Below are 72,089 nucleotides of genomic sequence, written 5' to 3'. Positions count from 1 at the left end.
AGATGGAACTGGCAGCATCCGATTCACTGCTTTCGGCGAAGAATGTGCATAGCTACTACACTCTACGCCCACTAAACTTCTAGAAAAGAAGAAACAGGTAGTTAGCAATTCAAATGTTCACTACATAAGATTTATGCACCATACTAACTACACCTGTGCACCGTATAGGAGACCTGACCAAAATTCAGTACTCTAAGTGCTGAACTACAATCTAAGGCATCGCTTGTTCAAGTCAGCCCTACAGGCACCATTAAGAGGTCTGGTGTGCTCAAGTGGAACGTCAAGGCTGTTTCACTCGACTAAGAACTTCAACAATCAGACTAATTGGGCTTCTAATAGGAACACATTCCACTAAGATAAGCTATGCTTATCCTTTTGCATGTGTTCCTATTCGACACCTTTTACACAATGCAGGATTAGTTATCCCATTTAATTTCCCTTGCCTGGTCTGCACTTTATGCACACTATCGTTTATGATAAGCATACATGTTTATATACTTGGCTTTTGATAATTATATCTGTTGTGGCAATCTGTGCCTTTATTTCTTTTAACAATGCACTAAATTCTACATGAGATCGTGGCATTTGTTGTGGCAATGTGTGCCTTTTGATGTAATTAATTTAAACACTCGTGATCCATGCTTAGATTATTGCACTTATCGATTGATCTGTATTTCTAAGCATGCTATTTCTGTTTTCGTGCATTATTGTTGGCCCATTGTTTCAGCTTCCTATTTAACTGATCATTCTTTTAAATCACAAAATTCTAATAGCTTCAAAATATTACAAAGTTTTAGAAAAATCAAAGAGTGTTCTTCGCTTTCCTTCAATCTTTAGTTTTTGAACATAACACTTAATTTGTGTTCAGCTAATTTAAAACTTCTACCAGAATACACTTTAAGATTAAAATGTGAATTTAATTAAGCATATACTTCTTTCTGCCAAATTGCACCACAAATAACGAACCCCAAGGCAAGGAAAATTTCATAACAAAATAATTCAATACAGCCTACAAGCATCCATGTTAACAACAACAATCTCAAATAATAAAAAAAGCTAAATCTGTAAACTATTGTAATCAAAATATGATACTAAGTATACTGCTAGCCACTTTGTTGTGCTGATCTCTTTTCTCTTTCAAAAAACTTGAGGCCTAGAAATATTTGTACCTGTGTCAGTGTAGACACCCATTTGTGTCTCCCCAAAACCAAACCCGGTGATGAGTACCTTTCACGTCGAATCATAATCAAATGAAGTGAAAGTGTTGAAAGTCTAGTGTTGCGGATAGTTTTAATTTCTTTTCTCTTCTCTCTGTTTTTGAAAACCTATTTTAAGAAAACAGCCAATCCAGTTCGGTTGGTACATGATATGGGTCCATTAATAGTGTAGTTGGATAGAGTTTGAAAAGAGCTTTCCAACGATATATTATAAGCCCAATTCCGATGAATATTAAGGAAATTATGGCCAAATTACTAAATTGGGCCTGGTTTGAGCCTTATATTCGGCCCAATAATCTAGAGGAGGATATGGATTTATCATTCCTGATGCAATTAGGAATGGTTTTAGTCTTCTAGATTTTTCTAGAAGGTTCTTTTCATTTCTAATTCAATTAGCATTGATAAATTGACTTTTGTTGACTTTTTAGAATTTTAATTAGAATAAAAGAGTGTTTTTGAGGAAAATACGATTTTATCCTTCTGTATGGTTAAATTTTATCTGATTTTAGAAAACGCGTCAAAAAACTGATTAGCGCCTAACGCCAGCATTAGCTCCTGGCGCTAAGCTTGGCGCCTGACGCTAGCGTTAGCGTCTGACGCTAATGTCAGCATCTGGCGCTAACTTCGTTTTTTCACATTAGAACTCTGGTTCGATTTTCTATCTTTTGGCTGATTTTCTCTATAAATAGCCTTCTAAAAACTCCGTTTTCAATCATCAATTCTCATCTCTAATCTACAATTTACAACCTCTAATCATCCCTATTCTCTTCTCTCTCGAAGCTAAAGCTTTCTTTCTCTCTTCTTCTAAACCAACCGTTTTTACAAACACAAAATTCCGCATTCACAAGACCTAGAAACACCTAGCATAATTCGAAGTTGCCTTCGCCCTAAACGTGAAAGGTTTTAATATTTCTGAGGGTTTGACCTCAAATCTCTCTTTCAATTATTTAATTTAATTATTTTATTTTATTATTTTCCTAGAAGTTACTAACGTGTGTATTTTTTTATTAGAAAGAGATATGAGGCATCCAAGTAAGTGCTTTAATTATTTGCATTGTTATTATGATATAGAAATCATGCTCAGGTTATTATGATTCCTAATGTCATGTTAGGGTGTTTTGATCTTCCTAGTATCATGTCTAGGGTAACTTTAATATCAAGTATGATTAAAAGTATGATGCTTCTTATTTTCTTTCCTGATATTAATATTCATGTTAGTATCATGTTAGGGTTAAAGCTTTGATCTTTATTGTTAGTGACATGCTAGGGTTTGTTATTAATCTTGTTAGTATCATGTCTAGGATCTTACTATTATTATGCTTTAACATGATTATGATTATTATTATATTATAATTATTATGATTGTTATTATGATTATAATTGTTATGATTATTATTATGTTTCTTGATTATATTTATTGTTATTGCTTGCTCACACCTTTTATGCATGTTTAAAGGGAATTGGTACTTGTAATCACGCTTATATAAGATAATTAATAATCTTGTTTAAGGTTAATTTGATTATAATTCAAGTGATCGCCAATAATAGATTTATTTGTGCATTAATATTCAACCAACCTATATAAACATGTTTAGGGTTAATCCTATTGATTGCATGTTAGTCAGAAAGCGCACATGAATACGATTAGAATAAAGTAGAGGCCTATTATGAGGGCAGGTTCAATCTCTTTTAGGTTGGATTTGTACCTTCGTCCCTGAACTAGCAGTCATGGTTCCAAACCTATTGGAGTTGACGATCTCTTGGATCGTTAAGGGGTGTAACCTTCACCTCGTGAACGGTTTACAAGTTTCTAAAACTTGTTGGCGACTCTTTTGCTCTATCTTCTTTCCCTTTGGACGCCACCGTACTTTAGTGTATGATCACAGTGGGGTTCAAGTTAGGGGTAATGCTTGAAATATTCCCTACGGGCAGCCATATCTATATCACATGAATCCTTGACAATCTTATACGCTAACCAAATTGTTTTGGGCAAAACAATGGGACCTTTGGCAAGGTCCTTTAAAGTAGGCAGAAGACTAAACTTCGTCCAAATGATGCTGGGCCGAGGGTTTCCTGCACAGCAAACACGAGTAAACTGGCCTCAGGGGTTGTGCCGAGGAAGGCCCCTCTGCTGTCGAAGTCAATACAGTGTAGAGAGAGAAGATGAATGCAATGTAAGAGACGTGAAGGTTTTAATACCTTAGCAGAATAAGGAGATATGGGCTTGGAGCCAAGTGAACTTGCCACGTTGACTAGACCCTTGACCTGACTTGGCATGTTTGGAGAGTTGAACCTTTGACCTTGGGCTTTAAATTAAATTATTTAAGGACCGGGCCCAATTGACATGAATTGGACCCAAACAGCTTGCCCCCCAGACCCGATTAGGAAGAATGACGAGTCAGGTTTTCATTAACAAAAAATGAAGGGAAGTAAATAATTTAGTTAAATCAAAAGATTTAAAATTTAAACAGTCATTAATGTAATAACCGTCATTTGGATAATGATTAAGGAAGTGGGACATATAATGGGTAGTTAATTAGAGGGAGTGTGTTTAACGGTTACTTAATAAGAGATTAAAGGCACGGACTCCCAAAATTCGAAAGATTAAAGTAATCACACGCTCTCTCTCCTCATTTCTTCATACATTCGCATTCTAAACTCAAGCAAAACCCTTGATTCCGACTTCAAACTTCACTGATTTCCCGAGATTAAGGCTTTAAGACCGAATTTCGATACTCCGAACTTAAAGATCGGCGAATTGCGCTTCAAATTAAGGTAATTTTCTCCGAATTTAATTTGGTTTTCTTTGATTTTCAAAGCACCCTTTCTTTTTCCAATTTTTCTTTCGAATTTTCGAGCAATTTAAGCAATGGCACGAGGCCGATTTCGACATCCTAGGGATAGAATCAAGCCGACCGAGGAGAATTCTCACTCTACTGAAGATGAGGGAATTGTCGCAGTTTCACTGAATACCATGCTTCCCCAAGAGACGGGTGAGGCTAGAACCTCTAGAACGGTGTCGCCCCGTGGGATAGGGGAGGCGAGCACCTCAGGTCAAAAGGAGAATGTGGCCGCTGTAGTTTGGGAGTTGCCCATGGGGCTGCTGAATGGGGGAACGCCAATGAAAACTTGGGGCTGATGAATTGCCCGCCCTATTCCTGGTGGGTTGACAGGGTAAAGTCGTATCCCCTAATAAAAAATAATTACCTAAGTCCTCTAACTAAAGTAGATAGGGATGTAGGGTCGAACTCCACAGGGAAACGAGTCTTTCTACGCCTAATTAATTATTATAATCTAAATTATCTAAGTAACCAATATTTATATTTGAATAATAAACTAAACTACGGAGATCAAGAATAGGGAGAAAATAATATAAAAACGATCTAGGGCATAGGTTCACCAATAAATAATACTCCAGGGTAAAACATAATAATCAATCATTGACATTACATAAATAACATGATTAACAGGCTCTCGCAATTTATTAATCAACATAGATCTAACAGGCTCTCGCAATTTACTAGATCTAATTTCTTATTGAAAATAGCCTTTAATATCAAATTAACATCTGCTCGATTCATCAATTCAATATTGCTATACTTTTACAAGCCGTAATTGTAAAGCGTTAAAACAATTCAATAAGAAATTATCATGCAATACCAAAAATCAATAATAGTCAATCATCAATGCATCAATTAACCAGATCGTAAAGGGCTTTCGCTACGTATTACAATCACAGAAATAATCTATCGGTATTAAATCTCATCTCTCGAATCTCGACTTAACCATTTATAAATTAACCTGCCTATTGAAACTAGACCTAAACCTCAATTCTCATCTCTCGAATCTCGAATCAATGTTGTCAAACTCATGCATAGAAGATCAGGCCTAATCTAGTCACAAAGCATTAAATCAATCAATAGGAAATTAATCTAGCATTGATAATTAACAACAATAAACTACCCCTTCATATTATTTATGGATCCTCATAAACCCTAGAAATAAAACTACTCACACATAGTAAAAACTAAACTAATCAAAGCAATAAAGCAAGACATGATTAAAGAAATAAAATAAATAACTAAGATTAAGAGAAGAGAAATCGTTACCAAACAAATCTGGAATTAAGAGTAGATTAAGAACAAAGGTTTTAGAGAAAGAAAATCTAAGAGAACAATTAAGAGAGTAAAGAAAGAGTAAAAAGAAGAGAGAGGAAAAAGATCCCCTAAAATCGTATTACGGAGGAGTATTTATACTCCGTAAAAAATCCTAAACTAAAACAAATTAAAACGACGCTAATCGTCTCCTAAGAAATACACGCGCCCGATCGGGCGAGGCACCGCCCGATCGGGCGTGCCTTTTTGCTCCTTATACTAATCTCGCGCCCGGCCAGGCGCATCACCGGGCGACCACCTTAACTTCTCCCGCCCGGCCGGGCGCGCCTCCGGGCGCCAGCCTCTTTGGCCGGGCGGTTCACTTGGGCCACTATTTGGACTACGATTGGGCTCCAATTCTTCGGGCCAATCTGGGTTTCCTCTTCCGGTCTTGAATACTCGGTCCAAATGCCTCGGTATCACCTATACCGAGCCCTTAATCACCGGTTCGATGGTTCTAACCGGCCCTGGGCTATAAAATCTAGTCGTGCTTCTCCAATGTTAGTGATTGCTCCAAAATATCTCGGGAAAATACTCCAAAAGCATAAATCCCTGCAAAAGTCAACCAAATCTACGAAAACACTAGAAAACACCAATTAGTAATAAAAGTGGCTCTAAAGAGCCAAAAACACTACTAATTACGACCAAGGGACGGGGGTAAAATACTATATAAAATAGACACATCATGGGTGAAGAACGACGAAGCTTATCGCTTTGCCGACAAATTGAATTTTTTTATGGCATTATGGAGGAGGATAGGTATTGGTGCCGAATGCCCGACTTGACTGATAGAATTCACCGTCCACCCCTGGATATGTGGGGGTGTACACTCGGCAACTGCAGTACGGGCTCCGATTCCCTCTGCATCCTTTTGTTGCTGAGGTGCTGAACAAGTACCACATCTCCTTGTGCCAATTGACGCCTGTCAGTATCTGAAGAACAATGACTTATATTTGGGTGAGCCTGTTCTACCATCAGCAGCCGAGCGTTCACTGCTTCAAGAAGCTGCATCGGTTCGTGCCAAACGTCCAAAGCGGTTATGGTGAACATGGTCCTGGCTGGTGGCGAATTGAAAGTCCTGTCGAGGTTTATGACAATGTGGTCGAACAACAGTTCGGACAAGGACTAGCGAGGCCAGTGGATTTTGGTAAGAGCTCCTTCAGACCCCGATCACCCGAATGCCTTCAGTATCCCATGATATCTATCACAACCTTATCCGAGATGCAGGACTTGGGTCCTGAAGCAGTTGGGGCATCTAGTGATGCTCAGTTAAAGTACTTCGGGAAGAAAGAGAATCCTAGAGGAACAGGCCGATAGAAGTTCGTGCCGGAGACTTGGCTGTCGGATTCTCATTACGCCTTTCATGAGCGCATGCTCGTTGTCGGCCTTAGCCGAAAATATAGAGGCGGTAAGTACCTTTGGCTGGGGCCGATGACTCCATTTATTTTGTTTTAATTTCAAACTCCAGTACTTCAGCATGTTTTTTGCTTGTACTTACGCATATTCTCTCCTTTCCTCAGTATTTTACGAGGGCAACGTTACCATCAAATGTAAGCGACTTGGGATAAACGCTGAAAGGGTCATAACCAACAACCAACCTCCCATAACTGATTCCAAGGATCGGCCCTTATCCTTGCACGCCAAGAAGTTTTCCATTACTCCGGCTTTCGAATATCTGCAACAGAAGCCTTTGTGGGAGAAGAAGGACCCTCTCTTCCGCTTGACCCCTGAAGAGGAAGAAGTTGTTGCTACCGCCGCTGAGGTAGCACGGGTAGCCAAAGCTTTTAAAAGCGGCGAGGGGACTTCTGCTGCAGTAGAAGGGTTTAAAGATGATTTCAAAGACGCCGGGTTGCTGGAGACCACGGTAAGCTCTTTAACATCTGACTTAGCAATTTTTTTCTTTTTTTTTTGAATTTGTCTCACATCTTACCCCCCTGTCCTCTTCTGAATCTGGATGAGGAGGGAGAGGAGAAAGTTAAGTCTGACTGTAGACACCTAAAAATGTCTCCCCAAAACCAAACCCGATGATGAACAACCTTTCATCGTCATTATTAGTCGGGTTGAGTATTTAATCTTGGAGTGCTTAAATCCATATTTCCATTTCATAAACCAACCCAACTTCTAGCCCAATTTCCCAAACCATAACTTATTTTCCTCTTTCCGTGCCTTTAAACCCAAAATAATTCATTTCGTGTCCTTTAAAATCATTCATTTCGTGTCCTTTTTATAAAAACGTTTAATCCAGTTTATTTTGGTCCATAATCTGGGTCCAATGATTGAATAGTTGGATGGGGATTTAAAAGATATTTCCAACGATATATTATAATCCCAAATCCAAGTTATAACGAATAAGTTATAACCAAAATAAAAAACTGAGCCCAAACCGAACCTAAGCCCACCTTACCTACGACCCAATGATCACGTGGAGGGTCCAAATTATTTAATACCATTCCTAAACCAATTAGGATTAATTGGAAGCTTATACAAGTTTCTAAAAGATCTTAATTATCCTTTTTGAAAAGAAAAGATTAAAAAGTTTGAAATTGAATAAAACTTTTCTTTTTGAAAATCCTATTTCTATCCGAATTGAAAGATGTTCAAAGATAGACAGATATTATTTTCGTTCCTCATAGGTTTTATCCAAATTTGATATGGTTGGATAACCCTTGAAATTATCTTTCCAACTATATATTATAATATCAATTCCGAGCTATAACGGAAAAGATATGAATAAAATGTCAAACTCTATCCAAAACTGACACCGTCTCACTATTTCGGCTCACAAACTTTTAAAAAAATTAGGTGTACAATAATTATTTTACATCCATTATAAAGATAGATTAAAGTGATTAAAAGTTACCTCTGAAATGAATAAAAGTTACCCCAATATGCGTAAAATTAACCCAATTCAAATAAAAATTATCTACACTTTATTAGTAAAGAATCACATTTTAAATGACTAAAAATCAATTATTAATGATTGAATGTAATTAAATTACCTTTATAAAACTTTTCTTGTTGTCTATTTATACAAAAATTGTATTATGTTTAAAGTTACCCAAAAATAGGCAAAAAGTTACCCTAAAATTAGCTAAAAGTTACCCTTATACTGCTCGATGTACACTAATATTAGTGTAAACCGGATGTATACAAAAGTATTTGATTTCGGCCATATATTTTGTTCTACAAAATATTTTAATCTGATTTTAATTGGGTTAGAAAGTAGACTTCAAGATCTTTCCAACGATATCTTGTTCATCTTATTCCGATTTCTGGATCAAAAGATATGATAAAAACAAAAACTGCAAAAACTGTTGTCTATCGCAAGAGTTTATCCGATTCGAATTCTTATCTTTTCTTCATTCTTCGACCCCTATTTTTTCCTTATAAATAGAGTTCATATCTCCCCTTTTTTAATCATCAACAATCTTGATCATCAAATCCTTCTCTCTTTCTCTCTTTTACACCAAAAATCATTCTCTTCTCTCTCTCCCATATTCTAAGCCTTAAACCTATATTCCTAATTACACCATTCTTCCTCTAAGCACTCCAAGGAGTCTATACTGAACCCGAGGTTCCGTCCTTAAAACAAGTCGTGAAAGGTATAAATAACTGAGGGTTTGGACCAAATCAAATCTATATTTATTTAATTTAATTTTCATTTGCTTTATATTTTTATTGAAGTTACTAACAATTTATTCATGATGTAGCAATTTAAAGGAAAGCGCGGAATGTGAGTAATTAATTAATTTAATTACTCTTATTTTATTTTAATATTGCTAGCATCATGATTAGGTTATTTTATATTTGATTTGAATAATTATATTATGATTAAATTGCTTCCAATATTAATGTTTATTTTATTATATTTATTGATCACAACATTGCAAGTTAAAGGGAATATGTAATTGAAAATCACGCCTAATAAGATAATTTGGACAACCGGTTTGGGTGCCTTTTTAATCTTGTTGTTTAATCAAGTGATCACAATATTTTAGAATAATATGTTGCATTAATATTAAACCAATTTAGCTTAATAATAGTTTGGAGCAAATTGAATATTTTGTTTGCATGCCTTTGAGATCGCAAGAATCACTTTTCACTATAAGAATCGAGTAGAGGCCAATACGGGCGAATGTGACTCCATGACTCACTTCGTACCATCATCCTCGATCCTCCTTTCGTGGTTCCGAACCATATGGAGTTAGTAATCTCATGGATTATGAATGGGGTGTAACCTTCACGGGTCAATCGTTGTTGCCTTCGTTGTCCCTTTATCGTGGTTGCCTTTTATGATCCGTGAATGGTTTACAAGTTCCTTAAAAACTTGTTGGCGGCTCCCTACTTTCCTTGTCCCTAATCTTATTATGTCAATTCCCACTTCCTATGAGTGCCAAGCATATTCACACATGCATTAACGTAGGCGCACTTCGAACGCCGCCTACAATTTGGCGACTCCACTGGGGAAGATTCTTGGTTATTTATCGATTTGAGTGATCGGTATTTAATTAAGAGGAGTGGATGAGACTTGAAAGATTCTTGAATTGTATTCCTTCGATTTAATTGGCATTGTCACATATGCATATGATTTTTTAAGCTTAACTATTTTGCCAGTCATGTTCTACGTATGTGGCTAGCCCGAGGAATTTATGCTCTATCAACCCAAAAACGCTCATGGCAATAAGGGTTCATCCGAGTTTTTAAATCCACCCAAACCATGGAGTCGAGTTCAATTTCATCACGAACTTGCGGAGCCGCCCGTTGGCATACACCCTCAAGGGAGGCTGCCTTGCTAACGCGCCCAAACTCTTAACCATGGTACCCTTTGACACCCAAAAGCTTGACCATAGTCGAACATAGAACTTGACTTTAGGTTACGAAATTCATTGCATCATGTGTGACGATATGCTTATGTGTGCATTTTTTTTATTGACCTTTTTTAATTATTTTTTCTCTCTTATCAAACCCCTTTTTTTAATTTTTGCGTCACCCGGATTTTAATTCTGTATACTGCACAAGGGTAAACTTGTTTTGGTCTTACAAGGAGTTCTAGAAAGAGTTATGTGTCGTTCCTCCTATGGATCTATAGCCCCGGGTTTTATCTTTCATTTGGCGTTGGTTTTGTCTCAATCAGAGTCACAGATAGAAATTTATAAGCGATATACTGCAGCCTGTCCGGTTTAGGTGTCTTTTTGGTTTTGTTGATCGTATTTATGAATAATGATTGTCAATGGACCGTTTTCACCTAGTAAATAGCATAAACGTTAAAATTGGACAAAATTAATCAAGTTAGTTTGTCTTTTAGTCTTCCGTGCTATTTGGTCATTGGGTCCTTTGTTTTTCACAACGTCCTCATGTCTAGCCATGCGATCATACCATGAGTCTTAATAAACTCACCTAATCACACATGTTGAGTCATTGCACACACTTTGTCTTCGAGTAATGCACTATATTGTTTATGATCGTATACTAGGACCATGCATGCGTCGTTTTCCGTCGTGATAGGAATGAGTGGAGTTTTCTCACCTGTTTTCAAATGTCTATTTTTTCCTTCCTTTCCTATATTGAGCAATGAGTCAAACAATTAAGTGAATTTATTTCATTTCACAGTACTTGGTCAAGGAGCAGGGGTAGATTGGTACGGTTCGAGTCATTATTGCATCAACCTCTTAGAAGAGAACTTCACCATCTCCACATCAATGGCCACTAAGGAAGATATTGAGAGCATTAGCAAGTCCATTGAAACAATGTCTACCATGTTGCAAGCACTCACCAGAGTCAACACAGTAGAGTAAAATAATGTTACTGCGGCTGCAATGGACAAGATCAAAGAGCAAATGAGCAAGATTTCTGAGGATTTCACCTATGTGGAATGGCCTCCCACTCCTTTGGATGTGAAGGACAGACTACCTGAAAAGTTCTCCACTGCTGATATTCCAAAGTTCAAGACTACTGACAATCCAATATTCCATTTGAAGGTGTTCTTTGCTACCATGGCTCTTAAGGGATTGGACGTAACACTCTTCCCTACGGTGTTCCCTCTCTCGTTAGAACATGCTTGCCAACAATGGTTCTATTCCCTAGATGCCAAGCGTACTGCGACTTGGCAAGATGTCACCAAAAGTTTCATGAATCGTTACAAGTGTAACATTCAAGCTAGAACTTCTGAACGTGAACTCTCCATTCTCAAACAAAAAGAGAATGAAGGCTTCACCACTTATCTGAACAGGTGGAGGGAAATAGATGCACTCTTGGTAGATCCTCCCAAAGAAAAAGAGATGATTCGCCTCTTCATCCAAAATTTGACTCACAAGTATAAGCAACATCTTAAATTTCTTCCTTTGAACACTTTTGAAGCTGTATATGACATTGGCATCAATATCGAGGATGATCTAATAAAGACTGCCGGTAGTAACAATAATAACACTTGGAAAAACAAGTAGAGCGAACATCCTTCTTCTTCGTCTTCTAAGCACGAAAACAATATAAGCCAAGTTGATCTCAATGAAGTGTTAGCTCTTGATGCTCCATTGCCCAAGAAGAAAAGAACTTACACTTCTTTAGGAATGACTTATGATGCGGCTTTTGATCACCTTTACAGTCAAGGCTTGATCACACCTATTGGGCCATTTCCAGAGCCAAAACCTGAAGAAAGGAGCGCCAAATGGAATCCCAATGCCCATTGCAAGTACCATCAAGGAAGGGGCCACACTACGGAGCAATGTTGGAATTTGAAGGACGTCATTCAAGACTTGGTGGATGCAAACAAACTTCCTGTCCCTCCAGGCGGAAAAAAGTAATGAACACAAGGCGCACAATAGATCCTTTGTGCAAGATTTCATGATTTCTTTTTTTTTTTTATCATTCATCTCCATTCCCCCATTCATGTCTAGTATAGGTTTTTCATTTCAAATTTTTATATGTTCCATGTGTTTCATTAACCTTTATTCCATTAATAAAATGAGAAGTTTCCTTTACATCTCGATCATATTATTTTTCATTCACTCATTCAAAAAAAAATCAATTACCGAACTAAACACAAGGTACACCAATGACTTGAGGCACCTCTGCAACCCTGTCATTCCCTGTTAACCGTTCAATCACTTTCCATTTCTTCATCAACCACTTTGAGCCTCGTCTAACGTTTGGCCTTCATTTCTTCAACTCACATTTACTTAACCCTGGGATTGGAAGATGTGTAATTGTATAACATTCAAAAAGCAATTAAAAAAAGCAAAAAAGCAACAATAAAACAATGTCTAAGGGCAAGTGTTCCAATGTTTTTGATATAAACACGTCTCAAATTGCGTCTCTCATTGAGTGCTTGGTACCGTGCCTGAGAAACATGAATGCTAAGTAAGTGATGGACCGCATGATCTGAGATTGCCCACATTGATTCAAAAGAATGAGAAAAAAAAAAAGCAAAAAAAAAAAAGAAGAAAAAATGAAAATAAACTTGCAAAATTCAAAACAAAAATATATGAAAAATAAAACATGCAAAGTCTAATATACAATTGCATATCTTAGGGGCTTCTCTCGGGTCTTGAGCCTTTAACCCTTACTTCCTTAAACCTTCAGCTTAACCACCTTACAACCCTTGAAAGACCTCTTTGAGGTGTACACACACTTGTGCAAAGTTCGGCTAGAGCTATGTTGGCCTGATTCCTAACGGACACGTAGGCAACCTCACATCGAGGTGCGACCACATTCATATTCATATCCATGCATGACCGAGTCAAAGAATATCCAATGCTTACCCCTACCCATTTAGAGCTAGACTTGGGGGCTTGAACCCACATCGTTTAGCCTACCTAGCCTAAAGAGTCATCATATTTAACTCTTCTCACATCTCTTTCCATCGCCATAACCCTTGCAGCCAGCCTTAGTATCACATTCACACATTTCACTCACACATCCATATCAATCTCAATCATCTTTCCCTTTAAGATCCCTTTATCATGAAATCTTGTTTCAACAATGTGCATGTTTCATCATATTTAGAGACAACATTCATTAGAAGAAATATTGTATACTTGCTTAGCTTCCTGACCTAAGAAATATTCATTGTTTCATGCATCGCATAATGTGCTGAGAAACATTCATATACAAAGCATATCGTTCTTAGCTCCTTGACCTAAGCAACGGACATAATCACTTCATTTATATACGTGCTTAACTTCCAGACCTATGTGACGCTCAAGATCGCTTCTTTACACCATATATGATGCTTAGCTCCATGACCTAAGTTCCTTCATCTATCGTGTCACATGATGTAATTGTCCTTAGCCTCCTGGCCTAAGAACATTGCATCATGCATACATTATTCAATCCATATGATTCATTTTGTCTTGCTCAACACTACAAGAAAAAGGTGAATTAGCAACTGATTTGTGCGACTACCATAATAATTAGTTGCAAAAATAATTTTAGCGACTGAATAAGACAAGTAGTTGCAAATTTTGCAACCGAATTTGTAGTAGTTGTTATGCGGTCGTTAATTAGCAACTGATTTTTGCAACTACAATAATAATCAGTTGCAAAAAATATTTTTGCGACAGAAAAAAACGAGTAGTCGCAAAATTTGCAACCGAATTTATAATAGTTGCTATGCGGTTGCTAATCTGCGACGCTCTTATAATAATTTGCAACTAACACGGTAGTCGCTAATATTATTTTTAATATTTATTAAAAAGAAATAATAAAAAAACCCTTAGTATAATAAAAAAAAACCCTTATTCCTCCAAAATAAAAAAAAAAATTTATTGCCGCAAAAAAAAACAAGAATTATCATCAGTATTCACCGTAAAAAACAAGAGTATCATACTCTTCCTCAAAAAAAAAAAAGTTTAGAACCTCAAAGCAAGCCAGCCATCACCGTCGTCTTCCTCTGCTGATGTTGCGCCACCACCACTTCACCCAGGTTAGTACGTGTTCTTCTTCTTCCTACCTTCCATTCAATCTTTCTCTTACTGCATTATGTCAATTGCGAATTTTAGGTTTATCTTTGAGTTTTTTGTCCAATTTTTTATTTTAATTTTTTTCAATTGCGAATTGATATTAATCTGATTATTGATTGAACTGTAAATTGGTTTTAATCTGATAATTTCACAGATTCGAGAATTATTCTTGAAAGTTTGGTCGAATTAAGTAACTAGAATTAGGAATTAGTATTTCTCAATTATGTTTATGGGTTATTAGGGGTTATTCTTGAAAATAATTCGTAATAAGTTAGTAGAATTAAGAATTGCGAATTTTAGGGTTTATTGAGTTTTTTTGTTCAATTTTTTATTTTAATTTGGTTTCTATTGCAAATTGCGAATCCATAAATATAATAAACTACTGGAAAGTCCATACTTTTCACCAAGTAAAACCCCCAAATGTCTATTGTTCACCTGCAGTTTGATTTTAGTGTTACAGTGATCTAGGCCTTTGAATCCTCCCAACACCATAGCAACAAATATTTGATTCAAAACATGGTAATGCAGACTAGACTTTATGGTGGAGCCTTGGAGGACTGGAATTCTTCGATTATTGTTGTCAAAAATTGACTTAGTAAACAGACGAACAGTTGCTTTAAGAATATATAACCTGCATAATTCTTTTTTTTATTATTATTATTATTATATACACCTGCATAAATCATTTGCATACTGAGGAACCTAGTTCTATCGAATACATGAGTTCTTGCTTGAAAGGAGGAGAATCATATGCAGATCTCTAATTTTCCAGAGAAGTTCTAGTCTTGTACGTATAAGGGCTTTGTAGTAGTTTTTTTCGTTTCAGACTCTTGCCTTAACAAGTTAGTAGGGAAGGAATAGAGAAACTTGTGGAGAGTGACAATAACATTGGGCTAGCTTCATGTCTTTTTATGTGTTATTTAACCATGAATTATCTTGTTTAGTTTAGGAATTTTTACTCTGTGTTTTCAAAAAAAAAATTATTATATTTTTATTAATGTATATGCACATGTATGTATCCATGTACACGTTGGCTCTCTTTCTTACCAAAAATAATAAAAATCAACGTATCGTTTGTGGGATAAAGTAGCAAACATCGGTATAGATTTATTGTACATATTCACTGCAGGTCTGCAGCATTATTACCCCGTACTCTTGCGGTTTTGGTATTGCTTTCTCACTTTCTGTTTTTAAAGTCAAAAACTTTGTTATGTACTTTCCTAGTGTAATTATTCAACTGAAGATTAATGCTGTTGTTTTCCCTTTTATTTCCTAGTGTAATTATTTAACTAAATATTAATGCTGCTGTTTTCCCTTTTATTGTTTTTTGTTTTTTTTTCTTACATATTGTCTTCACATTAGAGTAACAATTAAGCTTAGAGATTCATCAATGTTCTCACCTCTTTCTCAAAAGTTCAAGGAAAACAACCCTTACTAGCATACTGTTTTTTTTATGTGGGGTCATGAATCAAAATCTGTCACATTGTTATCAGCATTCCTAGTTGTTATCTTCCATACTTTAGTGGCTGGTATTGGTTGAAGCTTTATTGAAATGGAAGGAATGGGCATTTAGGAACCAATTTATTGCTCAGTCTTAGCATTTTTGTCGTTGTAGTCTTTGTATTTGTCTGTTCTTCAGTAGCTTTAGTGGTCTAATTCAGTTCAGCTCTCTTTCTCTCAATGGCTTGTGTACATCAGGAACAATGCAGATATTGGTTCACAAATATAGCAGTTAGATATTATAGATAACACAACACCTGCTACTTCAAATAAAAATCCAAATGTCTACATAAATTAATTTTAATACATATAATAACTTATGTTTCAGAATTTAGGCCTTTAAATAGGCTACAGTTGTGTGAGTAAAATGTATAAAACAGAGCAAAGAAATTGCATAAAACTTTAGTAAAACACCCCTTACTAGCATACCATGTTTTTTAGATTTTTCAGCTGTACCCCTTGACAAAAACTGACTTAAAACCTTATATAATATTTTTAGATTATTTTTCTTATATTTTTCCTTAACACTAGATATCCTATTCTCATATATATGCTGCTTCATATTTATGTATGTAGTTTCCGCTGTTCTGAAATTTTGTTTCTAGATTTGGTAAAATATATTGAGTTATACCTATCATTGTTTTGTTCTGCTTGTTTCACTATAAGCATATGCAAATCATGGATATCATACACTGATGCATTAAGTTTCTTTTTTTTTTGTTCCTATTAAGTTTATTTTTTTTCTTTCTCTCTATTTATGTTGTCCCACCAAATGAATATTGAACACTTCTTTTTCCATTGTTTCAAAAATAAAGAAAAAGGATTTTGTATACACTATATGACTTAACTGCTGCACCTTTTCTTGCTTATCTTTCTTTTGTCTTCTAAGTAATTGCCTAAATAACGAAGTAACGTATATAATAATTAAGAATAAATTACATATATAAGAAGACTATATTACATATGTGTGTATGATTAACAATGTCGTTTAGCAGTTAGGATCATGGAGAAATTGAATCGAAAATGGATGTATGAGAGATTAGAAGGTCGACTACTAAGAAAGAAGTTCACAATTGGCGTGCGAGGGTTTATTGATTTTGCTAAACAACACCGTGATTTTCAAGAATCTTCAAAGATCAGATGCCCTTGTTCAAAGTAATCTTTCATTTGTGAGTATAAACTTAGGTTACAGCTTACTAGAGTATTGATTCACGAGTTGCCCATGGTTTTCGTCATGCCAATATTTTAGTGTATCTTAATGAGATAGATCGTTAAACTTTGGTAGTTAATTGAGCTTTGGCTTACTATAATGTGCTGTTGTGTAATATCCTGCACTCCTGCAGCCATATCAGGTTGTAAATTAGAAATAAAATTACTTATGTATAATATGCTATTTTGAGTTAAATTATAAACTTTACATGTTTATTCTAATGCAGCGTACATATACTTGGAGACCTGAGTTCGATGTTAAAGCTAGGAGAGAATTTGACAAAAAGGTTGGGGACCGACTTAGGGGCACATTGAACCAGGTTTACAAAATGGCTCTCCATAAGCAAGTTAGTTTCATGACTGACACTGTTCGAGCTGAATTCATAAATAAGCGTAAGCATCTTGATTTTGTAAAAAGTTCTAACCAAGCAAGAGATAATCGGTTATTTGGCCAAACATTAGAGAAGTTTGACCCTGGCCATCGCCAAGGTAGCGTATCTACTCCTCAAGTGGTTAAAAAAATGGTAAGTAGAAACTTTAGCAACAAACTTATGATTTTAAATATAAGATAGAAGCAAGTAGAAACTTTTTAGCCACTAATATAGATAACTATAACTGGTCTTTATTACAATTGCTCTGTAGTCTATGTCCCCCTATTTTTTGTTGTTTTTCTTTAAGTGCTAACAACTTCTTCTAATACAAGGCAAAGAAAAAGGATGGAATTTTACCAACTGCTACTGAAGTTTATGAGAGCACTCATTCTGTTTGTGTGGGCAATGATGAAGTTGAATTGATGGGTGACAAGTCTCAAAAAGTCATGGTATGAGTATACTTCTATATTTTTCTAAGATTACAAACAAATATATGGTAGTTAATGTTTGGAGATATTATGGATTGTTTATTTGTTTGTGTGATTGAGTTGGAGGATGAGAATGATTTGCCGGCATTAATCATATGATTAATGTAGTATGGCATAATGTGAATTGAAACAGGTTTATTTTGAAGCCATACCCTATAGGAGGGAATTCTTCAATTTACAAAGGAGACTCTGTCGAAATTTTTACTAATAACTGCTTACATAAATTATTTTGCTATAAGTGTTGCATCTTTTATTAAAAAAAACAACGATAATAAAAATACCCCTGATCCTCTGTTCCCCAATAGTTGTACCATTGTAATCTGGAACATCTATTAAGAGGTAAAATGACACTTTTACCCCTGATCCTCACATTCAGGAATTTCCAAACCATCACCACCCACCCTCAAATTAAATTAAATTGTGTTTTAGAAGTGCAAACTAGTTTTAGGCCCGGACGACGTCCCAAGTCATTGCTTGTATTTTTATCATAGTTGTTTTTATTTAAATGTATTTAGTTTATTTAAGTTTTAACATTTGAGATCATAGTTACTAATACATATCTTAATGCAGGGAGAATATATGGAAAAACTTGAGGAATATAAGAACAAAGGAATTGAGATAAACCTCGACAAAGTTGACTTGGAGGTTGTAGGTGGGCAAAAGAAAGGAAAAGTCTACGGTTTAGGGAGTGCTTCACAAATGTATTACAAGAGCGATCCTACTTCTCAATCTACTGCATCATCTTCCATTCCTTCGATGATTTCTCAATTAAGTTCTCAAGTTGAAGAACTAAAGAAGATGGTGGAAGAAAACCATAACAAGGTGGAAGAAAGCCAAAAAATAGCGGCAGAGAGCTTAAAATGTGCTAAGGAATTCGTCGAAAATCATGAGATCGAAAAAGCTACATGGAAGAAGGAAAAATTAGCTATGCAAAAAACATTGCAGGAAATGGCATCACTTGTAAAACAAGTTTACCGTCCTTATAAGCCTCCTACGCCTGCAGTCACTCGCTCTCGTGATACAACTAAGCGATTTTTATTTTTTTGGTGGTAATTTTATGAACAACTGGTCTTACATTGTCATTAGTTCTTATTTGAAACAACTTTTTTTATATGGGAGGTGACTTTTGGAACAATTAGTCATATGAGTTAAATATTGTTTTTTAATACATTGATACAAAGTTGATTATATTTTGGATATTTGAATAAAATTAACATTTTGGTTATTTGAATTTATGCGTGGGTACCTTTTTTGTTTTGTGATTAATATTGGTGGTTGCTTGATTATGGACTCAAATATTGATAGTTAGTCGCAAATATTTAGCGACTGCAAATTTGGTTTAAAGACTAATTGGTTAGTTGCGAAATCATTAGTCTCAGTAGTCGCTAATCTGTCACAAATAATTAGTTTTGTAGTCGCAAAAATTTGGTCTCGTATGTAGTTGCTAATCCATCGCAAAAAACATTAGTCTCAATAGTCGCAAATCCGTTACAATAAAACTAGTCTCCGTAGTCACAAAAGTTTAGTCTCGTAGTTGCAAAAATTTGGTCTTGCAGTCGCTAATCCGTCGCAAAAGTAGTCTTAAAACATTGATCTCTGTAGTTGCTAATCCGTCACAAATAAATTACGACGGACAATAATTTAGTTGCTAAAATTTGAAATTTAGTCGCTAAATGATAGTTGCAAAGGAGTTGCAAATCTGTCGCTATATTTGCGACTGTTCAAAAATTAGTCGCAAAAATGGATTTGCGACGAGGTCTTTGGCAACGAACCAAAGTAGTTGCAAATCCGTCGCAAATCCATTTTTGCGACGGATTTGCGACTACTTTGGCCGTCGCTAATTACCCTATTTCTTGTAGTGGAGGAAGTTCAAAACTTCTTTCCTTTATTCGTGTCTTTTCTTTTGAGGAAGTTTAAAAAAACTTTTTTCAAAATTTTCTCATCGAGGGAAGTTCGAAAATAAAAGTTCAGTTTTCACATCTTTCTTTTTCGGGAGAAAGTCAGTACCCTCCACTCATGACAAAAATTGACGGAAAATTTTTGCTTTTGCATCTTCGTTTACTTGTGTCTGCACACACACATATACACACTCACAAGTCATACACATGTCATGTCACATCAACTCAAACTTGGTCAAGTCAGTGGTCAAGTCAATCACAATATATACGAGTCCGATCCATTTGAAAATTTATTTTTGCAGGTCTCATCTACAGCCCACGCTCGGGGACAAGCGAACAAACTACAACCCACGTCCGGGGACAAGCGGACCATCTACAGCCCACGTCCGGGGACAAACGGACCATCTACAACCCACGTTCGGAAACAAGCGAACCATTTACAGCCCACGTTAGGGGACAAGCGAACCAACTACAGCCCACATCCGGGGACAAGCGGACCATCTATAGCCCACGTTCGGGGACAATTGAACCACCATCATTTCATGACGCAAGGTTCTCGATACACAGAGACTTGCAATCTCATCATCTGTCGACTTACCTCAAGCATGTAAAGTATTATCCGGTGGATTTCTTCAAGCATAGAAAATCGCCAAATTCCTTTGTCGGCTTTCCTCAAGCATGGAAAGCATTATCGGTGGATTTCTTCAAGCATAGAAAACCGCCAAAATCATAAGTCGACTTTCCTCAAGCATAGAAAGTGTCATCCAGTAGGTTTCTTCAGCTTAGAAAGCTACCAAACTCATCTGTCGGCTTTCCTCAAGCATGGAAAGCATTTCAACAAACCTCATCCGGTGGATTCCTTCAAGCATAGGAAAATACCAAACTCATTTGTCGTCGATATACTGGTGTCAGATAAGCGTTCTATCCCTTTATTCTTTTATCTGTGAAATTAACATTTTTTGTAGGTATCGGTGTATACAGAGTGATTTAGGATCGCAGAACGTCTTAAATCATTCTCCGTCCCTATCGACTACTTTGACTATCGTTTTCAAAACTAACGTTTCTACAAACTCAGTCAAAGTGGGGGCTTCTGTAGACACCTAAAAATGTCTCCCCAAAACCAAACCCGATGATGAACAACCTTTCACCGCCATTATTAGTTGGGTTGAGTATTTAATCTTGGAGTGCTTAAATCCATATTTCCATTTCATAAACCAACCCAACTTCAAGCCCATTTCCCCAAACCATAACTTATTTTCCTCTTTTCGTGCCTTTAAACCCAAAATCATTCATTTCGTGTCCTTTTTATAAAAACGTTTATCTAGTTTATTTTAGCCCATAATCTGGGTCTAATGATTGAATAGTTGGATGGGGCTTTAAAATATCTTTCCAACGATATATTGTAAGGCCAAATCCGAGTTATAACGAATAAGTTATGACAAAAATAATAAATTGAGCCCAAACCGAACCTAAGCCCAGCTTACCTACGACCCAATGATCATGTGGAGGGTCCAAATTATTTAATCCCATTCCTAAACCAATTAGGATTAATTGGAATCTTCTACAAGTTTCTACAAGATCTGAATTATCCTTTTTGAAAAGAAAAGATTAAAGAGTTTGAAATTGAATAAAACTTTTCTTTTTGAAAATCCTATTTCTATCCGAATTGAAAGACGTTCAAAGATAGACAGATATTATTTTCGTTCCTCATATTTTTTATCCAAATTTTATATGGTTGGATTAAACTCTATCCAAAACTGACACCGTCTCACTATTTCGGCCATATCTTTTGTTCTACAAAATATTTTAATTTGATTTTAATTGAAAAAACTTTTGTATACATCCGGTTTACACTAATATTAGTGTACATTGAGCAGTATAAAAGTAACTTTTAACTAATTTTAGGGTAACTTTTTGCCTGTTTTTGGGTAACTTTAAACATAATACAATTTTTATTTAAATAGACAACAAGAAAAGTTTTATAAAGGTATTTTAATTAAATTCAATCACTAATAATTGATTTTTAGTCATTTAAAATGTGATTCGTTACTAATAAAGTGTAGTTAGTTTTTATTTGAATTGAGTTACTTTTATGCATATTGGGGTAACTTTTATTTATTTCATAGGTAACTTTTAATCACTTTAAGCTATCTTTATAATGGATGTACAATAATTATTGTACACCCGATTTTTTTAAAAGTCTGTATTTTAATTGGTTTAGAAAGTAGAGTTCAAGATCTTTCCGACATATCTTGTTCATCTTATTCCGATTTCTGGATCAAAAGATATGATAAAAACAAAAACCGCAAAAACTGCTGTCTATCGCAAGAGTTTTATCCGATTCGAATTCTTATCTTTTCTTCATTCTTCAACCCCTCTTTTTTTCCTTATAAATAGAGGTCATATCTCCCCTTTTTAAATCATCAACAAGCTTGATCATCAAATCCTTCTCTCTTTCTCTCTTTTACACCAAAAATCATTCTCTTCTCTCTCTCCCATATTCTAAGCCTTAAACCTATATTCCTAATTACACCATTCTTCCCTTAAGCACTCCAAGGAGTCTATACTAAACCCGAGGTTCCGTCCTTAAACCAAGTCGTGAAAGGTATAAATAACTGAGGGTTTGGACCAAATCAAATCTATATTTATTTAATTTAATTTTCATTTGCTTTATATTTTTATTGAAGTTACTAACAGTTTATTCATGATGTAGCAATTTAAAGGAACGCGCGGAATGTGAGTAATTAATTAATTTAATTACTCTTATTTTATTTTAATATTGCTAGCATCATGATTAGGTTATTTTATATTTGATTTGCCTAATGATATTATGGTTAAATTGCTTCCAATGCTAATGTTTATTTTATTATATTTATTGATCACAACATTGCATGTTAAAGGGAATATGTAATTGAAAATCACGCCTAATAAGATAATTTGGACAACCGGTTTAGGTTCCTTTTTAATCTTGTTGTTTAATCAAGTGATCACAATATTTTAGAATAATATGTTGCATTAATATTAAACCAATTTAGCTTAATAATAGTTTGGAGCAAATTGAATATTTTGTTTGCATGCCTTTGAGATCGCAAAAATCACTTTTCACTATAAGAATCGAGTAGAGGCCAATACGGGCGAATGTGACTCCATGACTCACTTCGTACCATCATCTTCGATCCTCCTTTCGTGGTTCTGGACCATATGGAGTTAGTAATCTCATGGATTATGAATGGGGTGTAACCTGCACGGGTCAATCGTTGTTGCCTTCGTTGTCCCTTTATCGTGGTTGCCTTTTATGATCCGTGAACGGTTTACAAGTTCCCTAAAAACTTGTTGGCAACTCCCTACTTTCCTTGTCCCTAATCGTATTATGTCTATTCCCACTTCCTATGAGTGCCAAGCATATTCACACATGCTTTAACGTAGGCGCAATTCGAGCGCCGCCTACATGTGATAAATTATGCACAATTTATGGGGATACAACCGCTACTGGTGCTAGTTCACATCCTTCTACTAAAAGTCCTTCTGAGAGTGAGGATGAAGATGACACAGATGGAGAAGGGGGTGACTCAAGAAAACAATGTGAAGAGGGTCCTAAAAACAAAAAAATCAAGCCTAATGTCAATCGTAAGAAACTTAGGGATAGTGTTAATGTAGCAATGGCAGATGCCTTGGTTACAATGAGTGAAAATTCCAAGAAAAAGCTTGAACTTATCGAGAGAAAATTTAATGGCAATGATGAAGGTGGGCATAAGTCCAAGGAGGATCATGATTTGCTCATGGAATGTGTAGATGCACTAAGTGCTCTCGAGGGAATTGATGGAGCTTCATTTGCAAAGGCAACTAAACTAATACATGATGATCCATTATGGAGGAAAATGTTTCTTAGATTTCCAAATGATAGGAAGATAGATTTTGTGCTCAACCTTTAAGCATTATCTCGTTAGTATAATTTTTTTTTCCCTTCAATAATGCATGTTTGAGTATTTAAACTCAATTTAGATCTTGTCGTCAGTATGATTTTTTTTTTGTTTGGATTTTGTATTTGGATTTGATTTAATATGAATAATAATTATGATAATATTCTATATGCTTGCTTATAACATTTATATGTACTGATAATATTCTATCTGCTTGCTTATAACATTTATATATATGTAAAAAATGCAGATAATTATGGATTTCGACATTGAAGATATTTTATCGGATTCTGATGAGGAAGATTTTCAACAAATAATATTGACAATTTATATTAACTTACAAAATAATGGGTTCCTGAAAAAGAAACCTCGTTTGCAAAGAATTTCAAAGTTAACTGGTCACCAATATGTCCTAGAATTGCTTAATGGTCATCCAATGACATGTTATGATTTGCTTCGAATGACTCCTCAAATCTTTATTAGCTTGTGTGAAGAATTGAAAAAAAGGGAAAAGTTGAAAGATTCCAAATTTATATCAATTCAAGAACAGGTTGCAATGTTTCTTCTTATTGTTTCTCATAATTCGAGGCACAGACTTATAGCGGATAGATTTCAACATTCCTTAGAATCTACTCACCGCCATTTTCGAAAGGTTTTGTATGCCATTGCATCATTATCGAAGCATTGGATTGTTCCTCCGGTATTTGATGAAACACCTCCAGAAATAAAAAATAACCCAAGATATTATCCAATTTTCAAGGTAATATAATTTTTTGTCATTAATTTTTAATTTATACATATTATCTATGTATTAATTCTTAAAGTAAGTAGTTTGAATTTAACGATTTATTATAGAATTGCATAGGAGCTATTGATGGAACTCATGTATCAGCACGTGTGCCACAAGATGATCAAATTCCCTATCGTGGAAAAGAAAAAAAGCCTACGATGAATGTAATGTGTGCTTGCTCATTTGACATGAAATTTACATTTGTGATGGCTGGATGGGAAGGTTCGGCAAATGATTCAAGGATTTTTTGGGAAACAATTACAAATGTTGAAGAGACCAAGTTTCCGATGCCTCCTACTAGAAAGTATTATCTTGTAGACTCAGGCTATACAAATATGCCAGGATTTCTTTCACCGTATCGCGGAGAACGATATCATTTGCGTGATTATAGAGGAGCAACGAGCCCACAAGGTCCTGAGGAAATATTCAATTATACACATTCTTCATTGCGAAATGTTATTGAAAGATGTTTTGGGGTATTAAAAGCTAGATTTCCCATTCTCAGAGATATGCCTTCATATGACTTGAAACGACAAAAATATATAATTTTGTCGTGCTGTGTTATCCACAATTTCATCAAAATGTGCAAGGACGGAGATCCTTTGTTCATACAGTATGCGGATGAAAATGTCGAACTAGAAGATGATGCAAGCAACAATGATGGATCCGAGGACCTAGTGACTCCTTCTGTAAGTCAACAAGAACTTCAAAGAATGGCTCAGTTTCGAGATCGTTTAGCAACACGATTGTGGGAAAGACAAAATTCATAATGAAAGTCTTCAACGAAAAATAAATATTACATTGCATTTGACTATTTTATTGTTACTTTTTTTTCCGTAGTTGTTCTTTTAAATTTTGTTACAACCTTATTCAATCAATAAATTTATTATTGAAATATATGTATATTTTTTTTTGTGAAAATAAATATGCAGCTATTAAAAAAATTAAAAAAAAATAATAAATAATAATTATAGGTAGTATATATAAGAGTTGATTAAAGCTATAAATGATTTGGTAGTATTTTGAGAGTTGATTGTAAACTCAAAACTGAAAAATGAAAACAGTTCTTAAAAACAAAGAATCAAAAACTGAAATCAGTTTTCAGTTTTGAAAAAACAAAAAACTGAAAATTGAAAACGATGCCAAACGAACCCTAAGATTTTCTAGTGTTAAACCTCTAATTCATATGATCATATAACCATTACAATAACTTTTAATTTGGTCTGCGAATTCGGGTTTCGGCGTCCCTGAACAGCCCATAAAAGATCCAAGTTCAGGATAATTGAGAGCTAAGAGAGAGATTAGACTCTAAAATCACTTGTATAGTTAGAGTTAGAGTTAGATAATTATAGAACCGGTTATACTACATCCGTTTCTTATTATTTGCAATAAAGGAATAATCTATACCTAGTATTTAAAAACTCTAACCAAGAAAGACACATGTTCACATCATATTACACTTTTCTATTTTCTTCTCTAACCAAAGTGCCACATGTCTTTTTACATACACTTTCTTTAATTATTTATTCCATTGAACTTATACTTTATCTTCCATGTACACTTCATCCCTTCATCTTCATCTTCCCTATTCAATTCAACATTTTCCTCTTCTCTCTTTAATTTTAGAGAAATTTGTGAAAAAGGATCTTTTAAGTGAAAAGCTATGAAAAATGACCTTTTAAATTGTATTATATTTATAGGGGGTACTTGAATGAGTTTTCTTGGTGGTCGATGCCGAAGCTCCGACATTGACTTTCACGTGTTAGTCCGGTGAGTTAAAAAATAAAAAACAATTTCCCCCAAAATTACAGAAAGAGAAAAGGGGAAAAATGAAATGGGTAGTTCGAGAAAGGAGGGAAATTTAGGGGGTGAAAATACTTTATATATATATATATATATATATATATATATATATATATATATATATAACTCATGTGATTAACACGTGAAAGTCAATGGCAGAGCTCCGACATTGACGACCAAGAAAACTCACCCAAGTACCCCCTAAAAACATAACACAACTTAAAAGTTCCTTTTTCACAACTTTTCACTTAAAATGATCTTTTATAAAAAGTCGACCACTTAAAAGGTCATTTTTCACAAATTTCTCTAAATTTTTCCTCCCATCTTCTTTCCGATTACACATTATACCTCATAATGAATTATTGATATTTCCTAACTCATCTCTCAATGCAATTTTCTAGGAATAACCTGTGCATTGCACGGGCCAAAAGACTAGTTTATGTTTGACAAATAATACCCTTTGTTGCACATAATCGAGGTAGTAAGTTGCGGTAATAGGAAAGAATTAGAGTACTTTGGCAAGCTAAGTAACATCCTAATGTCTGTAGTAATGCAAACTCTTAGTCAAACTTGCATTGTTCTTCATAAACATCCATACCACCCAGACACCAAATAGTCAAATATCACTTACCAGGTTGGTGGTAATGGTACTTATGGATGATAATTCAGGTTTGTTCAGAAAAAGAGAGAATTTAGGGCAAGCAAAGTTTATGCAAATTCATTTCTATTATCACTTGTCAAACATGTCGTGAGTGCTAACCGATAATAGGAGATGGAGAGTGAATGAGAGACCTCCTATGTTCTAGTGATGAAAATCATCTCCGTGTTACATACTTTCCTTATTCCTGCTGAGACGTGCCTTTGTCCTCCGTGTTTAACCAGCTAAAATCTTATGATATAAAGCTTCATGATGCTCAAGTTGGCGTGAGATCATTAATATGTTGGACTTGATATCCACATTGAAACTGATGGGGAGAGGATTGAAAGGTTTAAATTAAAGCCAGCCAACATGGATGCCTAGCCCCGTCTTCCCCACTGGCAGGGTACTAGGGTAGCCGGGTAGGATGTAGGAGCCAACAGGAGTCAGATGTATACCAGTCTTAGTTGCAATGATGCGGAGCAGTGGAGGTTATCTCCGTAAAGCCCAGCCAACATGAATGCCCAGCCCCCTCTTCCCCACTGGCAGGGTAGCCGGGTAGGATGTAGGAGCCAACAGGGTTCAGATGTATACCAGTGGTAATTGCAATGATGCGGAGCAGTGGAGGTTATCTCCTCAAAGCCTTTATCCATATGAAAACAACCATCTATTATTTTAAAATAAGATTATCTCCTATTCTTTCATATTCCTTTTTTTTCTACCCTGATTTCCTTTTCTTCCCACAGTATTCTTTCTAAAATCAGCAAGCTCTGACCCACATCTGCTATCCATCCATTTTACCTTTTAATAGTCTCAACTCTTAAACCACACCATCCTTCTGTCATCATGGCCTTGTTTGGCAAATGGCTGTTGGCGGTTGGTTGTTGGCTGGTTCACTTGGCTTGTTTGACCAGCTGGAATATTTGGCTGTTTATAATGGCTTTTGAAATTGGCTGTTTAAGCTGGCTGTTTATAAAAGTGTTTGGTAAATTAATTGTTGGTTGTTGGTTGTTTATTAGATAATTTGTGGGCCAACAAGCCAAAAGCCAACAAAAAAGCTACTCAAAGCAGCTTTTTCATTTTGGCTTAAAAGCCAGCTTTTTCGCTGACTAAAAAGCCAATTACCAAACACATTTTTTGGCTGTTTGACCACCTAAAAAAGCCAAAAGCCAACCAAAAAGCCATTAAAAAGCCAATTACCAAACATGGCCCATAGCTATCTCCTTGTGCAGCTTGTTGCTTATCCAATCTCATTGTGCAACTTGTTGCATATCCAGGACTTTTCTCCCGTTACTCATTCACTGATCAACTGTCACAGTCTTCCCCTAACTGTAACTCTTCTCAGCAGAAAAAAACTGCTTTTATTTTTTACATCTCATAAATCAAAGCCTTTTAATTTTATTAACATGAAATGGGATAATATTGAGATAAACTCTGTTTTAAATAGTATTAATGATTTTAATATTTATCATCAATCTCTGTCAATTATTATTTATGCTTTTTATTCAATACCAAGAGAACTTAAATCAACAGCATGAGCTCTTGTTATGTTTACTCTCATATAGACTCCTCTTTCTGTTTATTTTTTACATTGATGTGGAGAGGACAATGGTTAGATTATAGGCTATTTTAGTAGCCTTATTTATTGATTTATGTATTTTGAGTTTTTGACTTTGTCTAGTTATAAGGCAATACTTGTAGCCTGCAACTTCAATATCTAAAATTAAAAAAAATACAGTTACCAACTTCAAAGTTCAAATAGTCCAAATGAGGATAAGTACATGAGTGCACATAGGTTCATCACAGTAATGTTTATATTGAATGGTAGGTGTAGACTAAGTTCTTTTGATATATAAGGTGCCAGAAGGGCGCTGATGTGTACCAGGTCATGGACATCACGTCTATATGACTTTATTATCTAAGCTAGTTGGCATCCACCAAAAGTGCAGTAGTATAGACTAAGCTAGTAGCAATGATTTTTTTTTTACCACAAAATAAGTTTTTACAATGATATGTATATTACTGAGTAAATAGTTAGGGGTGGTGAATAATATTCATTTCAGAAAAATGCCCTCTTGATGTTGTACATGTTAAGGAAACTCCAGTGATGGTGCTGTCAAACGGTTGATAAAGGAAGTTTTAAATTTGATCATGAGTTTTGAAATGTTATAGGCTCCAGCAGTTGATCTTTTCCAATTACATGAGCCAATAACATCTATTATTGGTGTAAAAAATGCTTTCTCTAATCTGATGACTAGGTTGACTACATATAAAACCTACCTTTGGGAGTTATTGAAGCCTTCTCACAAAACAACAGAATTTATTTAATTTATTAACATGCTATATTCGAATTGCAGTGGTTCTGTATATTGAACTAGTTGATTAGAAGGTCAACATATGCATTAAATAATCTACCTAATTTACTCAGCCAAAATGTTATGTAATTTCAATGTCCATTATATTTTTAATCACACAAACAAATTCATATATTTAGATCAACAAGATACAATATTGTAACTATTTTTTCTAATGCAAAGCAATGTAATTACATATATATACAAAGTCTCTTAATTTAGTAAATACACAAAGCAATGTAAACCTTGCAATTATATGTATGCTTATAATATGTGGATTAGGCTAGGATATCTTTATTTCAGACCTGTCCAGAAAAGCAGGACTCATTTATCATTCCCATTTGCTTCTTATCTGATGAGTGTGCCTGAAATCATATGTTAACACGTTGCTCCCATCACCCCGCTTCAGAACAAAACTTTCGACAAGCAAATAGCAACCAAACGTTTTCCAGTCTCGTATTCCTTCATATTTCTCTTCTTTTACCACTTTGATCCACTTCTCTTTCTCTTTAGCCCATCCAACTCTTCCTTCTTCCCACATTATTCTTTCTACAATCAGTGAGCTCAGCCCCACCCTATAGTCTGTTCCGCTTTCATCTGCTGCCTTGTACCACACCACTCCTCTGCCATCAATCATCTCTTCTTGCGCTTCTAGCTGCCCTGCTATTCTTACCATCTCCGCTGGAACCACCGCATCGACTATCACAGTGTTTTCCTGACCATAGCTTCTCTCGGCAGAAAAAATACGCTCCCATCTTTGCTCGAGTGTCATTTCATAATATATGGAATTTTTGATCTGATCTTTCTCACGCCCATCTTTGATAAACATGAAAGGGCAGTACCACTTACCAACAACCACTGACTTTGAAATTTCTTGAGATGGCAAAATATTGAAGTCCGGAAGACGAGCTCTAAGAGAAGGGTCAATACCTCGAGCCTCTCCCATGTTGAAGTTTTTTATAGATTTGGAGCTCATATGCCATCCTTTTCTGCGTAAAAAATGTGGAGGGTGACCATCAGGTGCTACGGATTTAGCTGAGAGCCTGCTTCCGCCGAGGCATGTCGGTGTTACAGAGAACTCAAACTGCTGATATATGTCATTTGCATCAAAGGGTGGTCTTGGTTTTACATCTCGGATGCATGGGATGCAGAAGCAGCAGGTGCCAATGTCGTCTTCTCTTGAGCTTGCATATGATTCCCTGTAACCATATATAGAAACATATGAGAAAAATTGTAAACTATAAAGCTATGTTAATTTATAGCATAGTATGAGATGATTTAAGTTGTGTGTTTACCCCTTTGTCTTCCCATCTGCTTTTATTGCATAATATCTGTTGGATGAGAGTGGCTGGTTGATGACAGGAATCAAATAAACCTCATCAACAGAAGTGTGAGAGCTTTCGCCATTGCTGGTTGTATATCTGATGGAGAGGCGCTTATTTTGTGGAAATGGCAGATTGTTGATAGATGAACCCTTGATCAACCCGAAAAAATAGGTTGGTGTGGATTCCTCATCTCGGAGTACCAAATAACCAGAATTTGGACCTTCTGGAGCTGATGAGATAGCTTCTGGGGAATTTTTGTATAGAGATAAGGGTCTGGTTGAGTACATATTTTCCCTCTATACTTAGACACCAGGTGCTTCCTAGTCTTGGCTGACTCAAGGATAACAATTGGCCTATTCTTCGTTATATATAGTCGCCTGAATGTGTTATTTGACTTTTGATTAGATCTATGTTAATTTATGCTTGATGCTGCCAGCTTTCATATGTTATTCAGTCGCCTAAACGTCATGTATGACCTTGTCTAGTATAAATCTCGCGAGTATGCACTTAATTATGATTATCTAATAACTTTCCTTGAATATTTGGCATACAATCAAAACATAGTTTACGCGACTATTCACAAACAAGTCTTGGTCTTTTCACACAAAAAAAAAAAAAAAAAAAAAAAAAAAAAACAGCTCTCAGCAGTTTCCTGTATCTTTCTCTCCAGATAATTTTCCTGATATTAAGCTAAATTTAATTATAGGATTGTACTAGTTAGTATTGCAACCTGATGTCGTGTTCCTTAATGTAAATTTCGCGGTTCTTTTCGTTCCTCGGTCTTGTTTTTGACCAAGTTTTGCATGTTACAGAATCTTCAAAGATATATGATTATGCATTATGCTGCATATTTCTTCAATCTTCTTGTTTCGCTGCATTGATAATCAACCTGGATTTCACTTTTCTTGATTTTCGAAAACAGCAGAATCACAAACAACAATCAAATTTCTGATTGACTCGTTGTGTTCTATGGAGTAGTATATTTCTGGAGTTTGTCTTTGCTTTAAAAAAAAAAACAACTTTTGTAATGCAAAATTCCCAGATTTAATGGATTGCTATAAATTATTTTGTTGGTGAAAATTATCATTTTTCAAATACGAAAAGATGAAAATAATTCTCTTGGTTGCAATAAATTGTTTGTTGTCTCTAAAACTATACCAAGTACTTTTTGATGATTTAACGGGAGATGTTTCACAGTGTAAAATCTTCTCTATCGTTGTTGTTAGGAAGGATTTGGTATAATATGTTATGTATTTGTTGAATCCAAATTAAATTTGTAGATGTTGTATGACTTTTTTATTAATGAATTATTTTCAATACAAAATATTAAAAAAAAAGTGTACGGAATAGATATTATCTACGTAGTACATTGTTCAATCATTTACTCTCATGTCAAATACACGTAACATCATTAATTTCTAGACGAATACCTTGATTGATTTGATTGTAATATTCTAATAAAAGTATATTCACCGAAGAGTTTTTAACCTAAATTGGTGAAAATTGGAATGTAGAAGGAAAATAGAGAAGGTTTTACGTGAGACCGTTTCACGTGAGTCCGGATTATAATGAACACACCCATCCACCACCCATTTCATCGTTGTCTCCGCCGATCTCTGCCGTCTCGGCCACCACCACCACCTTCGCCCCCGTCATTTCATGCCCTTTTTCGTCATCAACAAAACCCAGCACCCCAATTCAAACCTGAACAACTCATCAATGAAAGATCCGAATTCCTACCTCTAAGGTTCAATTCTTTGAGGGAAAGAACCAAGGATATTCTCAAATGTTGTTGCGTCGCTTCTCTTTGATGCTGCTTGTGGTGCTCTTACTGTTGGAACCATGTACTTGATTTGGTCCTTGTTCAATCACCGACATGGATCTTACTTGATGGGTAATCAGACATTTCTTTGTTTAGTGGGTAATCAGATATTCTTAGTGATTAGTAAAAGATATTAAGTAATTTTTTTTTTATCAGAAATAAGATTTTGTTAGTCAGGTTTAAGTTAATTTTTGTCAGGAATTAGATATTTTGAGTCAGGAATAAAATCATTCTAGTCAGGAATAAGTTAATTTTTATCAGGAATTAGATATTTTTAGTCAGGAATAAAATCATTTTAGTCAGGAATAAGTTAATTTTCATCAGGAATTAGATATTTTTCTGTTTTATGATCGGACTCACATGAGTCCGTTTTACCCAATACTTTTACAAGAAGATAAAACCCTATTTTAACATGAATTTTCAAATTTGAGAAATTAGGGGGAAAATAAGAGAAAAATTTGAGAATTTCCCCGCTCAAACTTGTTTAATTAAACTAGAAAATATCTTTTAAGATTTAAGTTTTTTGTTATGCACATGTTATTACAAATTGGTTTCAACACTCATGGGATGACTACGATGGCAGTTTCTTTTAAGTTTGTTTGTTTTCTTTTGTTCATAAGAGCAAGTGTTGCTCATAGCTTTGTAAAGGTCTTAATAGGCCTATAAACTTTTCAATATTTGCAATTGAATTCTTTGTAAAAAAAAAAAAAAAAAAATGGAAAAGTGGAGGCAAATGAGGTTACAAACCCCTCACATGAAACTCAAATGGGCATACAATGTTTGAAGCATGAGTGGCACGATGTTAACATTGACAACATTATTATCAAACACTAATATCTATCTAATTGTATTACTAGGTTGTGCACAAAATTTTATGCAAGTGAAATAGAGTGAGTATTATAATGTGGACCAGACTAAGAATACAATATGTTAATAAAATATGACTGAAACGGTAACAGAGTACATTCTTTGTGGGAGAAAAGAGAAATAATAAAACATACTCCCTCTGTTTTTTTTTAAGTGACACAGTTTGACCGGCACGTAGTTTTAGGAGATTTTATTGACTTTAATAAAATAAGATGTTAGTGGGGTAGGTTGGAGGAGTGAGAAATAATAAAGTAAAAGAATGTGAGAGGAAGTGGAGACCATGAAAGAAGTGAGAAATGATAAAGTAAGAGATAGTGGGGTGAAGATATATTATTAAAATGTAAGGAATTTCTAAAAGAAGAAGTGTGTCACTTAAAAAAAACGACCGTTTAAGAAAAGTGTGTCACTTAAAAAAAACGGAGGGAGTAGATTTTTTTTTTTTGTTTTGTTTTGAAATAAAACATAGAGATTATCATATAAAAAGTACTCTATACCAAGCTAAGCTTGGTTCAGAGGAAATAAGAGCATCTTCTAACAATGAGCGTTAAACAGTCGGGTTTACTCCACATCGATCATTTGTATGATATTTTTTTCCAATACAATAAAAACTACTTGCAAGTAAATGAATGTTAATAAGGAATTTTATACTTTTATGAGGGTTAAAGTTACATAAAATTGGTTATTTAATGTCATTTATGTTAATTTTATTACTCCGTATTTTTATAACAAGTTGATGTCAATCCAACAAGTGATAAAAGTTAACGTCATTAATCGTAAAACACCGCAAAGTTGATATCAATGAGAGTAATTTTGCCTAGTATACTGCCATTTCATATAACTGATACACTTATTCAAGTACGGGAAGTAACACGTTATTTCCTATCCGAACAAAGGGTAAATCTTTAAAGTGTGGGGAAACATCCATCTGTTATTGCACAATGAGTATATCTCCTATTGCTTCATATTCCGTATCTTTTTACCCTGACTTGCTTCCGTTCCCTCATCATTCTTTCTACAATCAATGAGCTATGCCTCATATCTGATGTTCATCCTCTGAATCAACTGTTACATTCTTCCCTGATCATAACTCTTTTCAGCAGCACTTCAATCGTTTTGTTTTTTTGACAGCTCATTATTAAAGACTTTTTAACTCGATCTTTCATGTGTGTGTGTGTGTGTATGCGTGTGTGTACATGTGTGTGCGTGCTCTCGCGTGTGTCTGATACGATGTAATGGTAAGTTATGCAAGCAGATTGGCGTGACCTGTCAGAATATAAAATTCGATAGACTGATAGAAGTTTATTTATATACTTATTTTATAGATAATGGCAGATCTTATATATGTGTCTTAGGTGAGTTCCTGCAAAACTAAATAAACCAGGCTGGTATAGTCCTTGTGGATACTTATCTTGGAGTCAGAAATTGCATTTGGTGACAATAAGATGGATTAGGGGAGTTTTGTAAAGGGACAAGGTTATGGTGCTATATAGATGTATGTTTACCCTGATGTACACTCCTCCTGTCTGTTTATACAATGATGTAGAAAGAACAATAGTTGGATTATAGATTATTTTAGTAGCCTTCTATATGTAATTTGACCTGGTCTAGTTTAACGGCAATACTTATAGTCTGCAGTTTTAATGTTTAAAACAAAAATAAAATAGAGTTACTAACTTCAAATGACCCAAATGAGGAAAACTACATGAGTGCACGAAGGTTCAGAATAATGTTTATATTGAATGGTGGTGATGTATACAAGGTCATTGATGGACATCACCTCTATATGACATTATTATGGTGAGATGTATGGACAAGGGTGGTGATGTATACAAGGTCATTGATGGACATCACCTCTATATGACTTTACCACTTAAGCTAGTTAGCATCCATTAGAAGGGCGGTGATGTATACCAAGGTCATGGACATCACCTCTATATGACTTTACCACCTAAGCTAGTTGGCATCCACTAGAAGGGCATTGGTATATAAAGGTTAGTATTTGTAAATTTTGAGAAAGGAATAAGTTGCTATAATGATTGTGTATATTAAGTAGCAAAATAGTTAGAGGTGGAGTCGTGGAGAATAATTCCCTCCTCAAGAAAATGCCCTCTTGGTGTTGAACTTCTTGAGGAAACTTAAGTGATGTCTTGCCTTATACCGATTGATAAGAAAGTTTCAAATTTGGTCTTGAGTGTTGAAATGCTACAGGCTCCAGTAGTTAATCTTTTCTGATTACATGAGCCTATGATTTCTGTAATTGGTGAGAACGACGCTTTCTCCAACCCAATCATTTGGTTAAGTACCTCTGTTGAACCAATCTTCTTTCCAGGAACTTCTGAAAATTTCTCCCAAAACAGAAGAATTTATTTGATTATTAACATACTATATTCAGATTGGAATGACTTGTTGATCAGAAGCTCAACATATGCGTTGAATAATCTGTTTTATTTTCTCATATGAATTGTAAATAAATTTCATGGTTCATTTAGTTAGTATTACACAAACAAATGGAACTTTTTTGAATAATAAGGTAGAATTAAAACTATATTTAGTTTTAAAAAATAAATATTTTAAGCAATGAAATTTCAAATTTACAATATCCTTTGATTTATTAGATACACAGAGCAATGTAAACCTTGCAAGTATATGTATATTTATTAGGGATCATGCAGAATAGCTGGACTGTAGGAAGATAATTTTTCAGCTCTGTCCAGAAAATGAAGGATTCATTAATATAATTCCCATTTGTTTCTTCTCTGATGAGTGTGCCTGAAATCATATGTTAGCACGTTGCTCCTATCACCTCGCTTCAGAACAAAACTTTCGACTAGCAAATAGCAACCAAAAGTTTTCCAGTCTGTTATTCCTTCATATTTTTCTTCTTTTACCACTTTGATCCACTTTTCTTTCCCTTTAGTCCATCCAACTCTTCCTTCTTCCCACATTATTCTTTCTACAATCAGTGAGTTCAGCCCCATCCGATATACTGTTCCACTTCCATCTATTGCCTTGTACCACACCACTCCTCTGGGGTCAATCATCTCTTCTTGCGCTTTTAGCTGCCCTGCAATTCTTACCATCTCTGCTGGAACCACTGCATTGACCATCACTGTCTTTTTCTGATTGTTGCTTCTCTCGGTAGTAAAAATCCGCTCCCATCGTTGCTCAAGTGTCATTTCATAATATATGGAATTGTTGATTTGGTCTTGCTCACTCCCATCTTTGATGAACATAAAAGGGCAGTACCACTTACCAACAACCACAGACCTTGAACTTTCTTGAGAAGCGAAAATATTAAAGTCTGGTAGACGAGCTCTAAGAGAAGAGTCAATACCGCGAGCTTCTCCCATGTTGAAATTATTTAGAGATTTGGAGCTCATATGCCATCCTTTTCTGCGTAAAAAATATGGTGGGTGACCATCAGGTGCTACGGATCTAGCTGAGAGCTTGTTTCCATCAAGAAAACTCTGTGTTACAGAGAACTCAAATTGCTGATATATGTCATTTGCATCAAAGGGTGGTCTTGGTTTTACATCTTGGATGGTTGGGATGCAAAAGCAGCTAGTTCCAATGTCTTCTTCTTTTGAGCTTGCATATGATTCCCTGTTAGCATGTCATAAGATGAAAAAAATCCGGAAATTATAAAGCTATGTTAGTTCATAGCAGTATGAGATAATTTAAGTTGTGTGTTTACCCCTTTGCTTTCCCATCTGCTTTGATTGCATAATACTGGTTGGATGAGAGTGGCTTGTTGATGACAGGAATCAAGTAAACCTCATCATCAGAAGTATGGTGAGATGTGTGGACATTATTATGGGTGGTTGTTGTATATCTGACGGAGAGGCGCTTATTTTGTGGAAATGGCAGATCATCGATAGACGAGTCCTTGATCAACCCGAACAAATATGTTGGTGTGGATTCTTCATCTTGGAGTACCAAATAACCAGAATGTGGACCCTCTGGAGTTGATGAGATGGCTTCTGGGAAACGTTTGTATAGAGATAACTGATAAGGGTCTGGTTGTGTACATTTTTTCCCTCTTATTCACCAGGTGCTTCCTATTCTTGGCTGATTCCGAAAAAAATAGTTGGCCAATACTTCCATATATAGGCATAGCCACCATTATAAATTACAGAGTATTTGACAATTGACAAGGTCTAGATTAACCTGATCCTGCCAGTTTAGTTTTTTATATGTGTTTATTAGCCACAGCCCACAGGGTGTAATTGTGTAAAGCACATGCACAAGAAGTCTTGGTATTCTCAGACATAAACAGCTCTAAGCAGTTTCCGGTATCTTTTTTTTTTTTTTTTTTTTTTTTTTTTTTTTTTTTGGATATCTGGCTAAATTTAATCATAAGATTGTGCTAATTTGTATATTAATAACTTATTTGCCGTATTTCTTAATGCAAGTTTCTTTCTTCTTTTTGTTCCTCAGTCTTGTATATTTGACCAGTTTGCATAGAATCTTCAAAGATGGTTGGCTCCAGAGCGCAGTAATGTTACATTTGGATATTGTCACTTATGAATTACACTGTATTTAAATAATTGAATTTCTTAAATTTCGAAACAACATTACAACTTCACACGTTCAAAATTGAAAATACATGTAATCTGTTATTGGAAATAAAAAATTATTCATGACGTATGAAATTGTTTCCTAATATGGAGTACGAAATAAGTTATAATAGGGCGAAGTTATAGTTAAGGCTCTCGTTTAGGCTTTGTTCTGTTGGTCATGTTTTGGTCTGAATTTTCTAAAGTTTAGTCTGAACCAGTTTGGCCTCAATTTTTCTGAGTAGACTAAAGTTATTTTTACTTGTACATCAATCATCAATGTATTAAAAGCCGTTACAATTTTTATAAATACAAAACTAAAGATTTATGACAATAAGCGAACAAAATTATTATTTTTTTTTTCCAAAAAAATTAACAAGATTTGGCTTGATTGGCCGATCTAGTATGAAATTTTCTAAATCGGTCTTATTTTAAAAAGAACCAGTAACAAGAAAAAAATGAAGAAAACAAAGCCTAATGGTTCAATCACAATATCTGTTAACTTTATTACTTACTTTATAATTAAACTAATTTTTTTTTTTTTTTTTTTTTTTGTGTTAGTAAAATTAAACTTTTATTTATTAGGGTGATAAAGCAGAATTCGACAATTAAAAGGGAAAAAAAAAACTTCAAATATCTTTATAGAGTTTAATTTAAATAAGGTGAAAAAACAATACCTTTGACATTTCTTTCAACTAACAAAGTAGCAAACATTTTTCTTCAAAAAAAAAAAAAAAAAAAGTAGCAAACATTTATTTTTTCTTCGTTAAACTGTATTTAAATATTTTATTTTATTAGATTCAAGACTTTATTCACATTAATACATCATTATAGGTATCATCTAGTAGCACATTTATTAATATATATCACTGTTTTATTTCTTCAAACTTAGGGCTGTTCACTTCAGCTCCTAATTTCCTTCTCTTATAAAATATTCATTTTACCTCACCTCAGCTTAGAGCTGATCACACCGAGCCGAACCCGATTTTGGGCAGAATTTTTAGGCCCGAAATCGGTTCGGGTTCGGCCCGACCCGATTTTAAAAAAAAAGTTTGGACGGGTTTGGGAAATGGATTTTTTGCATTTTTAGTTGATTTTTTTGGCCCGGCCCGAAATTTGCCTATATGGCCCGACTAGTTTGGGCGGGTTTGGGCACACGTTTTCCGGCCCGAAGCTTGGCCCGACCCGGCCTGGCTTGAGAAATGGGCAATTTTTTTTGACCTCGGCCTGGCCCGAACCCGGCCAGGCCCGCCCATTGATCACCTCTAGCTCAGCTCCAATTAGTTCAATTCAGTTCAATAAATATGAATAGACCCTAAATGTACTTTGATACACAGACTGATTTGCACCAAAAATATACATTATATTCTCCGATTTTGTAGATGTGTCACTTTCTATTAAATGCATCACTTTCCTTTTTAATTAATAAATTTTCTCTCTTTCTCTATCTCATATCACATGACCCCTTTATTTTTTTTCTCCTCTCTCTACTTCAAAAATTGCATAAGAATCCGTAATTTCAAAAGTGATGCATCTAAAAAACCAAGAGGAAGTATGAATTATATGAAGTAGTTGAAATGTACATGTATATTTTGCAACTAAATTGTATGTTTACTGAGATTACTGCTTGATTGCAGAACTCATTGATAATCATATCACTCCCATTTGCTTCTTAACCGATGAGTGTGCTTAAACTCATATGTTAGCACGAAGCTCCCATCATTTCTCGTTAGAACAAAAAGTTTCAACCAGCACATAGCAACCATATATTTTCCAGTCTCCTGAACCTTCGCATTCCTTGTCTTTAACTACCCTGGTCCCTGGCAATGCTCCTCGTTCTCCTTAGTCCTTCCAACTCTTTCTTCTTCCCACTTGTTTGTGTTTTTCTGTCATCATCGTGTATCTCTTCTTGTACAGTTTCTTGACCTGAAATTCTGATCAATTTAGTTAGAAGTATGACATTTGACTTCCACTTCCTTTCCTTGAGTGTGACTACTATCAGAAGAAAAAATTCGCTCTCAATGTTGCTCAAGTGTCATCCCCGTAGAACATGGACTTTTTTATTTGTTCTTGTTCCCTTCTTTGATGAACATAAAAGGGCAGGACACTTACCAACAACCAGACTTTGAACAGTTCTGAGATGAAGGTATACTAAAGTCTGGACGTTGAGCTTGAGCACAAAGAGATGAATTAAGACTTCGAGCCTCTCCAAGAGTGAGATAGTTTTGAGGAATGATAGTCATCTGCCATCCTTCTATGCGTGAAGACTTTCAGGAATAACGGATTTAGCCAATATCTTGTTGCTGTTGAGGTATGTTTTTGTTAGAGAGAACTCAAACTGCTGATATATGGTGTCTGAATCAAAGGATCTTCGTTTTATGTCCCATGGAAACATTTACAGCAGGTGGCCTCGTCTTGATCTCTAGAGCTTACATATGCTTTCCAGTCAGCAGTTGATCTTTTCTGATTACATGATCCTATGACTTCTAATTTCTATGATTGGTGAGAAAGATGCTTTCTCCAACCTGATCATTTGGTTGAATACCTCTGTTAAACCAATCTTCGTTTCGGGAACTATTGAAACTTTCTCCAAAAGCAGAAGAATTTATTCTATTATTAACATACTGTATTCAGATTAGAATGACTTGTTGATGGAAAGCTCAACATAATGCATTCAAAAAATCTGTTTAATTTACTCAAAATGAATTGTAAATCAATTTCATTGTCAATTAACTCATTAAGCTAATATTACTCAAACAAATGGAACTTTTTTAATAACAAGGTAAAATATTACAACTATGTTAAACTTAAAAAAAAAATAAGCAATGAAATTTCAAATTTACAATATCCTTTGATTTATTTGATACACAGAGCAATGTAAACCTTAAGTATATGTATGTTTATAAGGGATCGTGCAGAATAGCTGGACTGTAGGAAGAACAAATTTTCAGTTGTCCAGAAAATGAAGGATACATTGATACCATTCCCATTTGCTTCTTATCTGATGAGTGTGCCTGAAATCATAGGTTAGCAACTTGCTTCCATCACCCCGCTTCAGAACAAAACTTTCGACTAGCAAATAGCAACCAAAAGTTTTCCAGTCTGTTAGTCCTTCATATTTCTCTTCTTTTACCACTTTGACCCACTTTTCTTTCTCTTTAGTCCATCCAACTCTTCCTTCTTCCCACATTATTCTTTCTACAATCAGTGAGCAAAGCCCCACCCGATAATCTGTTCCGCTTCCATCTGCTGCCTTGTACCACACAACTCCTCTGCCGTCAACCATCTCTTCTTGTGCTTCTACCTGCCCTGCAATTCTTACCATCTCTGCTGGAACCACAGCATCGACTGTCACAGTCTTTTACTGATTATTGCTTCTCTTGGCAGCAAAAATCCGCTCCCATCTTTGCTCAAGTGTCATTACATAATATAGAGAATTCTTTATTTGGTCTTTCTCACTCCCATCTTTGATGAACATAAAAGGGCAGTACCACTTACCAACAACCACAGACTTTGAACTTTCTTGAGAAGACATAATATTGAAGTCTGGAAGACGAGCTCTGAGGGAAGAGTCAATACCTCGTGCCTCTTCCATGTTGAACTTTTTTAGAGATTTGGAGCTCATATACCACCCGTTTCTGCGTAAAAATTGTGGAGGGTGACCATTAGGTGCAACAGATTTAGCTGAGAGCCTGCTTCCGCCGAGGCATGTTGGTATTACAGAGAATTCAAACTGCTGATATATGTCGTTTACATCAAAGGGTGGTCTTGGTTTTACATCTCGGATGCTAGGGATGCAGAAGCAGCAAGTGCCCATGTCTTCTTCTTTTGAGCTAGCATGTGATTCCCTGTAGCCATATTAAAAGATATGAGAAAAGTTGTAAATTATAAAGCTATGTTGATTTACAGAATTACAGCATAGTATGAGATGAGTTAAGTTGTGTGTTTACCCCTTTGTCTTCCCATCTGCCTTGATTGCATAATATCGGTTGGATGAGAGTGGCTGGTTGATGACAGGAATCAAATAAACCTCATCAACTGAACTGCTAGAGTAAAGACTATTGCTGGTTGTATATATGATGGAGAGGCGCTTATTTTGTGGAAATGGCAGATTATTGATAGATGAACCCTTGATCAACCCGAAAAATAAGGTTGGTGTGGATTCCTCATCTCGGAGTACCAAATAACCAGAATTTGGACCTTCTGGAGCTGATGAGATGACTTCTGGGGAATTTTTGTATAGAGATAACGGTCTGGTTGTGTACATTTTTTTCCCTCTATACTTAGACACCAGGTGCTTCCTATTCTTGGCTGTTAAGTTTAATCTATACTTCGATATATATAGGCATAGCCACCTAGTATTATCCTGTATTTGGTATTTGACTAGGTCTAGATTACTGTAATGTCTTATCCTGCAAGCTTTCGTATATTGTATGTGTTTCAAGTCTTTCAACTGTTCAGAAAGCGATGATTGGAGATAGTAGTCTGTATACATTAATGCTTGACAATGACTATAACCGAGTATGCACCAAATTATCCAAGAACATCCCGTTGAATAGTTGGCACTCTGGCACAGAGTATAAACATAGTTTACGAGAGACTATTCGTTCTAGACGGCGACAGTAAATACTCGGTAATTCTTATTTTTGGCAAGCCATGGTCCGCATGTCCGTAATTGAACATGTACTGATGCACAGCCTGGCAAGTGTTCTTCTCACATATAAATAGCTCTAAGCAGTTTCCTGTGTCTTTCTTTTCAAATATGATACGGAGTATTTTTCTTGATATCTGGCTAAGTTTAAGATGTTTTTCTTAATATCTGGCAAGTTAATCAACATTTCAAACTTGACACGAACAAAACACGCTTAAGTGATTGACCTGATTGTACACATTCCATTCCAAAACATCTGCCCTATTTTGACTTTTGCATTATTCATATACACCACTTTGACCTCTATTTATGCTTTATACAAAAGAATTTATTTTCTCTGTTTTCTTTAAAATGCAACACTTTGACTTTTATACTGATTTATTAATTTATAATTAAATAAACATATATTAGATTCATTTTGTTTCATATTACTATGGAAAAATTAGTCTTAACAACATGAACTTCTATCAAGGTGTGTTTTGGGGTTTTTTGTACGTACCCGAATGGAGGGTGTGTATGTCCCTCGGGAGACAGATCCGCAATGCAACACTCGAACGGCCTGGTCACCTGCAAAACAACGGACCCGGGGGGGGAGGGCGGAGGTCCGCCTCCGACGATCAAGTTAGTGACCAGATGAATGTATTTTAGACAGAGAAAGTAGAGAGAAGGGAGAGTGATTGTGGGGGCATTGCCCTTGGAGAATGAATTAAAACTCCCTTTGAACTGATGTAAAGATCAGTATTTATAGAGTATTGGGATATGTGCCTTTTAGGTTATTTAACCTAAGTAGATTGGCTTCCCATCGTTTTACGGTTTCTAGGGCTATGGGTTTTAGAGCCCAATTTTACCCTTCTATCATTTGAGTGACACGTGTCATGCTCTAATTGGCTCATTGAGCGCTGAGCTTGCGGACACGTGTCGCGGTGGCATTGGTCCACATATAGAGGGTATTTTTACCCTAAACAAGGTGTACGAGAGTACGAACAACATGAACTGCCAATAAGGTGTACAAACAACATGAACTTTGACTAAAATTCTTAATAGCACTAACTTCTTCATCGAGTGCCCTCTCCCTTCCCCAACCCCCAAATCGACATCCCTTCCTTACCGAACTCATAAAAACACTCCCCGGGTCGCTTTGGGGAGTAGTTATTGAGGATTGAGAAGGGAGAGAGGTCATTTTTTGGTGACGGGGAAGGTTATTTTGGTAGTGGAGTGGGTTGGCCGGCCGTTTTCAGGGGATAAGGAGGGCGGTCGACCCGTTTCCGGTAGGAGTACAGTTGGGGAAGAGGAAGGGGTGGTGGCCGGTTAGGATTTAGGGTTCTTTTTTTAATTTATTAAAATTTATTTTATTTAAGTCTCTTTACTTATTTTATTTTATTTATTTTTTTAAGTGTTTAGAGAGCCACAAAGGGCGGGGGTGAGAATTGATCCTAGGATTTAGCCGCAAATTTTACATGGTGCATGTAAAACTGTATGCTCCAACAATTACAGACCAATATTTCACTCTCCTCAGTATTTTCTCTCTCACACTTTCCTAATTTCTGATTTTCTCTCTCCTTTATTTTCTTTCTCCTCTATTTTTCTCTTTCTTAACCTCATTTATTATTTTTGTTTTTGATTTAATTTCTTCATCCCGATTGTTATCACTAAAGATTGAATTCCTTCACCTCATTCATTATTTTGTTTTTGATTTAATTCCTTCATCACCATTGTTGATCACCATAGATTAATTTCAAATTTCGTTTTCTTCAACCTTCAATTTGAAGCTATGTTAATGGAGTTTCTGCAATGAAGTGAGGTTAAAAAGGGCGGATTTGATGAGGAGAAGATGGATTTTTTTTTTTTTTTTTACAAAGAGATGAGAAGATGGTTAATACGACAGAGATGATTATTTTCCGATGAGATTCCATTATTTAAATCACCATGGCTAGGTTCGAGTTTCGAAATATGTAGTTTTCATATTCTTTTGATTTTATTTGTTAATGATATTTGTGTCTCTTATTATGAATTGAACAGTGCTGTTTTTTGTTATATTTTGGTATTTTGAACATTTTAAGTTAAAAATATGAATGTATGATACGTTTCCTAGAAAAATATAATTTTACTGACATGTATTTTTTGGATTATGAACATCTTAATTATAATTTTGAACATGTAATACATTACTTATGAACTTTTTAAAAAAAAATTTATGTATTTTGTAATCATTTAAAAAAAAAATTGGCATATTGTACTTTATAATTTATACATCTGAATTTGTGTGATTCTTTGCATATGAAATTTATTTTGTTTTCGATTTACGTATTTTTAAAACCTTTTTAAGTTTTGTAATTATGAACATATTAGGTAATATATCTGAACATGTATATGTTTTTATGAACATTTGAGTTAGATCGATATATGAACATAAGTAAATATGGGTTAAGGAATTATGAACCACAATTTGGATTTGATGTAAAAAAGGAACATTTATTATATTTCAAATGAACATTTAGTACATTATAACGAACATAAAAGAATTTATAATAAATTAATATGATCTCTTTTTCTTTAACAATTATATAAATAAAGTATTAAACTATAGTTTCTGAAAAAATGAACATATATAATATGAACATGACACTATTAGAATTTGAAAATATAATTTTTTAAAATAAACATTGAAATTTTTAATGATAATCATTACATTATTTTATAGTGAGTATTAATAAATATGAACTTGGCAGTGTTCGAATTTGAACATTTATTATTTGAAAATGAACATCGAAGTTTTAAATATGAACATTAACAGTATTTTATAGTGAACACCAATTTAGTTAAAGAAATTTGATTGGCTCGGGATAATTCAATTACTTTGTAATATTACTAAACATTTAGTGCATATAAAATGAACATTACGTCATAAAATACGAATATATAAAATTGGATGTTCATGTTCATATTTTGTGACGTGTTCATATTTTTATACAAAATGTTCATTGTTTGTGAAGTTTTCATATTTGTTTTACTAAATGTTCATATTATGTGGTGCACCTATTTCTTGATGCACCATGGTGCACATAATAACTATTGGGATTTAGCTCTAACCCCTTGAGCTATCCCTCACTTTCAATATTTTTATTTTTTTATAACCTTGAACTAATCACGTGTTGACACGTGTCATGGTACTTGTTATAAAAGATCATTAATATGTCGTTGATTGGTTGGGCATGTTAGAGAAAAACGTCTATCAAAATATATTTGACAAATGGGCGTTCGAGTCGAGTTATGTCAGGTTAGGTCAAGTTCGGGTCAGGAAATTTTCGAGTCCAAGTGCCAGGTCAACTTCGGGTAGGGTTAAGCTCGGATTTGGTCATGATCGGGTCGGGTTAGTTTTAAAAGTTACACTTCCTCTTTTATAAATATTTTACAATTTAATATTATATATTTACCCAGTTTTGGTCCCAACTCTCTCATACTTTATCATTTCTCACTCCTTAAATGCCCCCCACTCTGTCTCTCTTGCAACACTTTACTATTTAATAAAATAATAACACTACTATCATTTCATACAATTTTTTTATTACCTTATCTATCCCTTTAACATCATATTTTCCTAAAATTCCACGCAATCTGTAAAACACCTACTTTTGGTCTCCTGTTCCGATAGGAAGTGTGATGATGTTATGATAGCTTGCAATTTTGTATGATTTTAGAGTGATTTTGAGCCTTAGAATTGTAAGAAATCAATGCCTTAGTTCACTAATTACTCTATTTTTATGCATTTGTGTATCCTATGCTTCACGGTGTTGCTAGTGTTTTGGTGCATATTTAGGTATAAAGAAGGCACTTTGAAGCTTTTGGACAAATAAGAAAAGAAGTTGGAGGCAAGAGGAGAAAATGAGGGAGCTATGGAAGAGTGAAAGAAAAAAGGAAAAGAGTCCAAAAGTGAAATAAGAGTATTTGGATGGGTTTTGGAAAGATTTTTTCACTAAGGTCAACTTCAAATGATCATAACTTTTTTCTACTCAACATTTTGAAGTGATTCAAATTGGAGATTAAAGTTCATCTCAAGAGCTTTCCAAGGACTGGTCACATGCCTTATTCCGATGAGTAATGAAGAATTTATGACCTTCCGAAAATAAGCTATTTCGCCAGAAAAAGGGCTGCACATCCGTGCCAATAAGTGGCATGATCGTGCAAGTCCCTACACGCCCGTGCTAAATGAAGCACGTCCGTGCAAGGTCGAACAGTAGCTATTGCTCGTATTTTAACAAGTCTGTACATCCGTGCAACCTTTGGCACGTCCGTGCCGACCTGTTGTAACACTCTAGAAATTCCTTTCTTTTAAAATACCTGTTTTGCCCTGTATAAAACTTTAAATAGGAATATCTAAGACATTACCGCCACCGTGATAACGGCTAAGGCAATTATCAAAGACACACAGCAGAAGACTAATTTCAAAACCTTTCAAAACAAGTCAACTTGAAAAGTCAATCAACGAAAGTAAAGTCAAACCAAAGTCAAACGAAGTAAAATAAAATCAACCTACAACTTGGAACCATTATAGGCCCTTATTAAAACCAAACCAAATTCAAAACCCCTTTTCGTTAGTCGCGCATAGTAATATTATCATAAATAATTAAAGCGATAAACACATCATATACTTATGGAAACTAGCATAATACGCTCTTCACTCATGCCCATTCATGAATATGCTTCAACACCTGAAAAGCTTATCTCTACCTATTTCCACTACTCTCCATTAAAAATGGGTCATCATAGGGCCAAGATAAAGACAAGGCCAACAAACACACAAAACACACAATCAGCATAGCTGAGCACATAAGCGTAATTAACACACTAGCATACAATTCCCTATCAACACACGACTTACCTTGTTGCACCTGTTTTTCAAGCATACAACATTCAATAAAATTTCTCACTAGACACTAAATAATTTATTTAGCGTTGATTACGCATCGAACAGGTTTCCCACTAACCTCCCCCAATAAATTGAGGTTACTAACACGGGAGCTAACCGTGCCAGCATCAAAAACCACTCGTAAGTGGCGGAATTCCTGCGCATAATAATAATAAAAGGAATATACAGCGTCATGTACTCCATTAGAAGTTATGGTTAAATATAAAACCCCATATGTTCATACTCAAGGTATATACGTTCCAAGAGTTTTGGTGCGTAATCTCTTTCACTTTACGTTATTTACCGATTATTAAACTTGGTGATGACTCTCAAACCATAATCATTCAATCAACAATAATTATTCAAACAATCAAATATATCAATTTAATTCTTGAATAATTAGTGACCACATAATATTTAATGTTGAACCCTTTTTAATTCTACCTCGGTGCCAATGACACCTTAAATGCATAAAGCGCCACAAATCCTATCCATCGGTGTTAAAAACACCTTAAGTGCACTAAGGCACCAACATACAATTTATTCCTCGTGTACATAGACACTTATATAGCTCCTTTCCTCATTCTTATAGCATCAATAAAAATTATATGAACCCTAAATAAATTCCTTTTCAATATTCCAAACCAAATTAAGCATTTAGTTTAATTAAACATGCTCTCTATCATGCCATAAATAAATATGTGGTTCATAAATAATATTCTAAGCTATTATTTTCCATTCAATAATCCATCACAAATAAATCATGCTTCATAATCCAATCACCAATACATCCAAATCATAATTTCCATTCCAAACCTAGCATGATACTACTTGTAATCAATCAAACACATTTAGCATGCTATTACATCAACATAATTATGCTAAGTACGTGAACGTACCTTGAATACGATCTTAATATCGCCACAATTAATAGAAATCACTCACTTCAAAGTCTCCTACAATTTAAAATCATAAAAGAATATTAAAATCCACTCTACACAATTTTCCAGCAATATATACTATTATAAAACCCCTCATAATTATTCTTAAATCCTTAATCTCTCAAGTCCTCTTATTATCATACTACTTTTCTTCTCTCTTCCCAAATACTTTCCAACCCTAATTGAATCTATTGAAGTCCTTGGAGGTACGAAGAAGAAAGAAGGTCCATAAACATCTAAAACGGAGATTTAGCATAAAGAATGAACAGTTAGTTTCCTGAGCACTTAGATAAATCACTAGTCTTTTATTGTTTAAATAACTTTCATTGATTAATTAGTGTTGTTTGATCACTTTAAACAAAATTTTGATTGATCAACTTCACATAGTATCTTGCGTTAATTAAAGACTATAATTGGTCAAACTAATTGATTGTTTTATCACTTAAGCCAAGGCGAATTTTGTTTACTTTTGTTTTTCCACAAATTTGAATAAATAAGAATAACGACATTCATTGCAATTCCTATGTGATTAACGTGTGTAAATAAAATCAATTAACTTAGTTTTAGGTATCACGTTGCGTATATTATTTGATGATGAAATTGTAAAAAAGGAAGAGCTAATAGAGGCTGCACTTGGGCTAGAATTGTGATTCCTCTCTAAAAGGAACATTATTTTAGTACCCTCACTCCCGAACTCATTTTTGGTAAACGTAGACCAATTTGGGCATGGGTAAACATATGATTCATGCTAAATATCCCTTGAACCCTACTTGGGAGAAAGACATGAACGAGATTTATGAGTTTTCCTAAAACTCATTGGACTCCTTATTAGTTTCTTACAAAAAAGCGTAATGATAGGATCAACTATAATTCAAAGGTCTTCCAAACAGTCAGGAATTCAAATCCTAATACACCCTAAAAAGTGTAAAGTCTTAGGCTTTCAAAGGGTTAGGGGCATAAAGGAGAAGATCCCTCATGATGGACACACCCTTCTCACACAATCCTAACTTTGACAAATAATAGAGGGATTGTAACTAAATAGATAAAAGGTAGGTCGAAGAAAATGAAAACTCAAAAGTATGTAAATTACACACTTACAATGTTATATATTACAAATAAATAAATAAAATCAAATCATTTTGATTGCAGTTATTTTATCAAAGTCATGTGTCGCCGGGTCAAGGTTAGGATTACGAGGTCTATAATTATTATTATAATTTTGTGTGTGTGTGTTTGTTTGCGTGTGTGTGTTTAGAGAGCCACAAGGACGGGAAATGGAATCGATCCCAAAATCTCTTGAGAACGAGAGATGAGCTCTAACCACTTGAGTTATACCTCACTCTCGGGTTGCAAGGTCTATATCAAAGGCATGATTATTAGATAATAATAAAAAATTAGGATTATTCAAAAGTAAAATGGTTTAAATTGAGATTATTAAAGGTTTTTTTTTTCAAATTAAAAAGTCAAATGAGGAGAGAGATGGCATTGTTGAAAAAAAAAAAAGGTTTATATAAGATCATCTCCAATGGTGAAACTCAACTTTGAGTATTGAAATACAAAATGAGTTGTTTTTTACCTCCAATAGTGATACCCCACCCACTTCTCAATTTAGCAACTCATGTGAAGTCTAATTTTCCAATAGTGATACTTTCTAAACTATACTAATGTCACTTTTAATTTATGGCCTACTAAATCATATTTTAAGTTTTTTTTTTTTTTGAAAACAAATAAAATGAGAACTTAAATAAATTACAAAACATATTATAATAATGATAAGAGTCCACACTTTTTGTCAAATGAAATTCAAAGTTGAGTATTCAAACTTAGCAACTTTATTTTGGAGTTGCTAAATTTAGATTCCAAGTTATTGGTATAGGTTGCAAAAAATATTCTCTCTTAAAAATACTCAGTTGACTCTCATCATATCATTGAAGAGGCTTCCACGGGCAAAAAGAATGTTCAATTAACCTCCATTACTACTTCCTCCGGTTTTGGAGGCTTCCACTGGCAAAAAGAATGTTCAATGCCAAACTTGATGCAATATGAAAACATGACGAAGGAGTGAGATAAACAATTTCTAAATATTTCTTGTGGGTTAGAGCTTGGCAGCGATGGATATCTACTCCGTAGCAACAACATATGAGCTTAATTTCGACTTTCGAGGAAGTTTACCACCATGAAAGCAGGAATATTCAAGCTTTTAAACTTTAATCAATGGAGTGGAAGTTCAATATTCTTCAATGAGGTAAATTTTCAAATTAAATATTTATTTAAATGTTTATAATTACTTTAATTTTATACAATCCTATCAATTTCACTGTTAATTTGTCAAATGTGATTCCATATATATTTGTATAATTCTGTTGAAGTAATTTAATTTTAATCCCGAAACCTATAATTCATTTGATCATATAAAATTCTTTGATTTGAACGGCAGATTCGGTTTTCGGCCTCTCAGAAATCAACTTCAATTTTTTTTTGACAGCTCATTATTAAAGACTTTTTAACTCGATCTTTCATCGTCTATTTTGATAAATTTGAATAATAATAATGAGGATAAACTTTGAGCTTGCATATGATTTACTTTGATTCGTGTGTGTGAGAGATACGATCATGTAATGGTAAGTTACGTAAGCAGATTGGCCTGACCTGTCAGATTGTCAGAATATAAAATTCGATAGACTGATAGAGGTTTATTTATATACTTATTTTTATAGAAAATGGCTGATCTTATATGTGTGACTTTTATTGTATACTTAATTTATAGAAAATAGAGTAATAAAATAGAGTTACCAACTTCAAATGACCCAAATGAGGATAATTGTATCAGTGCACAAAGGTTCAGAATAATGTTTATATTGAATGGTAAATTTATACTAAGTTCTTTTGGTGTATAAGGAGCCATAAGGGTGGCGATGTATACAAGATTATTAGTGGACATCACCTCTATTGATTTTACCATTTAAGCTAGTTGGCATCCATCAGAAGGGCGGTGATGTATAATTGTATACTAGATCATGGGTATCACCTCTATATTGACTTTACCACCTAAGCTAGTTGGCATCCATTAGAAGGGCATTGGTACATAAAAGGTGAATTTTGAGCAAGGGAATAAGTTGCTATAATGATTATGTATATTAAATAGGAAAATAGAGGTGGTGAATAATTTCCGTCTCAGGAAAATGCCTTATTGTTGTTGAACTTCTTAAGGAAACTTCAGTGGTGGTGCCTTATACTGATTGATAAGGAAGTTTTAAATGTGGTCTTGAGGTTTGAAATGCTACAGGCTCCAGCAGTTAATCTTTTCTGATTACATGAGCCTATGACTTCTATAATTGGTGAGAAAGATGCTTTCTCCCACTTGATCATTTGGTTGAATACCTCTGTTAGTTAAACCAATCTTCGGGCACCATTGAAACTTTCTCTAAAAGCAGAAGAAATTATCTGATTATGAACGCACTATATTCAGATTGGAATGACTTGTTGATGGGAAGCTCAACGTATGCGTTGCATAAGCTGTTTTATTTTCTCAAACGAATTGTAAATTAAATTCAATTTTCAATAAGTTAGTATTACACAAACAAATGAAATTTTTTTGAATAACAAGATTAAAAATTACTTCTATGTTTATTATTTAAAAAAAATAAAAAATTTAAGCAATGAAATTACAAATTTACATCCTTTGATTTATTAGAGACAGAGAGCAATATAAACCTTGCAAGTATATGTATGTTTATAAGGGATCATGCAGAAAAGGACTGCAGGAAGATAATTTTTCAGCTCTGTCCAGAAAAATGAAGGATTCATTGATATCATTCCCATTTGCTTCTTATCTGATGAGTGTGCCTGAAATCATATGTTAGCACGTTTCTCCCATTACCCTGCTTCAGAACAAAACTTTCGACTAGCAAATAGCAACCAAAAGTTTTCCAGTCTGTTATTCCTTCATATTTTTCTTCTTTTACCACGTTGATCCACTTTTCTTTCTCTTTAGTCCATCCAACTCTTCCTTCTTCCCACAATCAGTGAGCTCAGCCCCATCCGATATACTGTTCCGCTTCCATCTATTGCCTTGTACCACACCACTCCTCTGCCATCAATCATCTCTTCTTGCGCTTCTAGCTGCCCTGCAATTCTTACCACCTCTGCTGGAACCACCGCATCGACTATCACTGTCTTTTCCTGATCATTATTGCTTCTCTCAACAGTAAAAATCCGCTCCCATCGTTGCTCAAGTGTCATTTCATAATATATGGAACTCTTGATTTGGTCTTTCTCACTCCCATCTTTGATGAACATAAAAGGGCAGTACCACTTACCAACAACCACAGATGTTGACCTTTCTTGAGAAGAGAGAATATTGAAATCTGGAAGACGAGCTCTAAGGGAAGAGTCAATACCGCGAGCCTCTCCCATGTTGAATTTTTTTAGAGATTTGGAGCTCATATGCCATCCTTTTCTGCGTAAAAAGTATGGTGGGTGTCCATCAGGTGCTACGGATCTAGCTGAGAGCCTGTTTCCACCAAGAAAAGTTTGTTTTACAGAGAACTCAAATTGCTGATATATGTCATTTGCATCAAAGGGTGGTCTTGGTTTTACATCTCGGATGGTTGGGATGCAAAAGCAGCTAGTTCCTATGTCTTCTTCTCTTGAGCTTGCATATGATTCCCTGTTAGCATGTTATAAGATATGAAAAAAAAAACCGTAAATTATAAAGCTATGTTAATTCAAAGCATAGTATGAGACGATTTAAGTTCTGTGTTTACCCCTTTGTTTTCCCATCTGCTTTGATTGCATAATACTGGTTGGATGAGAGTGGCTTGTTGATGACAGGAATCAAGTAAACCTCATCATCAGAAGTATGGTGAGAGGTGTGGCCATTATGATTCCTGGTGGTTGTATATCTGACAGAGAGGCGCTTATTTTGTGGAAATGGCAGATCATCTATAGACGAGCCCTTGATCAACCCGAACAGATATGTTGGTGTGGATTCTTCATCTCGGAGTACTAAATAACCAGAATTTGGACCTTCTGGAGTTGATGAGATGGCTTCTGGGGAATGTTTGTATAGAGATAAGGGTCTGGTTGTGTACATTTTTTCCCTCTGTACTTATTCACCAGGAGCTTCCTATTCTTGGCTGATTCCGAAAAATAATAGTTGGCCTATACTTCAATATATATAGGCATAGCCGCCTTAATACTTGACTGAATATGTTAGGAAATAAACTGAATTTCCGAATAACAAGTTTTGTTTGTTTCTTTTATTTATTTTATATTGTGTTTGTGGATGAATTCCCAAAATTGTTCCATTGCACATATCCAAAGTATTTTAAAAATTGACTAGGTCTAGATCAACCAGATCTTGCCAGCTTTAGTATGTTATATGTGTTTGACTATGTTATCCAGCAAATAAAATTCCCATTAAATGTTTGGAAAGCAAAGAAGTCTGCATATAATAATGCTTGATTATACTTATTACAGAGTATGTTGGCAGTTGCGTGCAGTCTAAACATAGTTTATGTGACTATCAATTTCAGATTTTTGTGAAGGTTAATAGTTCCGATTTTTGGCAAGCCACAGCCCACAGGATGTGAAGCATATGCACAAGAAGTCTTGGTCTTCTCCGATATAAACAGCTCTAAGCAGTTTCCGGTATCTTTCTCTCCAGTTATTTTTCTTGATATCTGGCTAAATTTAATCATAGGATTGTACTTCGTACTAGTTTGTATTGTACTAACTTATTTGTCGTATCTCTTAATACAAGTTTTTTGGTTCTTTTTGTTCCTCAGTCTTGTATTTGACCAGTTTGCATGTTAGAATCGTCAAAGATGGTTGGCTGCTCAACGCAATTAGTTTTATTTGGATATTTTTTTTTTTTGGTGTTTAGAGAGCCACAAGGGCGGGGGTGAGAATCGATCCCAAGATCTCCTAAAATCGGGAGGAAAGCTCTAACCACTTGAGTTATCCCTCACTTTCAAATTTGGATATTATACAAGTATTAAAATAATCGTATTTCTTAAATTTCGAAACCATCATTTACAAAGCTATCAACATTACAACTTGACACATTCAAAGTTAAACACGCTTTCTGTAATTTGTTATCAGAAATTAAAAATTGTTCATGACATGAAATTGTTTCCTAGTATGGAGTAAATCATAATAGGGCAAAGGATCTCAATTAGCCTTTATTCAATCTCTTCTTCAGAAATAAGATGTTTTGGTTATGATTTTTTAAAGTCCGGTCTAAAATGGTCTGATATAATCTAATTGTTTGATTAAAATAAAGTTAACTTATACATCAATGTACAAAAATACTCCATTAGGTGGTTCAGTTATAATCTATATCTATATACCTATACTAAAACATAACTTTTTTTCGCTTCAAAATAATTTCTTATCCCTCCCAAATGCTTCTAATTCTTTTTTATTTTTATTATTTTTTTATTTTTTTGGGACAATAGTTACAATAAATTATGCTACTTTTATTCCTAAAAATATGCAACTACAATACTTTTTTAAGCTACACATTTTACAATTAATCAATCTATACAAAAAAAATAAAGTCACGTTATACTAACAACTAGTCCGTACCCCGGACCATGCCCCGGGTTCCCTCCGCAATATATATCCTTAAGTTTTAAAAATACTATATTAATTGGCTACTTATAAAATAATAATTATTTTCTCAAATGCATTATCACTAATGTGTAAAACTATCCACATTTAAGACATTTGTTGCTTTAAATGTTTATAGTCGGATGAATATTTTAATTTTACGGTTTCATTGTTTTAGAATTTCTTCAAAACCCTTATTAGTTCGAAAGTAAGTCTTCAGCTCCTAGAATTTTATTATTATTTTTTTAAAACATGATTGTTTATTTGGAATTTTAACTCTAATGATAATTTGTTTATTGAATTTTAAAACATATCATTGATACAAACATTATTATGTACGAGATGTATCCCTTTCGATTTGGTGTATTTTGACGGAGGATTCCATTGATTTATTTTTATGAACGTGATACATATTATAGAAATATACACTATATATGGAAAAAAATCTATGTTATTCGAATTTTTTTTAATAGGGTTATAATTATGTTTTTAATAGAGTTATAATTTAGTTTGAGAGGGTTATAATTTAATTTGTATGTATAATGTATAAAATATTGGTATTTTATCGAAAATAAAACTCTAAACCAATAATTTTATCCTAAAAAATTATCCAATTTTATTGAAAATAAAACTCTAAACTAATTTTTTATCTAACGAAATCTATCTAAATCTTTCCAACACTTTTATCATACGTGCCATACTAATAAATAATTGTAACCTACGTGTCACGACACTTGGCAAAAAGTTAAAACGTCAAGTGTCGCTGTCTCATGACCTGGCTAAAAGTTTAGCTTTATATATTAGTTATATATTGCTTGGAATTAAAAAAAAAAAAAATGCAATTCTTAATTCTCAATTAATCAAAGCAAAAAAAACTAAAATTTATACTACATACTTCTTATATAGATTGGTCACCAGTGGTGCTTAGCTGCAGCACAGCAACAGGTTGTAAATCCATACTAGATTGTTATTGTTTAACTGATTTAAACCATAGTTTTCTTTGTTGTAAAATACGCATCAAACTCCTTTTCAGTAATAGTAATTCTGATAAAATGCAAAAGTACTTGCAATATCTTTGTATTTTGTACACACAAATGACTCAGACACAATTTTTCATTCACCTTCAAATGTAAAGTACTTACAACGTCGTTATGTTCAGTACTCACAAACAAATTTAAACCTCGTGAGTATACCGTGTGTTTCTAAAGGATCATGCAAATCAGGACTGCTGCGAGCCTGCGAGACATTGTTTTTACATCCCTCTAGCGGGAAAGTCAGGAATCATTGATGTCAATCCCAATTGCTTCTTATCTGATGAGTATGCCTGAAATCATATGTTAGCAGAATTCGCCCATTATTTCTCTTTAGAACAAAACTTTCAACCAGCACATAGCAACTAAAACTTTTCCAGTCTCCAATTCCTTCATATATCTGATCTTTAACCACCCTGATGTGCTGCTCTTTGTCTTTAATCCATCCAACTTTTTCTTGTTCCCACCTCATTCTTTCTACAATCAGTGTGCTCAGCCCAACAAAAACTTCCATTCCGCTTTCATCAGTAGATTTAAACCACACCACCCCTCTATCATTATTTCTCTTCTCTTGCACAGCTTCCTGACCTGAAATTTTCACAGTTTCAGTTGGAACTACCACATCAACCTTCACTTTCTTTTCCTGACTGTAACTCCTCTCAGCAGCAAATATCTGCTCCCATCGTTGTTCAAGTGTCATTTTATAGAACACGTTCTCTTTGACTTGATCTTTTCTTCTCCCGTCTTTGATGAACATAAAAGGGCAATACCACTTACCAACAACCACAGACTTAGAATTTTCTTGAGATGGCAGAAAATTGAAGTCTGGAAGATTAGCTCTAAGAGAAGAATCTATACCTCGAGCCTCTCCTATATAGAAAATTTTTGTAGATTTGGATTTCATTTGACTACCTAGTGTACCTAATAACTTAGGAGGATACGCATCAGGAGCTAAGGATTCAGCTACAGGCATGCAGCAATCCGTTTTAAAGAATTCGAACTGCTGGTATATGTCGTCTATATCAAAGGGCCTTGGACAAACATCTGTGATGTTTGTTAAGCAAAAACAGCGGCCTTTGAAATTTGAGCTTGTATATGCTTCCCTATTACCAAGTTACAAAAATATGAGATTACCGATCATAAGTTATTGTAAAAAAAGTTTGGACTAGTTGTGATGTACACCACATTAACATTCAATACATAAAAATGACCAACATATAAGTCTGGTAGGTTAGTCACTTAGACCATCTATTTACCAATTCTTTTCAGGACAGAATTTTGTTGGACTTGTATGTGGTTAGAGTATCCTTTAGCACAAACGAAGATTTTTCAATTTTAATAAGAGATATGATGTTTAAGTAATTAAGTTATGTGTTTACCCTCTTTGATACCCATCTGCTTTGATTGCATAATATTGGTTGGATGAGAGTGGCTTGTTGATGATAGGAATCAAGTAGACATCATCAACCAAAGGGGGAAAAGGACCACTGCCACCATGATAGATGGAGAGGAGCTTGTTTTGTGGGAATGGTAGATTTACAATATATGAGCTCTTGGTTTGTTCAGGTTCTTCATCTTGAATTACCAAATAACCCGAATTTGGACCTTCAAGAAGTAATCTCATGGCTTCTGAGGAATTCTGGATAACAGACAAAGGTCTGGTTGTATACATTTTTTTTCCCTGTATACTTGATCACCAGGTACCCCCTAATTTTGGCTGATTGTATATGTAGTATTGTACACTGATACATAGTTGATATTGTGCGATGAGCGTTGTCTCCCAATAATATAAGGAAACTGGCAAGGGGAGACAATCGTCTAATAAGTTGACATTGTAACATGTATTTCACTGAAGCCATACATAGGGACATATTAATACAATAATCTAGCTTGATAATGATAACTTTTGTACAGAAAATAATTTGTTATTGTAGGTTGAAATAGTATGAGATGGTGAGTAATTTCCGTCTATGGAATTCATTCTGATTAGTTTGACTAACTTGCTAAAGAAATTGCACTAACAATTTAGCCTAGAAAATTTCCTTGCTTCAGGTTTTTAGGCTACAGCAGGCGGCAGATGATCTGTTCCCTACTTCCCATTACATGAGCATTTAACTTCTATAATTGCTGAAAAAGACACTCTAATAATCTGCTCAGTTTTTTCCTTTCTGTCCAGAAAATGGAAACTTTCTCACATAAGTTCATATTCAACATTGGTGAGCGTGATGTACGTGAATGATGCAGAAGTTAAACCGAGGCACTTAAAAACCTGGTGGGAGTAGAATTTTGGTTCAGACAATGCCCCTAGTCATTACATGGAATTTGCAATTATAGGTTAGTACACGAATCAACCTATTCTTAAATAAATTTTATTCTTTACACATTAAAATCATTTTATATGTCAAACAAAATGCAAAGTACTTCACTTTCAATATCATATACTTTATAAAAACACAAAACTGTAAAAGCAACAGGGTAAAAAACAGGTATGGTGTTACAATCATCCCCTAAAGCAATGTAAAGTATTTACAACTTTGTTATGTTCAGAAATTACGCAGACAAATTTAAACCTCTCCAGCATACTGTTGTTTCTAAAGGATCATGCAAAATAGCAGAATTACAGGGAGACAATGCTTTTAAATCCCTCTAAGAAATTCAAGAGTCATTTATATTAGTCCCATTTGCTTCTTATCTGGTGAGTATGTCTGAAGTCATATGTTAGCAGAATTCGCCCATTATTTCTCTTCAGAACAAAACTCTCAACTAGTAAATAGCAACCAAATCTTTTCCAGTCTCCGGTTCCTTCATATGTTTCATCTTTAACCACCCTGACGCGCTGCCCTTTCTCTTTATTCCATCCAACTCTTTCTTGTTCCCACATCATTCTTTCTACAATAAGTGTGCTCAGCCCAATAAAAACTTCGTCCATTCCGCTTTCATCAGTAGACTTAAACCATACCACCCCTATGGTATTGTTTCTGTCTTCTTTTGTAGCTTCCTGACCTGCAATTTTTACTGATTCTGTTGGAACTATCATGTTGACTGTCACTTTCTTTCCTTGATTGTACCTCCTCTCAGCAGCATATATCTGCTCCCATCGTTGCTCAAGTGTCATTTCATAGAACAGGTTCTCTTTTACTTGATCTTTCCTTCTCCCGTCTTTAATGAAGATGAAAGGGCAGTACCATTTACCAGCAACCACAGGCTTTGGGCATACTTGAGAGGTCCATAAATTGAAGTCTGGAAGATGAGCTCTAAGAGAAGAGTCAATACCTCGAGCCTCTCCAATATAGAAATTTTCTGGAGAGTTGGATTTCATTTGACATTTTTTTGTGCATAAAACCATAGGAGGGTCACCATCAAGTGCAACAGAATTGGCTGTGGGCATGTATACGTTCCTGCTCGAGGTTGAATTTGTTACAGAGAATTCAAACCGCTGATACACGTCGTCTTGATTAAAGGGTCTTAATTCTTCATCTGGGATGCAGATGCAGAAACAGCAGACGTCTATGTCTTTTGAACTTGCATATGCTTCCCTGTTACCAAGATTAAAAGAACAAAATATTGAGAAAAATGCACATTATTGAAGAAAGGAGTACGACCAACATATAACTTTGGTGGTGTAAACTACCTATTATTTATTGGTTGTATGATGGAATCCTATAAGACTTGTAGGTTGTTAGACTGTACTGTCCTATATATATGAAGATTTATCTATATATTAGTAATAGATATTTTAAGTTGTTTGATTACTCTCTCTGCCTCCTATCTGCTTTGATTGCATAATATTGGTTGGATGATAGTGGTTGGTTGATGACAGGAATCAAGTAATCATCATGAGTTCTTCTGCTGCGATCATCAGATCCCCGAATAATGGAGAGGCGCCTATTTTGAGGAAATGGCAGATCTCCGATAAGCCAGTTCTTGATAGTCTTGGTATCCTTGAAAAAACCAAAAAAAGAGGTGGTTGTAATAGTATTTTCACCTTGAAGTACCAAATAATCAGAATTCGGACCTTCTGGAAGTAATGTAAGGGCTTCCGGGCAATCTTGGTAATGAGATAAGGGTCTGGTTGTATACATTTTTTTTCTTCTATACTTAAGTCACCAGGTTCCCCTTATTCTTGGTTGATTGCAGTATTATACAGTGATATATAGTTGACCTATATACTTTAATATAAATTGCCGCCTTAACATATTAATTTGAATTCTTCTAAATAATAGAGTACTTGATGCTCTGAGGTTCCCATTTTATGGTCAACAAGCAAAGTTTTACCTAGTCATTGAAGGATACAAGTACTGTTCTGTATATTTAGTTGTTAAACCTATGTGATGTGCGCGGTCTCCCTATATAACTGGCAAGGGGAGGCAATTGCGTATTGTATGATAAGCTGATATTGGAACATGTATTTTCCAGAAGCTAAAGAAGGGGCATTTTGATAAAGTAATTTAGCTTGATAATGATAACTTTTGTACAAAGATGTTTTGTTATTGTAGGTTGAAATAGTATGAAGTGGTGAGTAATTTTCTTCAATGGAATTCTGGTTAGTTTGACCAACTTGTTAAGAAAACTTCACACAAATGAACATAGGAAATTTCATAATTTCTTCAAACAAGTCTATGAGTATTCAACTGCTTGAGGGCTCTTAGATTACAGCAGGCGGCAGATGATTGCTGAAAAAGACGCTTTCTCTAAAAATACAGTTTTTTTTTTTTTTTTTTCATCTGTCTAGAAAATTGAAACTTTCTCACAAAATAATGAACTGATTTCACTATTAACATAACTTAGCATACTAGCACGGAGTACTTGGTATGTATAGGCACATAGCATGATATAATCCCCCAATGCAATAATGCAAAGTAATTACAATTTACACAAAGTTATATATTGCATATATATAATGTTACCACATCTCCTAGGTAATTCAAGAGTCATTGAGATACTACTCCCGTTTGTTTCTTAGTGGAAGCTTCCATTGTTCTTCTTCAGTACGTACAAAACTATATTAAGGGCATGCTTGGATTGAAGGTAATGTAATAAAAGTCAAACTTGAAAAAACAAGTAATTGGAGGTGGTGTTGTAAAAGACATGATGTTTACAAATGAAATAAGGTAGTTGTGCCATTAGGAAAAGAGAGATGGAGGAATTATTACTCTCATAATGAGGGTAATAGTTACCCACCCTCTCCCTAGTGTAACTATTCCCCCCAAAATGAGGGTATTAATTTCTCTTTCTTCACCTCACACCATACCATCACTACATAATTTTCTTACAATCACATCATCACTATCTCCTTTTTCCCTATTTTCACATTCATTTTGCTTAGTTTGACTTTTATTACCCCCTCAATATATTAGCCCCAAATGAATTCAGCCCTACTCAAGTTGTTTTTGTTCTGCTTCCATCAAGCATATTTATTTGACTGATGGAGATAGGAGGATATAATTTGGCGGAGTTGGGGGGTGGAGGAAGAGGAAGAAGAGTCTAGTGAGGATAGAGAATTTGCAAAATAAATTTTATTTTCTACACATTAAAATCTTTCAAGTAAGTTAAGCAAAATGCAAAGTACTTCAATTCCAATACCACATAATTCATAAAAAACACATAAATGTAAAAGCAACAGGATATGGTGTTACAGTCATCCCCAAAAGTAATGTAAAGTATTTACAACTTTGTTATGTTCAGTAATTACACAGACAAATTTAAACCTGGTGAGTATACTATGTGTGTTGCTAAAGGATCATGCAGAAATAGCAGAATTGCAGGAACACAAAGGCACAAAGCTTATAAATCTCTCAAGGAAAGTCAGAAGTCACTGATGTCACTCCCATTCGCTTCTTATCTGGTGAGTATGCCTGAAATCATATGTTAGCAAAATTCGCCCATTATTTCTCTTCAGAACAAAACGCTCAACTAGTAAATAGCAACCAAATCTTTTCCAGTCTCCTGTTCCTTCATATGTTTCATCTTTAACCACCCTGACGCGCTGCTCTTTCTCTTGATTCCATCCAACTCTTTCTTGTTCCCACATCATTCTTTCTACAATCAGTGTGCTCAGCCCAACAAAAACTTCTATTCCGTTTTCATCTTTAGACTTAAACCATACCACCCCTCTATCATTATTTCTCTCTTCTTGAGCAGCTTCCTGACCTGCTATTTTTACAGATTCTGTTGGAACTATCACGTCGACTATCATCTTCTTTCCTTGATTGCAACTCCTCTCAGCAGCATATATCTGCTCCCATCGTTGCTCAAGTGTCATTTCATAGAACACGTTCTCTTTGACTTGATCTTTCCTTCTCCCGTCTTTAATAAAGATAAAAGGGCAGTACCATTTACCAACAACCACAGGGTTTGAACATACTTGAGGTGACCAAAAATTGAAGTCCGGAAGATGAGCTCTAAGAGAAGAGTCAATACCTTGAGCCTCTCCAAGATAGAAATTTTCTGGAGTGTTGGATTGCATTTGCCATCCTCTTGCTTTTAAAACCTTAGGAGGGTGACCATCAAGTGCAACAGATTTAGCTGTGGGCATGTACCTGCCGTGGATTGAATTTGTTACAGAGAATTTAAACTGCTGATAGACGTCGTCTTGATCAAAGGGTCTTGGATCTTCATTTATGATGCATGGGACACTACAGAAACAACAGATGCCCATGTCCACTTTGACTGAGCTTGCATATGCTTCACTGTTGCCAAAATAAAATTCAAAATATGAGAAAATCGTAAATTTTTATCAAGGAAAATCTGCTATGACTTGCATAATAAGTGAAGAAAGATATATGAGTTATAGGCCTGGTGGGTTACACCACTTATTGTTAGATGGAAAACCATAGTACTTGATATGGTTAGAGTGTCCTATACTCTTATACATGAATGAAGATTTATCAATTTAGTAGTCAATTTTTTAAGTTGTGTGACTACTGTACCCTCTTTGCCTCCCATCTGCTTTGATTGCATAATATTGGTTGGATGAGAGCGGTTGGTTGATGACTGGAATCAAGTAAACATCATCAACATTTTGGCTGCGATCACCACCAGTAATAATGGAGATGCATTTATTCTGTGGAAATGGCAGATCTTCAATAAGCCAGTTCTTGATAATCTTGGTATCCTTGAGGAAACCAAAAAAAGAGGTCTTAATAGTTTTTTCACCTTGAAGTACCAAATAACCTGAATTCGGACCTTCTGGAAGTAATCTGAGGGCTTCCGGGCAATCTTGGTATAGAGATAAGGGTCTGGTTGTATACATTTTTTACCTCTATACTCAGCCACCAGGCGCCCCCTTGTTCTTTGTTGATTGCAGTATTGTACATTGATATATAGTTGACCTGTATACTTTAATATAAATTGCCGCCTTAATATGTTAATTTGAATTCGTCTAAATAATATATACTTGATGCTCTCAGCATCTAAGCTTCCGATTGAATATTCTATGTTAGCTCAGAATAATAGATGGAGAATTGTACCAAGTATCCAAAGTTCTATTTTTGGAAATTAGGCTCTTAAGTTATACTCCGTAGTTGTTAAACCTGTGTCACTATGTGATGTGCGCGATCTCCCTATATAACTGGCAAGGAGGCAATTGTTTTATAAGTCGACATTGGAACATGCATTTCCCCATAAGCCACAAGGAGGGGCATTTTGATGCAGTAATTTAGCTTCATAATGATAACTTTTGTATGGATATTATTTGTTATTGTAGGTTGAATTAGTTTGGCTAATTAACTTGTTAAGAAAACTTAACCAACAAATTAACATTGGAAATTAGAAGTTTTAAACATGTCCATCACTTTTCAACTGCATCAGGGAACAGATGATCCATTCCTATTACAAGAGAAAAATCTATAATATTTGATGAAAAAGCCGCTTTCTCTTGTATGCTCAATATTTTCATTTTGTCTAGAATGTGAAACTTGGTCACAATACAAATGAACTGATTCGATATATGCAGTAAATACTTGTACAATCTAGCACACAAAGTTAAACCTTGCAGATATATTGTTTATACAGGAAACTTAGGAGTCATTGACATACCAATCCCATTTGTTTTTTATCTGATGAGTATGCCTGAAATCATATGTTAGTAGAATGCTCCCATTATTCCTCTTCAATACAAAGCTTTCGACGAGCATATAACAACCAAAACTTTTCCAATGTCCCATGCCTTCATATTCCTTTTCTCTTATGACTCTAATCCACTTCTCTTTCTTTGTAACCCATCCAACTCTTTTTTCTTCCCACATTATTCTTTCTATAATCAATGAGTTCAGCCCAACTCGAGTTTCTGTTCCGCTTCCATCTATAGCCTTAAACCACACCACTTCTCTGTTATCAATTTTCTCTTCTTGTGTAGCTTTCTGCACTCACAAACTCGACTGGAACTCAGAATACTTGCCCAGAAAACAGAACAGAAAGAACTCGTGTTTAGATAACTTTAGAGAAGAGAGAAGAGAGAAGAGTGATTGTGTTATTGTGTTTTTGACTGGGAAAAGCAACAAGTATATATAGGCAGTAGAAGGGAGACAAGAAGCATAAAACGAGGAAATAATCTGGCTAAGAAAACGAGGAAAGAATCTGGCTAAGAAAACGACCAGATTTATTAAGCTAGTCAACAACAGAAGCAATAGACAAGGAATTTAATTCCGTAACCCCAACAGTCGGAAAAGAATAATCCCAACAGACAAAAAAGAATATTTTGTTTAACAAAGAAAAGGAAATAAAATTTCTCCAAAAAGATAACAAGGACCCACGCCCGCACATCGCATTCCCAAGGCCGACCCGGCTCGGCGCACGCGTGTGGAATAACACTTACCTCTCACTCACTCAACTAATTGGTGCTAAGACACTACAATATAAAAACAAGGAAAAACCTTTTCCCCTAACTAATGTGGGATTTTCCCCTTTTATTTGTTTTTTCCCTCTCTCTTGTTTTTTCCCAACTCTCTTATTTTATATCAAGAACTTCCAACACATATGACATCCTTCTGAGCGTAAAAACTCAAGAGGGTAACCATCAGGTGCTACGGATATAGCTATGGGCATGTATGTGTCGCGACTAGAATCTGTTACAAAGAACTCGAACTACTGATATACGTCGTCTGGATCAAAGGGTCTTGGATTTTCATCTGTTATGGATGGTAAGCAAAAACAGCAAGTAACTATGTCTTCTTCTTTTGAGCTCGCATATGCTTCCCTGTCATCAATCAAATTATTAAAAATTTGTAAATTGTAAATTTCTTAGTTACCTCAAACAAAGAAATAAATTTCTTAGTTACCTCAAACAAAGAAATAAGACTAACATATACTATATAAGTCTAGTGGGTTGCGCCACATATCACCAAATTGGTTTTAGTGTAAAATCTTGTTAGACTTGTACGTGGTCAGACTCTATTGTTGATTATTGGTTAAGTCTAACAAAGATTTATCAATATTTGGTAACGAATGTTTAAAGTTATGCATTTATCGTACCCTCTTTGTTGTCCACTTGCTTTGATGACATTATATCGGTTAGATGAGACTGGCTGGTTGATGACAGGAATCAGGTAAACATGATCAACAACAGGGGCAACAGGACCACTACCACCATGAGAGATTGAAAGGAGTTTATTTTGTGGAAATGGTAGATTTTCAATAGGCCAACTCTTAATTGTCTTGATACTCTTGAACATCCCTAAAAAATATGTTGGAGTAGATACATCAGCTTGAAGAACCAAATAACCCGAATTCGGACCTTCAGGAAGTAGTTTCATGGCTTCAGGGGAATTTTGATAAAGTGATAAGGGTCTGGTTGTATACATTTTTTATTCCGAAGTCAGCAACTCACCAAGTGCTCCTTATTCTTGGTTTATTGTAGATTTGTAGTACTACCTCCGATTTTTTTTAGTTGCAACTTTGGGGTATTATTTAAGAGATATAAAATATTCTAAAGTTACAACTAAAAAAAAAATCGGAGGTAGTATATTACATTGACAAAATAAGTTGGCCTTGATATGTTAATTTGAATTGGTCTATATAATGTCATAATGTATGTTTGATGCTGCCATCTTAATTTGCTGCTTTTGTTAATAACTGAGGGATGACTGTGATTGGAAGACTAAGTTATTCTGCAACTTAGTTTCCTATTGAATGGTCAGCAATTCAAGTTTAGATTTCAGAAAAAGAAAAAGAAAAAAAAAAAAGAGTTGTGTACTTAAATATTAGTTGTATAAAATCTCAGGACAATAGATGGAGAATTGTGTAATCTATCACTAGTTTTGTTTTCTTTGGTAAATAGGCTCTTAAATACTGTAGCTATGTAAAAGATTATCTAGTCGATAAACATGAGGTGTGTAAGTGTGTAATAGTGTAACTGTTGGGATATTGATTCAAACGTTAGTTTGTTAGTCAATGTATGGCACACTTAGTGGCTAAGTTTTAGGATTAGTTGATTTTAATATTTATCTTCTTATTAGAATTATTTGTGGGTCAAAGTACGTGATTTGAGTTAGTAGAGTTTGTTAGTGGGATTGTATTAGTGGCCCTTGATTTATTGATCATGATAGATCATGGGTTTAATGGGTCCTATTTTTAAGGTTTATTGTTATCCTTTCTAGCTATATATTCAACCATATGTACGTGAGAATTAGAGAGTGTGTGATATTAATAACAGTGTGTGAGTATGTGTTTTCCTTAACTTATTTGCTTCATATTATTGTTTTCTCTTTCTATGTATTTGTTCCAACAGTAACTGTGTACTTAGTGGCAATATTGTGAATAAAAGCAATTGAAAACGTGCCAGCTGAATATATATATGGAGTAGTTCAATGCTTGCTCATCACAAAATTACTAGTTACTGAAAAAATAAATAAATAAATAAATAAAATAAAATAAACCTAATAATGTTTTTCTATCATATGATTTGAACATGAACCAAAATATGCCCAAAAAATTAATATGGCTAATACACGTAAATTATTATTAGTAGAGTTGTATCTTGTATGCCATCCAACTCGGTTCAAATTGACTTAAATCATATCGAATGATTTAATCACTAACCTGACTCAAACTATACTATTCAAACAAAATGTTAGTTACCTCTCCCCTGCTATATTTTTGGCAGTTAATTACTTAGTTCCCTTACTAGTCAATAAATCAGACATTTTTAATCAATGTAGTAGTGTAGTACCAAATCATATTGCATCCAGAAATCCAAATCAAAGTACACTAACTAAAAAAAAAAAAAAATTAACTTACAATAATTCACTCACTGTTATTAAAATGCAAATGACACAATTAGGGGAATAAGATGCAATTCACGCAAATACACTCTTAAAAAATAAAAATTAAAGGCAAAATAAAAAATACGGTACAATATTGATATGGACGGTATAATTTTTGCAACCCCTACTAACACATGAAAATGTTGCATCCTTCAATTCCTTAGAAACCTTACGTTACGAATTATCAAACGAACCATGAATTATATAATTACCAACATTCATAGAGCTTAGTATCAATACGAAGTCGATAATAAACATCGTCTTCAACAGCATCAGTCGTAAAGGTAGCAACACCCCTAGCCATGAAGTTCCTCCAATAACAGAATGTCCCTAGTCTTTTTCGTCGAAGGGTTAGCCCCTGCAAAATTTAATGACCCTTTATGCTTAGTCGAGTTGAACACGAAAGAGAATCCAAACCAAGATGTAAACACGTCTTTCTTGTCGTAAAAGTAGAACCCTTGGGCGCGCCCTACTGGGGTGGAGTGAAAATCATTTGTAAGTGTAATAGGATTGTCGAAAACTATAAAATCTCCAAAGTGATTTTGCCTTTGCTAAAATGGTTTTGTTAGCCCAAGCAGGCGCTCCTACGATGGCTGAAGTGGCATTTTTGGCGTTCTTGCCGTTGTAGAGTACGTCATGGAAGTAGTAAACCATCCTCTTGCATGGTTTCCTAGGCCTTTGGGTGATTTTTTGGGGGTGTTTAAGTGCATTAGAGAGATTTGTTAGTGAAAAGAGAAAGAAAAAAGAGTAGGGAAAATATAAATGATGATTTGAGTGCCATTTTCCTTGTTTTTGAGGAATACATGGAAATGTGTATACAAGAGAAGAGTACCTATATTTGTGTGGAAAATCATATCTAGGCAAGGCTGTATATATAGTACATAAGCCAAGCAATCAAACATGTACGGAGTAACTCTATTTCAAAGCTCCCTGGTCCGGCCGTCCGGTCCTACGTACTTAAAAAAAATTATTGACCAATTTAATTAGGACCGTCATGTTATTTGAGATTCTTATATCTTAATAATTAGATGTTAAGTTGGAGATTCACAAGATATACTAATGTTTTCATTGACTATGTTGAAAAAAAGAATGTTAAATTCGTTATTAGTTAGGATTACAAATGACATAATGATTGAAATAATTTAAATGCCTCCATTAAAGATTTTTTTTTTTCCTAAAGGGAGATGATGGATAATTGGATCACCATTTCAATTGGTAAATTTCTCAAATTCAATCCATTTACACATTATTATTATTATTATTATTATTATTATTATTATTATTATTATTATTATTATATCTCAAAAACATACAAAGTTATACAACCTATAGAAAATTAGTGGGAAGCCGAGATACAATCTGGGCCCTCACTCCTCTAGATATAAAAAAGTCTATCCTAATAAAGATATGAGCTGCAGCACGCGCCCAATGTCCTGAGTCTTCAAGAACTTCTGGATCCGTTTCAGCAATACAACAGCCTTCTTTTCTAACTCCCCAGGAGAAGAGAGAGAGAAAAGAAGGAAGCCATATCTGTTTTGGGTGTTTTTGTCCCTCGTGAGAGTTACGTCACAAAGACTGGTCCGACTCGAGTTGTACCTGCAAAAACACGGAGACTCCGGGTGGTGGAGCTCCGCCTCCGAAGATCAAGTTAGTAACTTAAAAGAGAATAAAGAGTGCGGAAATTTAGGTGGGGATTTGCTTGGATTCCAAGCTCAGGTGTTTCTCTGATGAGAGAGAAAGTGGGTGTAATAAATGATTGAATGTGTCCCCAAAATGGGGAAATATCTCCCTATTTATAGGGTCATTGGTAGGTGTGCCTCTATCTAGGTCACTTGACCTAGACCTTGTGGTTCCGCCTTTGGAAAGGGGTGGGATATTGTCATTCCGCCTGGGGACGCAGTGATGGCTTGGGACGAGAAAATAGAAAACGCAGACAACTATTTTGTCTGCTACGAGGCGATAATAGAAGCCGGCCTCCGGTTCCCCCTCCATATCGGGATTAGGAAAATCCTGAAGGGGTATGATCTAGGAGTCTGGCAGCTCACCCCAAACTCGTGGGTGAACACTTTAAGCTATATTGCTGCCTGCGAGCTCCAGAACCTTGCTCCCAGTTTCTTTGCCTTTGCTCATATGCACTACTTGAGCAAGGCCCCAGGCGGTCATGGGGCATGGTATACTCTTACTACCTTGCCTCAGTATTTGATGACCTTGGACAAGGTGTCCAAGTGGTCCGGGTGGAAGGACAAATTTTATTTAATCTCCTCAACAACCCTGAGACACAATCGGACACTGCGCCGGTATAATCAGGAACCGGTTCTCCTTGGCAGGAAATTCCTTCTCCCGACACTCTCTACCAGGGTCCGGGAGCAAATAATGGAGCCGGGTTTCTTCAAAACCACTACTGAGCCCTTGGGGGATGGGACTCACATTATTGTTCCAAAGAACTGGATTCCCCACCTGGACTATTTCAAAGATGAATGCTTTCTGTCCGCTTGTGGGTTAAGCTCCATGTTTCCCAAGGGTAGATCCACTTGCATCCGGCTTTTCTGTAGTTTTTATTTTATACTTCCAATCTTTTTATGATTTTCTCTAACTTTTTGTTTTCTCCTTGCAACCGACGCCTTGAGAATGGTTGACTCGGCTAAGACTCCGGCTAAGTCAGCAACGCAGCTGCGCAAGGAAAGTGCGCTCTCCAAGAGAGCCGATGTTGAGGCCAAGGAGTCCAAGAAAGGCGGGGTAAGACCGCCTAACTTCAGTTTTTTCTTAAAATTTCTTGCAAAGGTTTTTTACCAGCTGATAGCATTTGGTTCTTGATTTGCAGGATGCTGCTAAACGTGTTCCACGCTCTGTCTCCAATCTTTTCAAAAGGCAAGGGGAGGAGCTGGACAATACTCCGGCTGCCAAGTTCGCCAAAAATAATCCTTCCCATACAACTCCTGCTGCCAATCCGGATCGTCCTACAACTGGTGGCAAGTCCCCTTCTGCCCTGAAAATTCTGAGCGAAAGCTCAGAACGCTCGCAGAAGAAAGCGTCGAATGCCTCTACGGCATCGAAGGGTGGCCAGCCACCCAATGTTGCAACCGGTGCTGCAACAGCTGGGGAGGAGGATACCTCTAAGCCCCATCCGGAGACCTAAGGTAAGAACAAGATTGAAATAGCTTGGCCACTAAACTTTATGAGAGTCAAGACTAAGGTTGACCCTTCAGGGGGTTCAGCCAGCAGCCGGCAACGAATGAATGCGAACTACGTTGCAACCCTCTCACCAAGTACTTCTTTTGGTGCAGATCTAACGTCCGACGAGCCGGATTTTCCTGGGTTTGCCAAGCGGATGGCGAGGACCCTCACCCGGTCGGAGAAGAATTCCATACCTGATCTGCAGGTGGTGGACTTTGACCAGATAATGGGCCAACTGGCTGAGGTAAAAGATTCTTCAACTCGATTCTGATATTTTTTCTTCATTTTTTCACCAAGTGTTTCATAATCCGGCTGTCCTTTTCTCAGGTAATGCTGCGGGTGGACGGGCTCCGGGGCCCCTTCAGGCGGAAACAAGAAGAGGTAAATGACGCCAAAAGGAGGGCCCTTGAAAACCTCAACTCTGCTGAATATGCTAATTATATGTGTGATTTAAAGATTAAAGCAGTGGAGTTGGAACAGGAGGAGCTGATCCGAAGTTTGACAGCTACGAACGATGAAGCTACCAGCCGGGCTAATGACCTTGATCAAAAACTGAAGGATGCTAAGGCTGAACTCAAGGCATTAGAAGACGCTGACAAAGAGAACACGAGGCTCCGGGCAGACATCACCCGGTTGGGGCTGGAAATTGTCAACATGCGGAGCCAGCATGCAGATGAAATTTCCAAGGAGCAGATGCAGCTGATGGAAGAAAATGAGCGGGACAATGCAGCCCGCCTGAAGATCTCTTGGGATCTCCTCTATTCAGATATAGACTTTGAAGTCTATAAACATAGGTATGATTACGCCACTGCGGTGTATGATGCCCAAGTGCTGGGAGAGGCAGCTCCGCCTCGCTTCAAGGAATGGGCTGCAGAGATGGGATATGATGTCTCAGATAATGAGGAGCCGGCTGAGGATGAGCAGAATAACGACGGCCAGCCTGATAACCAATCAGAAACCCTCCCAACCGGTTAGAACCAGCCGGATCAGCAGCCTCCATCTTAGCCTTAGGCCAGCCTCCCCAAATTCAGCGGCAGTATGCCAAATTTCTTTCTTTTCCGGCTTGTAAGCCGAGTATATTGTATTTTTACCAACTGTGGAGTTGGGTTAACAATCATTTCCTTTCTTCTTCACCGGATGTGATTCCGGTTAACAGTTATTATGGCCTTAGTACCATTTTTAATATTTAAATGAAGTATTCCGACTCAGTCGGTTGTTTATACATGTTTGTGCTTGAGTTTTTGCTTTTTTTTTTTTGAATTTTGCGTATATACTGCAATTCTTTGATATTTTGTGTATATACTACAATTCTTTGATATTTTGCCTAACTTAAAAAAGCATGCGGCAATTCGCATTCCGGCTGTTCTTGTCCCTGGACGGCTGTGTGATTGGTTTCATTTAAATATTGATTGATTGGCTTGAAAACACTTGATACTTGGAAAAGTATGAGGTGTTTTTAGGCCAATCAATCACAATGGTGATTGCCCCAAACCAAGTACACTAGCGGCCATTTAAACGGGTGCTTCGAGCCTCTTTCCCAGGCGGTAATATTCCGTCTGGGATTATTTCATAGCCATTACACAAAACCCTTTTGCCCCGACCGGGAGAGAGTGTGCAATTTTGGAATAAATAATCTAAGTAA

General features: G+C 35.3%; 5 protein-coding genes, 1 long non-coding RNA gene and 2 pseudogenes across 7 annotated transcripts; 1 reads left to right on the top strand and 7 right to left on the bottom strand.

Moving 5' to 3' along the window:
• Nucleotides 1-29,589: 29,589 nt before the first annotated feature.
• On the bottom strand, nucleotides 29,590-30,988 carry LOC145563622 (uncharacterized). The gene is made up of 2 exons (XM_081624062.1): nucleotides 30,594-30,988; nucleotides 29,590-30,497 (listed from the first exon to the last, which is right to left on the bottom strand). Exons 1-2 carry the CDS (start codon nucleotides 30,908-30,910, stop codon nucleotides 29,630-29,632), a joined length of 1,185 nt encoding a protein of 394 aa, XP_081480188.1. The 5' UTR covers nucleotides 30,911-30,988; the 3' UTR covers nucleotides 29,590-29,629.
• A 5,053-nt stretch (nucleotides 30,989-36,041) lies between these two features.
• LOC145564893 (uncharacterized) lies at nucleotides 36,042-40,111 on the bottom strand. Its single transcript, XM_081625057.1, has 4 exons — nucleotides 39,988-40,111; nucleotides 39,681-39,794; nucleotides 37,007-37,292; nucleotides 36,042-36,915 (listed from the first exon to the last, which is right to left on the bottom strand). The coding sequence occupies exons 1-4, from the start codon at nucleotides 40,109-40,111 to the stop codon at nucleotides 36,042-36,044; spliced, it is 1,398 nt and encodes a 465-aa protein (XP_081481183.1).
• Nucleotides 40,112-40,616: 505 nt separating this feature from the next.
• LOC145563621 (uncharacterized) lies at nucleotides 40,617-42,165 on the bottom strand. Its single transcript, XM_081624061.1, has 2 exons — nucleotides 41,819-42,165; nucleotides 40,617-41,716 (listed from the first exon to the last, which is right to left on the bottom strand). The coding sequence occupies exons 1-2, from the start codon at nucleotides 42,133-42,135 to the stop codon at nucleotides 41,230-41,232; spliced, it is 804 nt and encodes a 267-aa protein (XP_081480187.1). The 5' UTR covers nucleotides 42,136-42,165; the 3' UTR covers nucleotides 40,617-41,229.
• An 8,160-nt stretch (nucleotides 42,166-50,325) lies between these two features.
• On the top strand, nucleotides 50,326-60,214 carry LOC145563619 (uncharacterized). The gene is made up of 4 exons (XR_014094568.1): nucleotides 50,326-50,611; nucleotides 53,904-54,018; nucleotides 58,189-58,346; nucleotides 59,833-60,214. It is a non-coding gene; the product is annotated as an uncharacterized LOC145563619 (long non-coding RNA).
• LOC145563618 (uncharacterized) lies at nucleotides 52,027-53,581 on the bottom strand (annotated as a pseudogene). Its single transcript, XR_014094567.1, has 2 exons — nucleotides 53,133-53,581; nucleotides 52,027-53,035 (listed from the first exon to the last, which is right to left on the bottom strand). The product of XR_014094567.1 is annotated as an uncharacterized LOC145563618 (transcript).
• Nucleotides 60,215-61,833: 1,619 nt separating the features above from the next.
• LOC145564891 (uncharacterized) lies at nucleotides 61,834-63,264 on the bottom strand. Its single transcript, XM_081625056.1, has 2 exons — nucleotides 62,942-63,264; nucleotides 61,834-62,701 (listed from the first exon to the last, which is right to left on the bottom strand). The coding sequence occupies exons 1-2, from the start codon at nucleotides 63,262-63,264 to the stop codon at nucleotides 61,834-61,836; spliced, it is 1,191 nt and encodes a 396-aa protein (XP_081481182.1).
• A 766-nt stretch (nucleotides 63,265-64,030) lies between these two features.
• Nucleotides 64,031-65,812, bottom strand: LOC145564890 (uncharacterized). The gene is made up of 3 exons (XM_081625055.1): nucleotides 65,484-65,812; nucleotides 65,109-65,208; nucleotides 64,031-64,372 (listed from the first exon to the last, which is right to left on the bottom strand). The coding sequence occupies exons 1-3, from the start codon at nucleotides 65,810-65,812 to the stop codon at nucleotides 64,031-64,033; spliced, it is 771 nt and encodes a 256-aa protein (XP_081481181.1).
• A 1,025-nt stretch (nucleotides 65,813-66,837) lies between these two features.
• LOC145563617 (dirigent protein pseudogene) lies at nucleotides 66,838-68,054 on the bottom strand (annotated as a pseudogene).
• Nucleotides 68,055-72,089: the final 4,035 nt, after the last annotated feature.

The sequence above is a fragment of the Chenopodium album genome, chromosome 10, assembly GCF_948465745.1.
Source record: "Chenopodium album chromosome 10, dcCheAlbu1.1, whole genome shotgun sequence".
Classification (NCBI taxonomy): domain Eukaryota; kingdom Viridiplantae; phylum Streptophyta; class Magnoliopsida; order Caryophyllales; family Amaranthaceae; genus Chenopodium; species Chenopodium album.
Note: the sequence above shows the minus strand (reverse complement) of the source record. Positions and strands in the feature narration are given on the sequence as shown.

Bases quoted from the DNA above. Each gene is read 5' to 3' on its own strand.
- LOC145563622 (XM_081624062.1), bottom strand. From the start codon at position 30,910: ATGTACTCAACCAGACCCTTATCTCTATACAAAAATTCCCCAGAAGCT. The intron at 30,498-30,593 runs GTAAACACACAA...ATATGGTTACAG, and splicing joins GCAGATGGGAAGACAAAGGG to GGAATCATATGCAAGCTCAA.
- LOC145564893 (XM_081625057.1), bottom strand. From the start codon at position 40,111: ATGACTATCATTCCTCAAAACTATCTCACTCTTGGAGAGGCTCGAAGT. The intron at 37,293-39,680 runs GTAGTTAAAGAC...AACGTTTCCCAG, and splicing joins GAGCATTGCCAGGGACCAGG to AAGCCATCTCATCAACTCCA. The intron at 36,916-37,006 runs GTAAACACACAA...ACATGCTAACAG, and splicing joins GCAGATGGGAAAGCAAAGGG to GGAATCATATGCAAGCTCAA.
- LOC145563621 (XM_081624061.1), bottom strand. From the start codon at position 42,135: ATGTACACAACCAGACCGTTATCTCTATACAAAAATTCCCCAGAAGTC. The intron at 41,717-41,818 runs GTAAACACACAA...ATATGGCTACAG, and splicing joins GCAGATGGGAAGACAAAGGG to GGAATCACATGCTAGCTCAA.
- LOC145564891 (XM_081625056.1), bottom strand. From the start codon at position 63,264: ATGTATACAACCAGACCCTTATCTCTATACCAAGATTGCCCGGAAGCC. The intron at 62,702-62,941 runs GTACAGTAGTCA...TTTTGGCAACAG, and splicing joins GCAGATGGGAGGCAAAGAGG to TGAAGCATATGCAAGCTCAG.
- LOC145564890 (XM_081625055.1), bottom strand. From the start codon at position 65,812: ATGTATACAACCAGACCCTTATCACTTTATCAAAATTCCCCTGAAGCC. The intron at 65,209-65,483 runs GTACGATAAATG...GATTGATGACAG, and splicing joins GCAAGTGGACAACAAAGAGG to GGAAGCATATGCGAGCTCAA. The intron at 64,373-65,108 runs GTATATCAGTAG...TTGTGAGTGCAG, and splicing joins GACCCTTTGATCCAGACGAC to AAAGCTACACAAGAAGAGAA.